The 72089-nt window shown below is 31.9% G+C and overlaps 7 protein-coding genes and 1 long non-coding RNA gene across 10 annotated transcripts; 4 read left to right on the top strand and 4 right to left on the bottom strand.

Annotated features, from left to right (window-relative positions):
- Nucleotides 1-3938: 3938 nt before the first annotated feature.
- Nucleotides 3939-9184, top strand: LOC114393995 (probable flavin-containing monooxygenase 1). The gene is made up of 5 exons (XM_028355530.1): nucleotides 3939-4457; nucleotides 5292-5532; nucleotides 7606-7784; nucleotides 7886-8235; nucleotides 8551-9184. The coding sequence occupies exons 1-5, from the start codon at nucleotides 4017-4019 to the stop codon at nucleotides 8891-8893; spliced, it is 1554 nt and encodes a 517-aa protein (XP_028211331.1). The 5' UTR covers nucleotides 3939-4016; the 3' UTR covers nucleotides 8894-9184.
- Nucleotides 9154-11504, bottom strand: LOC114393996 (peroxiredoxin Q, chloroplastic-like). Its single transcript, XM_028355531.1, has 4 exons — nucleotides 11177-11504; nucleotides 10898-11035; nucleotides 9721-9810; nucleotides 9154-9635 (listed from the first exon to the last, which is right to left on the bottom strand). The coding sequence occupies exons 1-4, from the start codon at nucleotides 11369-11371 to the stop codon at nucleotides 9417-9419; spliced, it is 642 nt and encodes a 213-aa protein (XP_028211332.1). The 5' UTR covers nucleotides 11372-11504; the 3' UTR covers nucleotides 9154-9416.
- A 310-nt stretch (nucleotides 11505-11814) lies between these two features.
- On the top strand, nucleotides 11815-12622 carry LOC114393997. Its single transcript, XM_028355532.1, has 2 exons — nucleotides 11815-12010; nucleotides 12146-12622. Exons 1-2 carry the CDS (start codon nucleotides 11895-11897, stop codon nucleotides 12273-12275), a joined length of 246 nt encoding a protein of 81 aa, XP_028211333.1. The 5' UTR covers nucleotides 11815-11894; the 3' UTR covers nucleotides 12276-12622.
- Nucleotides 12623-13518: 896 nt separating this feature from the next.
- LOC114391846 (2Fe-2S ferredoxin-like) lies at nucleotides 13519-17136 on the bottom strand. Its single transcript, XM_028352838.1, has 7 exons — nucleotides 17015-17136; nucleotides 16845-16912; nucleotides 15753-15868; nucleotides 14828-14934; nucleotides 14309-14358; nucleotides 14106-14188; nucleotides 13519-14009 (listed from the first exon to the last, which is right to left on the bottom strand). Exons 1-7 carry the CDS (start codon nucleotides 17070-17072, stop codon nucleotides 13895-13897), a joined length of 597 nt encoding a protein of 198 aa, XP_028208639.1. The 5' UTR covers nucleotides 17073-17136; the 3' UTR covers nucleotides 13519-13894.
- Nucleotides 17137-17483: 347 nt separating this feature from the next.
- Nucleotides 17484-19571, top strand: LOC114391845. Of its 3 annotated transcripts, none has more exons than XM_028352835.1 (3): nucleotides 17484-17682; nucleotides 18086-18584; nucleotides 19159-19571. In XM_028352835.1, exons 2-3 carry the CDS (start codon nucleotides 18140-18142, stop codon nucleotides 19554-19556), a joined length of 843 nt encoding a protein of 280 aa, XP_028208636.1. In that variant the 5' UTR covers nucleotides 17484-17682; nucleotides 18086-18139; the 3' UTR covers nucleotides 19557-19571. The 3 variants fall into 3 exon arrangements, with proteins under 3 accessions (XP_028208636.1, XP_028208638.1, XP_028208637.1); XM_028352837.1 differs by having other exon boundaries at nucleotides 17517-17682; nucleotides 19178-19335; XM_028352836.1 differs by lacking the exon at nucleotides 17484-17682 and adding an exon at nucleotides 17798-17928.
- A 942-nt stretch (nucleotides 19572-20513) lies between these two features.
- LOC114393279 lies at nucleotides 20514-22636 on the bottom strand. The gene is made up of 2 exons (XR_003662522.1): nucleotides 22378-22636; nucleotides 20514-22274 (listed from the first exon to the last, which is right to left on the bottom strand). It is a non-coding gene; the product is annotated as an uncharacterized LOC114393279 (long non-coding RNA).
- Nucleotides 22637-36443: 13807 nt separating this feature from the next.
- LOC114392761 (auxin-responsive protein SAUR78-like) lies at nucleotides 36444-37395 on the bottom strand. The gene has a single exon (XM_028353985.1). It carries the CDS (start codon nucleotides 37334-37336, stop codon nucleotides 36953-36955), a length of 384 nt encoding a protein of 127 aa, XP_028209786.1. The 5' UTR covers nucleotides 37337-37395; the 3' UTR covers nucleotides 36444-36952.
- Nucleotides 37396-53673: 16278 nt separating this feature from the next.
- LOC114393350 lies at nucleotides 53674-70720 on the top strand. The gene is made up of 11 exons (XM_028354654.1): nucleotides 53674-54634; nucleotides 55460-55736; nucleotides 55903-56088; nucleotides 58920-59072; nucleotides 61897-62361; nucleotides 63169-65490; nucleotides 65614-65819; nucleotides 65907-66062; nucleotides 66616-66850; nucleotides 68211-68518; nucleotides 69799-70720. Exons 1-11 carry the CDS (start codon nucleotides 53949-53951, stop codon nucleotides 70097-70099), a joined length of 5295 nt encoding a protein of 1764 aa, XP_028210455.1. The 5' UTR covers nucleotides 53674-53948; the 3' UTR covers nucleotides 70100-70720.
- The last annotated feature ends 1369 nt before the right edge of the window (nucleotides 70721-72089 follow it).

Genomic DNA, 72089 nt, shown 5'->3' with positions numbered 1-72089 from the left:
AGATTCGGAGGGAAAGCATATGTACAAAAGCACAGAAAGAAACATCCAAAGACCAAACAATATTCTATGCATTATAATAATGTAAACCGCTAATACAAGCTACCAGTAACGCGGTGCATTTGTGCATATTTTCGCGTAAATTGATATCTAATCAGAAAACCATAAAATATGTTAGTCTTACCATGTTTCTCTGTGCAAAAAAATAAAATAAAATATGTCGTACTATATTTCTTGCTTGTCTCTATATTGTTTGCCATAGTTTTGAGTCTTGTGGTGTTTTGAATTCGAAACTGATATTAGACTTTTACGCTGTCGTTGAATCAAAAGATTGTCAACAAAAAATAATATGGTCCAATTGTAATAAATTAGTCAATTTGCAATCCAGAACCTGTTTATTTTAAAAAATTCTCAATAATTAGCCTTGACATTATCGTCAGAATGGAATAAGTTAAGCAAACATTATTGTAGGATATTGAAGGGAAAATAACTTACATTAATTAACGTTCACATTAAAAGAAAAACCAATATGATCCATAAGTTGAATTATAAAAGATATATGGGCAAGAAATATTGGTGGAGTGGTGGCATGCAGAAATCAGAATCATATGGATTATACTATCAATTATTAAGAGTCGTTTCCAATTTTTCATGCATGTTACGTACAAAAAGTGAATAATTACTAAATTTCCAAGTACCTGGTTCCTCCCGAACTTCCTTCTTAGGTTCCTAGTTATTTCCCACCCAACCTCCATGAGTTTTCCAAAAATAATGCCAAATCCCAAGCCACCTCTTAGCAATGCTTGAATGTGACTATGTAAGGAGATGCATGCATATTATATGGCTTCCCTTTCGCCTCTCTAGATATATCTATGTTGAGATAGATTCCAGATGTGATAGGAAACATCATCATTATGATAATCTCTTTACTTCAAACGAAAATTGACACTTTATTCTTAAGAGTCTTGCTAATTAACTATTATCGACAATGGCTAAAATTTTTATTTTTTTACTAAAATTTATTTCGGGAATATATTAAAAATCATGGTGGAATGTACATGTACATTAATGATTTTTTAATGAATTTTTTAATTTTTAAGATATTGGTTAGCATTTATCTATTTTTAATATATTTTTTTTGTTTTTAAAGATTTGTGCAGGAAATAGAAAAAAAAAATATTTTTATTGTTTTTAAACATTTTTCTAAGACAAGAAACAGATCGAGAACACGATATTAATTTTGTAAATTAAAAGTTAAAATAGAAAACTATAATAATAGTAATGGTAGTAATAATAATAATAGTAAGCAAACACTTATTTTTCTTCTGATTTTGATTATCTTGATTACTAAGAATGTAAGATAAAAGTAGGAAATTAATTTCGTGCAGAATTGTGGGTATGTACAGGTTCTCAAAAAACATTAGTATTGTTTAGTGCCAATACGCACGCGACGCAAGCACTGCTTTGGGTTGACTTCATCGCTATAAATAAGTGAATTGTTTTTGTTTGGTAGCTAAATTAAAAGTGCCTAAACTCGATGTTGGGTTGGTAATTGCTACAGATAAACATTATATATATTGTATAGATTGTATGTAATTTTGGATTAGTAATAAGTAAACGGAGGGTTTGGGTTCGTTGGGATAACTATTGGGTGTACATGTTTTATTTTTTAAGAATGAATTATATTGTAGTCCGGTGAATGAGAAAGAATTAATATGTGAGGATAAAATTATTTACTGATAACATATTATTATAATATGACTCAAGTACCATAGATACCAAGTAATGGTTATATAAAAATATCTTTTTAGTTGTTGAAAAAAAAAGAGTCCCTAAATCTCGAGTTGAAAGTTTTGCATGGTCAACAAAAAAGAAAACCATTTCCCTTCATACCCATTGTTTTAATTAAATTATTATTTTATAGTATGTACGTATTTAATCAATTAACATTTGCTTTTGAACGATCATATAACAACCAGTTTTTTCGTCTATTTCAATATGGCATGCATATTATCATTTTCTTAAATGAATTTGCCCAATTGGAAATTAGCGAGAGTAAACTGTGTATAATCAATATTCCGTAGTACATGGCCAAAAAAGAATTATAAGATTTGCCCCATATATATATATATATATATATATATATATATATATTAATTCCTAATTAAAGAGTTAAAAAAGTTACAATGAAGTTGATGAATTCTAGTGTACAAAATGTAAAACACGCGAGGTGTTATCTGTGGCCATGTTAGTTGGTTTTACCAACTTTATTCGTGTCCGGACTCCGGACTTTTTTTTTTAATTTATATATTCATTAATGCAAGGGAGTCATAGTCTTATTGTTCACATTCTGATTCTGAATTGATATCTTCGTATGATCTATGTTCCTCATAAAATTAATGCTTTAACTTTTGAAATCAACAGCTTCCTTCAAGTTAAATTTCTGAATCAATAGGCCTAATAAATGTAACATAGTTGAAGAATGGTTTCAATTACATAGATCCCTTTTAGGGTTGAGATACTAACATGAGTTCCAATACATCACTTAAAAATTGCACCTTACGGTACCATTTTTTTTTTCAGCAACAGAAATAGATTTTTTCCATTGATATACAATAAGGAATCAGATTATGAGTATACTCAACATCGAACAACATAAAATTTCTAGTTAAGGAACGTGCTATCAAATTAACTTGTCTTCTACCATATTAAATATGAAAAGAAAGAAAATAATCTCATAATCTCTCTAATTTGATTAAGAATTATTCCACACTAAAAAAAATATCTTCCTCATAATCATGAATTTGATCCACTAGCATCTTGCAATTTGATTCAGTATCACGTTATGATAATTTGTACTTCTTATGTTCAAGAATATTTAACTTAGAGGGGTACGTTTCACTTTCTATTAGAATTACATCATGATTATATATGCTCAAATAACATAATCGCGACTTACTCGTATACCAGTGTTATAAATAGTGTTTCCATATATATATATATATATATATATATATATATATATATATATATATATTATACTTTATATCCTGGATATGGTAGATATACACTGATTCAGATATATCTTTGTAAGTTTTCAGTATCACCTCCTTATTGGTGCGTCTTCATTATTAGCTGAATTCAGTTTTGAGAAGGATCAGTACATCACCTCAGAATTCTCTTAATCTTCCAAACATTTTCCATGGCACATAGGCTCCATTGCGTACTTGTTACTACTTGTTCAACAAAATGAATTTTATTCAGAAATTAAGACCTATTAAAATAGTAAGATAGAAATAGCAAGGCATTTAATTAATTAAAAATGGATAAAATTGTTCCAGACTCCGGAGTACTGATTTTTCATTCTATATTTACACCCTTTTTATTATAAAAATAAAAGGAGGCCGGTTTAGGAATACAATTGTTTTCTTGTAATGATCTAATATTTCAAATGAAATAGAAAGATGAAAGAGATTAAAATAAGATGATTGATATAATAGAAAGAAATAGAGAAAAAATAATATTATTTTATTTTATTATATGAACACGTAATCTCTATTCACACTCTATTTTTCACATTCATCTTGTCTTTCTTTTAACCCCAATTTCTCCTCTTTTACATTTCTTTTAGCGTACACTTTCAAGGATGTTTTTTTTTTTGTATGAATAATGATATATTACGAATATTCAACGGATAAAAAAAACCACCAATTTGAGAATACAACTTTTTTTAAATATTCAAATATTTACAACATACCCCTTAATTATTACATTTACATTTTTCTTTCTTTTTTGCCCTATTTTTTTTTTCAGTGTGTCAACCATGCATGCATTTTTATGTAAAAGTCTAGGCCTTATGATGTCACAATTGACGACTGCTGCAGCTCGAGGCATCTATATATACTGGTCTAAGCCTCTCACTTCGAATGCACACACTCATCAATCATCATATACAGCACACACTCGTTACATATTAATCAAACACCTTCAACCTTCTCTCATTTTCTCAACACCAAAATATGGCAAACCGTGCCAAAAACCATCCCATATTGGTTTCAAAAATCGGCATCATAGGAGCTGGAGTAAGCGGCATAGCAGCTGCGAAACAGCTATCACACCATAACCCTATTGTTTTTGAGGCCTCGGATTCCATTGGTGGAGTTTGGAGTCATTGCTCCTATAACTCAACCAAGCTTCAGTCTCATCGTCGTGATTATGAATTCACTGATTTCCCTTGGCCTCAAAGAGACAATCCTGATTTTCCTACCTATTTGGAGATACTTAATTACTTGCACTCTTATGCTGAGCACTTTGATGTGCTCAAGAACATAAGGTTCAACTCCAAGGTGGTGGAAATCCGCTACACCGGCAACCGGGAAGTCACTGGCTTTGGAAGCCTACTTCCTGGTCTGCCTATGTGGGAAGTTGCTGTGCAGACCAATCACTTAGACACCATTCAGGTCTTCATAACTCAACTAACTACCTTCAAAACTCTTTGGTGTCTATAATATATATACCTAGGGTTTCAGAAATTTTTAAAAACATATTCCGACAAACTTCTAAGTTACTCTGATTAGTTGTTTTTAATTAAAAATGATGAGAAATTGTGAGAATTTCTTCTCACCTGTTTTGGGTCCTTTCTTCATTGCAAAATTAGTTTTATAATATTCTTTTTAAATAAAGTTTTATATGATATTTTTCATTTAATAAGAAAGATATATAATGTTTTTTATTTATTGATTGTTTGAAGCTGATGAGCTATCAATGACTTTTTCTTTAGCCCGGCCCCTTATATGATATTGATAAGCTGAGATGAATATAATTTGAGAATTTACTACCTTGCCCCCATCATATCAAATATTTAATTTATTGATTACAAATTTCCCTATTATATACTTAAATCAATCAACATGCATAAAAAATATCTTTAGAAATAACTTTATTTTTAACACAATTCACTAAATTTTGATACATGCCAACTGTTAGTTTTAACATGATAAATATAAGTATATAATTTTTTTTTCATATGAACAATAAATAATTATTGATTACAGATATATTGATATTATATATATTTGTGGGGGCAGAAATAATTTTTTGTTCAAAAAATAACTAATAAGTAAATATTTTATAACCTAGCAGTCAGATAGAACTAATAAAGGTTTTAATTCCAAATATAATATATATGAACTTACTTACGTACGTTCATTTTGAGTGCATGATCAGTAGTGGTGCACTAGCTAGCTGATGATTATTAATTTCCGTAATCCAATATTGTCATTTATTTCTTTCAGTGGTATGGGTTCGAGTTGGTTGTGGTATGCGTTGGAAAATATGGGGACATAGCAAGGATTCCAACGTTTCCACAGAAGAAAGGGGCAGAGGTATTCAAGGGAAAGGTGATGCATACGCTGGATTACTGTAAACTTGACCAGGAAGCTGCTACTCAACTTCTCAAAGGGAAAAAGGTTGTGGTCGTCGGTTTCAAAAAGTCAGGTCTTGATTTGGCCATGGAGTGTGCTGAAGCAAACCAAGGTAATAATATATAATAATAATCCACTCCCATGTAATTCGTTTACCATTATAACAAAGTTAATTCAAATAGTTGGTGTTTTAATTTTGAAAAAAATTAAAAATACTGCTTGGAAAAACATTTTGTAAAAGCTGCACAAATTAATGATTGGTTGAATGTAGGTAAAATATTAAATGGTATGAATATTCTTGTGAGACAATCTGTGAAGTATAAAATGAAAAACTATTATCTTTTATGAATTACTTTTTTTTTAGGAGGTGAATTACTTATTTATTGTTTAAATTTTTGTTCCCCCTCAAATTATGATCGGTTAAGAAATATTTGTAATAATAAAAATGTCCCAAGCCAAATAATATTATTATTTCAAAATTACTTTTTCTTTGACCACGTACTGGTAGTTTATTATATATTATATATACGGTTCTTTTTTAAAAGAATATATATATATATATATATATATATATATATATATATATATATATATATATATATATATATATATATATATATAAACACATTGGTGATGAATCAATGTGAAAGCAATTATTTTAGAGTTATATTATTCATATATAACAGCTCATATAACATTTTATACAATAATATATTTTATGTTCATTTTTTTCCATTGCATCATTTATAACATCTCATGTTTCTTTCACTTAATTGTTTAATTTGTTGTATAAATAAATTACTGTACAAGGTAACATCTCTCGTTATTTTTGTGCATGTGTATAACTCGATTTTCTTGTGCATTTCTTCTAACTTATTTCCTGTTTTGTCATAAAGGCTGCGTTCAATTCAATGGCCCCAATTGAACATGTTGCCTTTTATTTGTGTGCTGTGGAAAACAGACATTTTTTCTTTTCTTTTCTGGAAGCTCATTTTCATATTCGGACTATTGCTTGTTGTTTTCCGTTCTCTTTTAATTTATTTTCTATCAAAATGTCATTTTCAGTTCTTGTGCTTATATAGCCACATAGGCACCAACGGCGAGACGACATTAATTTTCCATTAGATTTTTTGGTTGGTGTCTAATTAATTCTTATTGAATGCTAATACTAAGTTGGCGCTTTATTTTCCAAGTTGCTACTTGGATGGTTTGATTGCACACTACTGTTCTTTTTATTTTATGTATCAAAAGGTGTTTTGACTTGCCCACTGTTCTTTTCATTTTATTTAATATTTAATATAATAATAATAAAGCTGATATGGCACGAATTTATAGGTCATATAAGTCATATAAAATAGAATTCCACACATCAGTTTTGACTTTCATAGTTTCATAAATGTTGGGAATGCCTTTCAACGACGGATTCCAACCTTCACCCACAGACATGAAAGCCACGTGTAACGGTCTTATACCATATGAAAAGTCCACTGAAATTTCAACACCTCATGCCATCGACCAACTAGAATAAGTGATAAAAAAAATTGGAGATTCTCTATTATTTTTCCCCATAAGTAACAAGAAACTTCTTTTTCCCTTTTTTCACTTATTTATTTGAATTTGATTGTCTCGTCTTTTTTCATCCTGTTACAAAAGAAAAAGACATAAACATAATTAAAATATCACTTATTATTATTTTGTGCAGTATTCATTAATTTTAATTCTATATATTTCTTTCTTATAATAACATTAATTAAGAGAATCTCAAAAAAAAAAAATAAGATTTATATCCTTATGGATAACCTGCAGGGCCTAAGTCCTAAATGAAGATTAGGAGACAAAGAATTACATTATTTTTATGAATAAATATATATCAACACTCATATATATTATCCGACATCTTGAAAGAGAAAGAAAAAAAAAAGAAATATATATATATATATATATATATATATATATTCATATAAAATAAGTGATATGATTTGTTAGGAAAAGAGAAATAAAAGCAAAACAAAAATGTCAACCAGGTATTTAAAATTTGAGAAGTCTAAATATAACTAAGTATATAAGCACTCTATTTTTACTATTTGTATATTGCAGCGTTGTACAATCACATCTCTTCTTTTTACTGTTTCTAAAATTTCAACATGCATAACAACGTTGTTGGTGTCGTGTTCTGATTCTGAAGGACCTGAAGGACAACCTTGCACCATGGTTGTAAGGACTTTGCATTGGACAGTTCCCCATTACTGGATTTGGGGATTGCCATTTTTCTTGTTCTTTTCAACAAGATCTTCTCAGTTTATCCACGAAAGACCAAACCAGGGCTTACTCAGAACCCTTCTATGCCTCATGTGTTCCCCACTGGTAAATTTCCATTAATACACAGGGTCCTAAATAAATGTTATGGTTGTTGTTTCAAGCATTGCTAATGCTTTGTTGTAATGTTATGCAATGAGCTATTACAGAGGCGTGGAATTTCAAAGTTTATTGAGTCCTACCTTTTATGGAAACTTCCATTGGACAAGTATGGGTTAAAACCAGAACACCCCTTTGTGGAAGATTATGCATCTTGTCAAATGGCCATCATGCCAGAAAATTTCTTCTCTGAGGCTGAAAAAGGCAAAATTGTCTTTAAGAAGGCATCAAAGTGGTGGTTCTGGAATGGGGGGATTGAATTGGAAGACAACACTAAGCTGAATGCTGATGTAGTGGTTCTTGCAACTGGTTTTGATGGAAAGAAAAAGCTCAAAACCATTTTACCTGAGCCTTTTTGTAGCCTGTTGGAGTACCCTTCTGGTGTTATGCCTTTATACAGGTAAGAATGAGTGTTCAATTCATTATGCTTACTTCCATACAAAACTATGTGAGGAGAAATAATAAACTCTTCTTAACACACTTTTTTTATTTTTTATAAACTAAAATTAATTAAAATTACAAAATTTTATGGATTTTACTTCTTATTTAATGAGTTACACTCGTGATTTTGTAGTTTCTAATAAACTTTAACTCGAGTAGTTTCTAATAAACTTTAACTAATAATAGAGTGTGTTAAAAAAGTTATGTTAGAGAATGCATTGTTATCACTTGTCATATGTGAGATCTAACAGCTGATTCAAGCAAATCATGACAGGGGAACTATCCATCCATTGATTCCAAACATGGCCTTTGTGGGTTTTGTTGAGAGTGTCTCAAATCTCCACTCGTCAGAGCTACGCTCCATGTGGCTTTCTGGACTGGTAGATGAAAAATTCAAGCTCCCAAGTATTGAGACCATGCTTTCACAAACACTTAAGGAGATAGAAGTGATGAAAAGGTCAACTAGGTTCTATAAGAGGCACTGCATTTCAACTTATAGCATCAACCATAGTGATGAAATTTGTAAAGATTTGGGGTGGAGTTCCTGGAGGAAGAAGGACTGGATATCTGAAGTATTTGGACCCTATAATATTGAAGAATATGCCAAAGAAGATTGAATATGCTTACAACCATTCTCTTAGTGACTACACAAATAGTAGTAGAATAATAAGGAAAAATAACTGTTGTCTAAGAAAGAATTGTCTCAGTAGTTAAAAATGAGGAATGAAAAATTTAGGGATAAGTTTTATATGAAAATGGTGGGCTTAAGTTTAGATGCTCAAGAGTCATGTTCCATAAATGTAGTTAATTCCTTGAAGGTTACAGCAACGTCATATGTATTGCTGAACCTTGTTTCAAATAGCAAGTTCAAATGATATAGAAATTATAATGGATGGTTACTTTGTCAATTGAAGCTAAACTTACGATGTGCAAAAGATACATATATAATCTGACTGTATTTGTGGCAAATGAAGGCATTATTTCCATCTGGAGAGGCATCATCACCCCCATGTGAATGTGATCAAAGGCTCCAAAATCAGCTACATAATTACAGTGATTACAAACTTACAATTCATAGTTACATACTTGTCTGACTCTGAATCAAGCCAGCTGAGATAGCAAACAAAAGAATCAGAATCCTCAAAGACTCTGAAGTATTTTGAGGGTCTCATCGATATGCTTTTCTGGTTGGAACTGATTGTTGTAGACGAGCTGAACCACCCCATTTTTGTCAAGAACATAAGTCTCTCTTCCAGGCAATGATCCAAAGAAATCACCTGGCACTCCCCATTCTTTCCTCACCTTGTTACCCTCATCACTCAACAAAGTAAATGGAAGCCTGTACTTGCTGGCAAATGCCTACATTCCATGAAATGCATTCAGCATAAGACTAATATGATTAATTTAAAAAGAAGAAAGAAACAGTGAAATCGTTGATTTTTACCTTGTGAGAGGCAGCATCATCACCACTTATCCCAACAACCACTGCTCCTGCTTTCTTGAACTTCTCGTATGAATCCCTGAAAGCGCAAGCCTGCAATAAAAAATTAATTAATTAATTAATTAATTAATAGATAGTAAAATAGGCCCCATGACTATATCGATGGTACAATAGCAATCATTTATTGTTTGTTCTTGCATGTATTCTACCGTCACCAGGACAGTGTAATTCAATTGTATGCCTTTACCCTGTTGGAGTTATACCATAATCCTTCATGTTTCATAAACAACCTGTTCTGGACCACTCCATAGAGGTTTTGGGCCCAATCTGACTAACTAAGCTAATGCGCTGTAACTAAAACCCAATAACCAAGCCTCAAAAGGCCTATATCAAGAACCTTCTAGCAGTAGATGAACCTCAATAATAGGGATGCATTTTGGTAAGATTTGTCCAAGGGTGCATTTTCCGCACCATCTCACATTAGAGGTAGCGATTCTGGTAAGATTTGTCTAAGGGTGGTTTTTCCGCACCATCTCACATTAGAAACACTAAGATAATTAAATCAAGAATAGTATAAATAAACCTAGTAAGATTTGAGGTACTCTCTAACTTTTACCCTCGATTTGTGTCATGCATACACTACTTAAGCATTGGAGTTCTTGCAAGTAAAACATTGGAGTTCAACTTGTGAGAATCTATGGAGATTCAGCTCGAATATTTCACTTCTGAAGACTGCTGGTGAACAAAACTAAAACCCTTCTCTTCCCTTCCTTTTCAAAAGAACAAAAATGCCTTCCTATATCATATAAAGTTTTAATTCATGTAGTTCCTATAGTTACACGAACTTTGTCTTTTAGTTCCTATACTTAAAAAATCTCCTTTTAGTCTAACAAGGACTAAAAGGGATTAAAAATGATATGTGGAGGGACTAAAAGACAAAGTTTGTGTAACTATAGGACCAAACCGAGTAATAAAGCTCAAATAAATCTTAGCATATCAAGTCTGAAACATGTCATTAAACAATACAATTGCCTTTTGTTCATATGCAATTATGCAACATAAATAGTACACCATACATCCTCTGTTGAGTTATAAATTTGGAAAATGTTTAGAACTGCAAAACTTAAAAAATTGGCATCTCCACTCAGAAATACATTAGAAGACATTGTGGTGTATTTACCTGTTTGGTACAGCCAGGGGTCTCATCAGCAGGGTAGAAATACACAATTACTGGTTTTCCTTTGAAGTTGGAGAGGCTCACATTCTTCCCATTCTGATCTTTCAGCGTAAAATTCGGTGGCTTTGAACCTTTATTCACCTGTCAAGGAATATATATATTATATATATATATATATATACACACACAAAGGAAGAGAAAGCTGATGGGTTGTAAGAACTAAGAAGTTAGGAAGATACATGCTAAAAGAGGCACAGAAAGTGGATGAAAAGCAAAATGTACCTTGGCGAAAATGGTGCCTTTGAGTGAAGAAGATGAAGGGATCGATGAAACGGAAGAATGAGATAACTTGAGGCCGAAAAATTGAGAATTTGATGGTGTGGAAGGAAATGGGAGGTTTTGGGAAGATGGGTGGTTGGGAGAGTGAGTGCGAAGCAAGGTGGGAACACAATGGTTTGGGACAGTGAGGGATGCCATTGGTGAGAAACGAAATGGGAAGATGATTCTCGTGCTTCAAGTTAGGATGGAGAGAGATAAGGGAAATCTCTAATGGCTGGTGAATCAGAGATAGAGAGGATTGGCTTTCTGGTGTGGCGTGGACAAATTCTGACCCCAACCTCTCTCTCTTTTTAACTCTTTATCCTTCCTTCCGCGCCATCAGTCTACAAAAAAAAAAGCTATCTGTGATTTTTTTTTAATATCTATGAATAAACCATTTTTTACTGTTGTCAATTTTTTTAACATATTATTGACAAAGAGTATTCCCTTTTCATATCTCTTAGGTTTGTTCTCGATACCTTTAGATGATTTTGTAAATATTTTGCACTGAATAACATTTTTTCTTAATTTTTTTTATCATTTCTTTTATTTCTAATATTAATATTATTTAAAAAATTATAAAACCTGTCTGGACATAAAAAAGAAAATAACTGGGCTACACGTTTATGACGGCGATACTAAAGCGTGCGTTTTGTTTGAGCGCCTATTGCATTTTGTGTCGATGGCTGGTGCTGTCAGTACGGTTTCCGGCGAACTGAAGCCGTCGATCTTGGATCGTGTGCGAGCAGCACCGCCGCCTCCTGATTCCTCCCTTCTTTTGGCTACCAGACCTCCCAGGCATCTCTCTCCCTCTCTTTCTTTCTGCTTCGCTCCTAACCTTACCTTATATCACTTCACATGTTCTTTTATATTAGGGTTTTGATTCTTAACTTGACATAATTAACTGTAATTGTAATTGTAATTTTTCTGCAGACAAGCGGTGTCCTACTTGACATGCTCAAAGCTTTGTGCAATTTGTTTTGTTGCTGGCGCGATTTTCGGTTACTCGCTCAGGGGACGAGTTAAGCGTTGGGCTTCCAAGATTCTCAAGAAGCTCAGCTGAAACTAACATAATTCAATGATTCTCATTACAGGTATTCATTTGGTTGGAATTCACCTTCATAGATCAAATGTAAAAGTACAATACTACTATCAATTTTGTGAAATTCTTAGAGGCTCCGTTATTGTGCTTCATACGGATTTTGGAATGAGTTTGATGGTCACAGATTCAATTACTTATGTACACAACGGCTTGTTAATTTCTGCTCGGTGTTATGGTTTTTAACTTCATTTAACTCAGTTTGCTATTACTTCATATGTGAATTATGATCATCTTGTTCTCAGGCATTCCTGGTCAAGGATGATGAATTTGATTCATTAAAATGGATAGTTTCTGATATTTTGTGTTGAGTTGAGAGGGTTTTGAATTTTGATTGATAACTTGCGCTGGTTTAGAAAATCAGTTCAGTATCTCAAGCAATGTAAGTTCAAACTGTTTCTTGCTTCTAAGACCCCCTCCTCTACTTATAAGTTCTAATTGTCAAGTTGGATTATACTTAAAGGGTTAAATATTTTTTTGTCCATATTGTTTTTTTCATTTTCGTCCCAACAATTTTTTTTTTCCGTTTTAGTCATTATAAAATATATTTATTTTATTTTTTGTCTTTAAAATAATTTAGATATTTTTTTTCACTGTTCTAAGATATTTTTTTATGGTTCAAAGTTCTATCTAAAGTTTTTTAAACAGGAAAAATAAAATAAACATATTTTATAAGAACTAAAATGAATTTTTTAACAGAAATGAAAATGAAAAAAAAATGCTAAATTACAAGGATAAAAAATATATTTAAATCTTATAATTAATTGGTTATTCAGATGTGTACATGGCTGTTGTACCATTTTCATTGTATCCACTTATTTTCCTATTTTTTTCCATTTCCATTTTTAGTCGACATATCATATTTTCACTCAATTATAAAAATATCATGTTTTCACGTCACTTTTATTTTTAAAAAAATTGGAAGAAAAAAAAAAGGTAAAACAAACCAGCGAAAATACCCTTTTATTTTCTACTTTTCAAGTTCAATGTTCTTGAGAGTTTCCTCAGTCCTGCATTTCTCCTTTTAGGCATCTTTTCCAGGAATCTCAAACAACTCTTATAATAAGGAAAATGAAAGGATACACAAGGCAATATTTACCAGAACACGAGCAACTATACAATTAATATTTCCCGATAATTTACTCGAGTTTTCATGTTGGAAATTACTTGAAATTAAAATCTGATCGTGATAGACAAATGTAAAACATAAATATCGAAATCGGGTAGCAACTTAACAAACAGTCAAACACAGGAAAATTACTGTCGGTTTGATTCGGATCTATACTCTCGAGTCCTAGAAGGCCCAAATATTCTTGTCCTCCATTCTGCCTTTCATATATTTAGATTTTTTGGACGTGCTTGTTCACGTTATTGGTACAAAAAAAATAATACAGTACAAGTAATTTATTGGCATGCAAACTGTAGCCCGTCAAAAATTACACCATGATCTCTCTCTAAATTGATATATAGAGGTGCTCTGTAGACAAAGATAATGCCTACGATCAATAAATGCTAATTTATCTAAATCGGTGAAGGTACAAAACTGAAAGCGGCACTCTTTGCATTGAACCCAAAAAAACGAGTCAGTGGGGTTTCGGCACATAACCATCAACAGCGAAGTTCCGAGTGGCAGCAGGAATAGCTAAACGAATTCCATCAAGTTCAGGTTTTGCAATCACTTGGCAACCCAGACGTGATCTGCATAGTTCCAAAATTTAGTCAAGGTTGAATTTGAGGGGGACAAAAACGGAAAACGAAAATTTCAAATCCCAAGTTCATAGATAGGAAACTCACGTTTCAGTGAGCCCAAAAGCTAGATCCAACATGTCATTTTCCTCATCAGTTGGATCTTCCAATTTGTTGTATTGTTCTACGTCCTGCACAAAGTTCAGTAATTCGACCCTCTTGTAAATGGAAAATGGTATTTCAAAAAAAAATTCAATAAAGTTAATTTCAAGCAACATTTCACTACATAGATCAGATCACTAGCGATGTACCATGACTATAACATGGCAAGTTGAACACGCAATCGATCCTTCACATGCTCCTGCAATAACATCAAGTAAGAAATCAGCTAAGGCGAAATGACAAGTTGAATCAATAATGAAAATGCTATGAGCAAATTGAAATATTATGTGGCACACGAGAAAGCATATCCATCATAAGCAAAGAAGGGGAAAATTTTCTTCTCAAGTGAACTTGTCTCTAAAGTAAGCAATTAAAAGTGTATTCAGCCTTATTTTGATTTAAAAGTGGAGTCAAAATCCATTAAAAACAGACTCATTTTAGGGGAGCTTTTTCCTAAGCAAATGCAACACCCAACACAATGAAAAGTGATTCTAGCAAAACTAACAGCAAAAATAAAAAAAGATTATCCCAATAAGTGGGGTGACTAGATGGATCAAATATAACCAACGTGCTATGTCAAACATTTAAAAGAAAAAAAAAACAGAGCAGTATTCAGAAGACCAAAATCTTGAGGCAAAATAATAGAATTCTAAAATCAAAGCTCTTGCCTTCTAGTTCTATGTCGTTTTCATGAGCAGCTTCTAACATAGACATTCCAACAGGGACTTTGATAAGCTTCTCCTCACCGTCCTTATCAATAAAAGTTACAGATATCCTGCATAATGTTGCCTCAAAAAGTAAGGAGCAGAATGACAACTGTGCTCTCTCTTTTTTTTTTATTTTAATAAACTCACATGATGCACTATTGACATCTAGTAAATTTTGGTTAATGTCCAGAATCAAGCAGCAGCCTAACTCCTGCTCGGATATTATATCATACCGCCATGGTAGACAACATGAAATCTCTTAGTTAGAGAAGAGTGCTAAACCTCAATAATTCACAAGACATTAACATTCTCTACATTTTGAAAATGTCTTAAAAAATTTAATCATTAGAAGAAAAATATATAGAAGTAAATTTTTCCAATAAGCTCAAGTATATAATGTCAGTTCTTAAGTCTTCCGTTTCGGGAGATCAAAATATTGCATATGCTGTATGATAAAGTAGCTATATAGCTACTGAACTTATAGATTGTACTCTCAACAACCACTTATCTAGGTAAAAATTAGACAATAAAAAAAGGCCATTTTATAAATTGGAGAGTCCTTGTTCAATGACCAAATCGTGCTTAGCAAGAAACAAGAAATCAGCAGTTAGTCTTCAGAGTGTACACATGTAGTCTGTCAAAATATAACATCAACACTAACAAAATTACCAAATTTTGCATGGTTATTTTACACTACTCTATGTTTTTTTTAAGAGCCCATAACCTTAACAAAACAATGGAGAAGTGATCTATATATATAATCAACATTCCTGCATCCAAAATTATAACACAAACACAATCAATAGCAAGTTTTGAATGCAATGACATATTTATAAAAGGATCACATACTCCAAAAAATCTGTGATCTCAAATAAAAAGAACTTACGCTTGTTCTTGTTCACTCCTTTCCTTGGTAGTGTTGTTAGTAGTCATTGTTGAAAGGAAATTATGCTTTTCTATCATGGCTCCCTTGTATAACTTAGTAAATGAATGATGTTGAAACTATTTAAGAAAAAACAAAATAATTACAAATTAAAACAGAGATAAGCATAAATCAATGCCATAAGAAAGTAAAAATGTAATAAAACCATTTCTCCAGTATTCCTAAACCAAATGTACACAGAATTTCTAAAATTTTTGGATTGCACAAACATTTGCCCACATAGTTGCCAATTTGACAAATACTTAGAATGTTAATTATTATAAAACCCTCGGTAATATAATCTCTCCTCACTCCAAACTAGTAACTAAATTGATAGAAAGACTTCCAGATTTCTGGGTTTGGGTTTACTAAATGCTAATTTTGGTCTGTCCGAGAATTCAGAGACAACCAAATCCCTTCTAGAATTACCTATTAAGATCAATATAGGAAACCAATAAGCTCGCACGCAAAAACCATAATACAATGTTAAATTTATCTACATCTTTAGAATAGCCAGAATCAGAAATAGAGAAAAACACTGCACAAGTTGGGGTCCATTTTTCCCAATCCTCTGCTAACCACAAACTTGTTGGCTATTTTAGCTATAGAGTGGAGAGTCCCTTAAAATGATGGAAAAGGTTAATGTCGTTATCATACGGTTATTTCCAATTCATCCAATATCTCCAATCTTAAAACTCTGACACAAAGGCATCCATATTTAACAGTTATTTCATCAAATAGCAGGTCGCATCACACTTCAAAAACACGAACACTCACTTTTTCATAAGATAATAAAAAAGTAAACAAAAATACAGATTACATCCAGATTCTCTTTCAAACAAAGCTAGAAATCAGACTAGTGTCTCCCATGCTAACCATCCATCAAGTAAACATATTTATTTCTATCTATTGAGATCGTAAAAAGCAATATAATGTGGAAATAGCAATAAATAGTTTAATAGAACGATTCTAAACAAATGTAGCTGGTCCAGATTTTCAAACTTGACAGAAATTGAATACAATTGCAGGAAAGAAAGAAAGAAAAAAAAGACTAACCAGAGGTTGCTTGTAATGATATCTTGCGCTTCGAATATATCCTACTCCACACAAGGATGTACAATTCCCTGTCAAATAAAGAAGAAAAAGAAAAAAAAATAGTTGAATATGTTCAATATAATTCATGCTATGAACTATGGGAGGTAGAGAATATTAATAAGTAGAAGTACTTGTGCAGAGGTGTTTAACGATCGAAGCTCCGACTCTAGCTACTTTGGAATTTTGCATAGTGATTTTAGGGGTTTAAGAAACCCTAAAATTGCAGAGGAAAAATAAACAAATTGATATATTATATATATAAAAAAAAGATATCTTCACACCAGAAAAAAAAATTGCAATTGCAAATTGAGAAATTAGTTCTAGCAGGAGAAGCCTAACAAGGCAGCACTTGTGAAGGCGAGCCCAATTACTGGAAGCCCAAAAGCCCAACTATAAAATTTTGCAAAACTTGTTAAAATCTCAAATCTCCCACCAAATGGTGTAGACCAATCAATTTTCTTTTTTCTTTTTAGATAGATATTCCAGTGTATGCTTCCCCATGGTAGCTTTTGTGTATCCACATATCTAACGCGCCGTATTTGTTTGTTTTGCCAAAGGAAACTGAAAAAGCAGATACCCCGAGTGGCGCGTAAGGGAACAGAAGGAAAGAAAAAGAAATATACAACCCAACAACACCAATTGCCAACACAACTACTGATTTAGTTTTTCCAACCATAGATATAGTTTTTTGCCCCAACTAACTATTAACTATAGACATTAGTTTCAAATTTGGTTCTGTAAAACTAACACACATATCATTTCTTATCTCCAGCTAATGACCTCTTCTCTTCTCTATCAGGTATCAATCTCTGCATTCATTTTCTTTTATTTATGTTTCGAATGCCACTTCAGTGATCTTCTCCATCAATTATTACTGCTGCCTTCAATTATTAGGCAATTGCTAAACTTCATTTTCCATTAAGAACATATTTATTAGGAAAGCATGCATTTAACTATAAGAAGCTCATTGAACATGAATAAAATCTATACCTTCACAATTGGATGTGCTTGAGATTATCAATGAATGTTTTCCTTCTGCTTATAGGTGATTGATCTTAAATAGTTAAATCTCAATCTATCTTTTTATTGTTTCTTTTCTTATTTTAAATACTTCTATGCAGCCAGATAATAAAGAAAAAAACATGACATCTTTTGAAGAATTTAAAACTTGACTTGCTGATTCATGTATTTCTCTCAATTAGTGTAACATCTGAAGGGACTGCATAGTTTGGGTGTTGGATTTGCTGAGTTTATCAATGGAAGATGCTGGAGGTTCCAAATTGCATGGAATTAAGCAGATTGTGAGATTGAAGGAAATATTTCAGAAGTGGCAAACTGTAACTCTGGGCTCAAAAGATTCCAACAATCATTCTGATGTGACTCGTCATCATGGGGGCATATCACCAATGATTAACAAAAGGCTAACAAATATTGTGTATTGTGACTCTGATGAGGATGGTTGCTACAGCCCTCAACCACCACATGATGTTCCCAAAGGGTACTTAGCCGTCTATGTTGGGCCTGAGCTTCGGAGGTTTATCATTCCCACAACCTACCTTAGCCACCCTTTGTTCAAGGTTTTGCTGGAAAAAGCTGCAGAGGAATTTGGGTTTGATCAGAGTGGTGGACTCACCATTCCATGTGAAATTGAGACCTTTAAATACCTCTTGAATTGCATAGAGAACCATGATGACAGCTCCAGTAAGTTAATTATGTTACTTTATATCATTTTGTGTACTCTGTCTCTTGCAAATGAATTCCAATTAGGCTGAATTAGCATTTCAATGTTCCAGTGTCTCACCATCATCAATAATATAGATTTAGCCAAGAAAGCTTTTTGAAATGCAATTTTTTTGAAAATAATTTTAGAAAGGTATAGGTGTGGTTTTGTGAGCTTGAAATATTTGGATCACCCTAACTTGTTGTTGTGTTTTATGTTAATTTAGCATCTTAATTGACCCAAATTATTTTTGTTTGCTTTCACCATTATCATACTTATTATAAATGAATTAGCACTTTACCATGGTATAGGGGGAGAAAAAGAGAGGAAGAATATTTGTCTTTGTTGTTTGTTCTTTTCACCTTTTTCCAATAATAATAATAATAATAATTTTACACCATTTTGAATATACCATTCCTACACAAGAACGGTAAGACAAGAAAAGGCACACATTAATTCAAAGGCATTCTATCCATTTTTCTTTTTGCAAAACATGTGTGAAAAATGATGCACAATGTGGTATTAGTAACCCTTTCCTTTTTAACTAACTTTCAGACTCTTGGTGGAATTGCAGCTGGAAACACAGGAACTGTGGAAGAATAACTAATTGGTCTGATCTTTATAGAGGTGCAATCATAGTGCTGGTTTCAAGTGTAAGGAAGGTTTCCTTTGCTTCTATCTTCATTGTTATGATTTCTTGCGTGAACAATGATAGAATACCCCATTTAGAAAGATTTCTGATGCCTTATTTGCTTGTAGAACAGTTGTTAAACATCTATGTACTTTTCATCCAATGTTCTCCTAATACATGTACTTTGCCAACATATTCAAATAGAAAATTTTTGACATTTAATGTACCATTTTCCACTAAGGGATGCGAAAATGTGTGTTTCATTTTTGGGTTTGAAGTAATTGATTTTCAATTGTATGATTCTCAACCATCATTCTCGTGATTTAGGCTTTGTTCATGCACCTCTAATGTGGCCTCATTATGAGATGCTGAAGACTTTCGTATACACATTTTCATACAGCAGAAGCTATTTCTTTTCTTCTTTCAAAAGGAAAATAAAATATAAAAATAACATATGAACATCATGTGCTTTTGTAACATAATCTTGAATCAAATCCCGTTTTGAGCTGTCCCAGTTCCATTCAGACCATATGCCTATTTATTATTTAGTATGCAATAATTGAAGTACTCTTGATGTCCTGAAAATAAAGCATCCGTTATTCTCTTTTCTCATCATATGCGCACATGATGGATGGGAGACAACATGAATGTGATTGCTAACAATATCTGATCTTTAAATATTTTTATATTCGTAATTTATATATTTATTGATGATGTTGAAGAATCGTGTCCTTGTTTTTCGGCCATGAATGAACAAACATTGTTTTTCTTGCTTTTCTTTTACTTTTAATGGGCTTACGGTTCTCAATGCTCATGAGATCATGATGACGCCCCCATAACAATTCTTATAGTAGGAAAAGAGCAAATTTTATCCTTATAATCATATAATAATATTTTAGTATGTACTATTTACATTCTCTTATTTGTTAAATACACTCATTTTTTTAATGTAAAATTACTTATATAACATTATTTATCCTTATAATCTGTCATTTGTGTTTTTACCGTACCTTCCTTTTGTTGCTCATATAAAACTTTTTCCAAAAACAAATCACGCAGACTAGAGAATTACAAAACACAAAATTGATCAACCCACTCAAGGATTAACATGTTAATAACATCGAAAAGAAAACGATTCTAATTAAGATTTATCACATTATGTTAAGTTCTTCCCCACCTTAAATTCCATTCTATAAAGCCTAGATAGGTAATCTGAAACGAGTGCGGATATGAGAATACGACATTTTTTGGAAATTAAGGATATGATAAGTCTTGGATATGCTAGTAAAAAAGTAAAATAAAAAATTATATATGAATGCAAAATAAAATTAATTACAATGAGTTTCTGTTACTGCTTCAATGCAGTAATCCCAAAACATCTCACCAGCCCAGCCCCACCACATGTAATTACATGAATATCTCTAAAGGTGAAATGAAAAAACAAATACACAAATAGGAGAAAGTTAGATACACTCCAACAGGAGTATGATATCTGCACAAAGAAAACCGGCATACAGCTGAATCCCACAAATTGATATACCAGATTCTAAATTTTCATAATTCTTGCTTCTCGTGCCCAAATAGCGAGAGAGATGGTCCTCTAACCGTGATTTCTTCAAAATACCATATATGAGAGAACCGCTCACATAAAAAAGACGTCTAGTATTCTCAATAGAGGGATGAGCTATAGTATTTCATCTGTAACCAGTCACAGAAGACCGACACTTGTGAAGAAACCAGTGAGGAAAAGATAAAATATAGAATGAATCCTCCAAGATACCAGAACCAAAATTGGTAGTCATATATCCCAGTTTGTAAATACCAATTCACATAACCACCCAAAAATAATTACAAGAATCATTATCAACCTTCACCCAGTTTCTATACTGCACTTATGCAACTTATGCTTGGGCAAATCCCAGCTACAGATAAATGCACTGCAATCATTTCCCTACTAACGAAATATTTGAACGCCTCATTCAACTGAATCGAACCTCTCCCAATTCAATTAGGCCTGAAATGAAGTAAAAACATAGACCAAATAAGGTCCATGGTAATTCACTCAATTCCCTTCTACCAGAATCTTGTTTTATATATATATATATATATATTACAAGAGGCAGGAGTCGTAAGTGTCGACAAGACATTGTACTATTTGAAGAATATCCTACAACCCCTCTTTTGTCAAACAAAACAGAAAATACAAATAAATATCATTTTTTAAGAATTTAAATAAATAAAAAATGTATGGCCATAAAAAGGAAGAAAGTAAATAAGAGACACAATTTTGCTATTCCTTCAACTTGATATTCATATAGGGCCATACGTCCACATCCTCATGAAAAAATTAAACTCAAACTACATAATACAGAGTAGTATAAGCAGTATATGTTTCACTCTTTGTTCCACCCTAGACTCTTTCTTGAAATTTATATTAGCTATTATTCAAGCTCAAGTATACATCTCCATCTTTGTTCACTGACACTGGAATAAACGTTGAAATGAAATCCCAAAATTCTCTTTCATTTCTATTCCAAGCAGCATATTCAAACAAAATACAATAAAGTAAACTAGTTTCTAACATTCAAAAATAAAAAGAATTTTTTCAGCAATTAAACCTGAAATATAATCATGCATATAGTCCCCTTTTACTTTCCCATAGACCATTTTGCCTACCTGAAAACACATGAGAAGCTGTCTGGGTACTGTTTGAAACCAACATACCACATCAACTCATGTTGTAAAATTAAAATATACCACAAAGACAAGACTCAAATCATTGCTCCAAAGTGAGACATATTCCTCTATGTCAACCGACTTTTCTGAAGTAGAGGAGAGACCTGCATCCCATGATTGATTCAAAACCCACAACAGGATAAAATAAAAATAATACCAAAAATATTTAAGAGTTTAAAACAGTATAACCCAACTACTGTGTAAGAGTTGACAGGCAAATGATGCGTTATAGGTTCCTCAACAACATGAAGAAGAACTTCATTCGTATGTTTGGCCCGCACCAAAGATTTTTGAAGCAAGTCCACTAAGGTACAACACAAGAATAAGTTTCATTAAGCATAAAGAAGTTGCACAAACTACAACATAATAGTTGGGAATAGAGGAAAGAATATTGTAAAAATTTTTACTTATGACACCACAGAATCGACTGCATGTTTGAGGTAATTGAACATGAGGCTTGACTTCAAACATTCCTCCTTGATCAATTTTAACATATATTGCCCCTACCATGCCAGCTTTATTAAGAGGGCTATCTAGAATGCATCGCAGAGCCTGAAGAAGTCAAAGAGTTAATTCTGATTCTAAAAGTTATTTATGCAAATCTGTACGGTGTATCAAGAGATTTAACGTGAAAAACGGAACTACACTTCAGATTTAGAAAGATACCCCAGCCCTTCAAAACTTCAAATTGTGAGACGAGGTTTTCAATAAAGATGTATATGTACTGATAATTTATTTTATTTTACTCTTTTCATTTTCTTTTTTTCTTTTCTTGTCGTTTATTAACTTAAATTTTTATGCGTATTATATCTGAAAACTTAGAACTTCAAGGAAGACAAATTCTCTTCCGAAATGGTTATCCTAGAAATTAAACATAAATGGTATTTTAGCATAAAACACTGAGTAACAAATAATTAAAACCCTTTGTGAGAAATTAACAAAAAGTAGGCAAATGCACAATATACTCTGTTCTATGAGGATATTATTGTAATGGTTCGAAATCTCGTCCAAGCCATTTAAACACACAAACACAAACTTATTCACATATACGCATTTATTCAATCGCGTTGTTTGAATAATTTTGAACTTTAAACATATATGGAAAATGTAGATGCTAGTCTCTAGACACCAATTCACATTAGTCTCCTAAATCACTACATAATGGAGCACGTGTCAAACGTGCATTTCCAGAACTAATAATTAACTAGTTTTACTTACAGACCAATTAAAATGGAAGTTTTGAACAAAAAACGATAATAGAGAGTAAACACTATCCAGCATCACAAAAAAAATGCAAGGGACTACATTTGGAATAAAATCAGGATGATATGAATTAAGAAATGCCCCATTTTGTCTCCATAGCTGAGATCACCCTACTCAAGCATTGACTCGCAACTAGATCATAATCAGAAACTGCAAAGAAAATGTATTAAAGTAAACATTAGATCGTGTAAAATACTTTGAAGTTGTTCTACAGAGCCAAAAGCATATGTAAATTTTAGAGACTAAGTTGGAAGAGACAAAGGTGTAAAATAATTATAAAGTCATACCTTTCACAAAATCATCAATGTATGACTGACTCTGAGTGTCAATCTGGCCAACCTGAACAAATTTAAGATTAAAGCATATTATTTACACCTGTTGTTAGTTTCTTTACAAATTACTAAAAGTTTACTTGACATTTACCTCTTTACCAAACACATTAAAAAATATTATACACACAGACACAACAAATGAAAATAGAAAGGAAAGAGTCAAATCTTAGCTACGCACCACAAACACATAAATCTGTTCATCAGAAGCAGCTCTGATGTAGTCTCCGAAGTTCATGGACCCTTGGGAATGGGAACCAGCTCCATGCGTGCAGCCTAAATTCACAATTTCACATTCCAGTCAAATTTGATAGCCTAAATTCACAATTTCACATTTAATATTTCTAACCTATTGCTTTACAGTTTGCAGGTAGAGTGGACACTATGCTTGACAAGTTGGTTGTGATCCGCCAAATCACTTCATTGTTGTCGGGGTTAGATATTATTCCAGCTTTCAATAATTCACCTGCAAAAGAATTTGTAAAAGCCTTAACAGGGGGTAAAATCTTGTGAGAACTGATCAAATTGTCCATAGCAACCAAGGCTTTTCATTCGTGTACCTAAAAAGACTAGGCAGATGAAAATGGAGAAAATGCAAAAACTACTTTCGTAGTTGAACTTCAAATGCAAAAACTACTTACGTAGTTGAGCTCATAGGAACCCGTTGGTCCAAAATTGACATAGATGGCACGTATAAAGCTAGCAGCATTGAGTCTGCTTGATAAGATTTGTTCCAGTGGCTGGAAACATAACCACAATAACTAACTTAAAAAAAAAAAAAAAAAAAAGGCAATTCAAGACAGTAAAAGAGCTTCGTATTCCTAACTGACTTGCCTTATAAGACAAATTCGATAAGTTAGTTTGAGACATTGCGGAGAAATCATGTCCCTTTAAATTTTAGATCAAGGAGGACTTGTTTTAACTACAGACACTTAGTTCACAAGAAACAATTGTTTCAGAAACCCCAAATGTTAATAAAGGTAACTACATTATAGCTCTCTATCAAAACTCCAAATGAAAATTTAATAATACCATGCGATCAATCAAAGTAAAATGAAAGACAAAAGCACAATTGCATCGTAAAAACATCGATTTCTTAGTCTCTTACATTTACATAAAAAACAGATGGTGTCTCCTTAATATCAGGGACTTGGATACTAACATAGCAATTAAGCAGTAAAATATTGTGGTTAGCCAGAAACTCGAATGCTTTAACAGAGAAATTGGGGTTGGAATAGGATTACTGACATGTTAAAGTACCGAAGACAACTCTGATATGTTATTAAAGAATGCATTCCTTTCAATGATTATGTTAGTGAGAATGTTTAAACAATTAATAAACTCGTCGTATTGCATTCCTTTCAAAGTACAGAAGACAACTTTTTAACTACAAACAAATCAATCAAGATCAGGTAAAGAACAAGAATAAGGCAATTTGCTTCACTGACCAAGATATAAGTTGCAGCAACCTTTTTAAGGCGATAGGCAAGATTGGGCACAGTGCAATTATAAGATAAGTACTCTCATTCTTGACTTACTGAAATGACATTCTTCTTAATTACTATAAAATATAAATGAACATTTGAACATCTTTCTCAAAGTTAATAAAACATCCTATATAGATTTTTGTGCCCGTAAATGCTACATTAATTTCTGTTGTCAATGATAAGTTGGTAATCCCTTTTCAACCGTTTCATTGCTTTTTTATTTGGAAATTAAATTTATGTTATCCAAATCATCCCAAATTGAACAACCCTATTGAAAGTATAATGTATACATTGCTTCTTTTTTTAAAAAAATAATGTATACATTGCTATTTACTATTGTATTTCACATTTTACTTGTATTGGTGTTTCTTGTAATTAATGTGTATAAGAAAGAGAGAAGAAAGAACATTGCATTACCCCGGCAAAATCAAATGAAAGGTTATTCAGAATGAAGATGACTCCTCCAATGTTGGACTTGGACCCGTCAGAACCTCTCTTTCACAGTATTACAGTAATGCATTTTTTTTGTTAAATCTCTTGTTAAGTAGTTACGAGTTGGATAAACGGTTACAAATAATGATGATTGACATGGATCACAAAGGGAATATAACTTTTGGCAGTCATCTTTTGATTTTTATTTTTACAAAGACCAATTGATTTTTTAAATTTATTAACGATAAGACTTTTTTTTTACCACTTTAAAATGGTTTTTTTGTTTTTTTTAGAAGTCATAAATTATGACTTCCACTTTTTTTTCATATATATTGTTTTTAAAAAATTGTAAATTTTAATTTAATTATTTAATAAATATTTTTTTACATTTATTTAATATTTTGTATATATTTTTATACATTTTTTAATATTTTTTATTTATTATATTTTTATATTTTTTAAATGGTTTCATTTAAAATTTTCCTATGTTATTTTATTTAATATATTTTCTAATATTTAATTTTTTTCATATTATTTAATATATTTTCTATATTTAACATACGATGCCAGATTGACAGCCACGAAGTAGTCGGCGTCGACAGCGACGGTGGCGCTGTCCACTGTCCCATACCGCAACGCCGTGGCATCGTACGTTATGATGGGCATGATGTCTCTGTCGTTGTCGTTGTCGGTCCCATTCCTTTCTCCATAAAACGTGACGAAAGGCTTCGACCTGTCTACGGTGACATTCTCGCGGTACTCGCCCATTCCGATCCACACCACCACTCGCCGCTTGTTCCCTGACGGAATGCTGTTAACGGCGTCCGTCACCGTCGTGAAGTCTCCCGCGCCGTTCCTCCGAACCCTCACGACTCTAACAGCGCCAACGTCAAGGAAGAAGAGGTGTTTGCTGCTGAGACAAGGTGGAGTGCGAGTGTAAGTGCAACAAAAAATGTAGCTCCACTTTCAACGTGACCCATCATCTTATGTTATTATGCTGTAACCCTTCTGTACTATAGCTTGTGCTAGTGTAGTAGTGTCTGTGTATATATAGAGAGAGAAAAATTAGAGTACGTGGTGGTGAGTGGTGACGTTGAAATGGGAGTATGTAGATTAATTGGCCTGAAATGTTAAGGGCTATAAACTTGGGAGGCCCATACTTTTACGCCTTAGTATTGGACATTGTTTTAACCCCAACCAAAATGCTATTGGAACCTACCCGAGTTGTTTTAATTTTTTTCTTCTTCTAAATATATCTTTTTTCACGAAAATACAATAGAGACAATGTACACAACATAGTCATGATTCTGTAAAAGGGGTGAAAAAAATTCATTTAAATATATAAATTATATTATAATTAGCATTATCGATAAATTATATTTTAAATTTATGATAATATATATATTATGATAGAATGTTACTATGCATGCATGGTCGGCAATATTCTCGTCAACATTCAGGTCAGTATGGTCCCGTGATCCACAATACACATGTTCTCTTGGCAGCTTTCTTCTTGTCTTCCTTATAGTTTGTCCTACCGTTTCTCCTTTAATTTTCACGATCTTCCCACTTCAATTCCTACATGATAACTTCAAAAGATAAAAGAACATTATATGTATATATATCGTGATTTTGGATGGTGAAAATGTACTTGAATCTCAGGCTGCACATGGAATTGTCTATTGGTTTGAACGCCTTATGGAATTTAGTGCCTACAACGTTTTAGAATGAGATCATGTTAGATTTTTTCTGAGGTGGTCAGTATATAATGTCGTTAGATGAAAGGAACAAATCATTTTCCTCTCGTTTTATTTTCCTTTAAAGCCCGCTGATTATGCCTCTCTAGCTTCTGTCTTTTCCACACAATGGTAATCCAGTGTACCCTACAGCTAGGATTTGTAGTCTCTCTCTCTCTCTCTCTCATATATATATATATATATATATATATATATATATGAGTTGTTTAAGAGTTAGACGGGTTGTTGTTTTAGAGAGAAAAGAATTTGAAGATGAAAGGTTACTTCAGGTCCTATGATTACATAAAAGCTCACAATACATTTTTTAAAAGGCTTATAACCTCATCCTTTTACTCCAAGCCCATGCATACATCAAAATGATATTGATGTGTCTTGTAAATTCATTCTTTTACTCCGCAGCCACACATAAAAATATTCATTTCAACGATCTAGATTCTTGGTAATTAATCAGCACTCTTAATTCCAATGTTTGTCTGGTCTATCACAAATTAATTAATCATGATTATAAAGTCCTTTACTTCTCTTGTAGGGTGGCATTCCAAATATTTAACATATTAGTTGATTGTATATATACTTAAATATTCAAACTCAATATCATCACTACTTAATCCAAATATTGAAGTTGATCCACAAGGTTACATGCAAAGAACTCTATTTTAGCTGTAAAAGGCCAAATTGCAAAAGAATGTACTATATTATTATTATGCTATATCATATGTTGGCGTCTTGTCGAGTGATCGAGAAGGATAGGACTTACGGCTTTATGCCTTCCTGCTGAATCCACCTGTTAATTAATGTAGCACTTTTTTTTTATCAATGATTAATGTAGTATATGTTTTCATTGCAACAGATTTTTTTCATTTTAGGCAATGATAGTATCGGTTCACGAAGCGCTGTTTATGAGACTGGTAAAGTTTCCTTTTAACGAACTATTGGACAAGATCCAACATGATCAAACCAAAAAATCTCAGTCCCTAATAACGAGTCAAGATCATTCAACAAATTTTTGAGTCATGGCAAATAAATTCATTATTGAGAATCAAGAAAATAATAAGACGTGTTGACGGAATCAAATTTCATCATAATTAAATTTAGAATAATGTTACCGGCCACAACTCATTATATGCTTTCCTTAACTAATTAATAATTTACATGAAAAGTGATATTGAGTCCGATACTCTTAAATAAAATCTTGAATTCGAACGTTGTGACAAAAAAAACGTGATTAAAAAAAGTGATTATTCTAGTTCTCTAATAAAGATTAATTATATGTAAAATTGATAGATATTTTTCACCAATATCATGAAAATAAAAAAAATTGAACACTTTCTTGCATGAGTTTACTGGTTTTTATTAATAATCTTTTGTATAAGAAAGTAAATAAAGTATTATTAAAAAACTGATTAAATACAATATTTTATAGAAAAGAAAAAAGGTAAACAAAAAATAATTATATATATATATATATATATATATATATATATAAACATGTATTATAAAAAAAGTTATTATGAATATACGCTCACTTTTTTTTCATTGCATTTTTTTTCTTTCTTTCATATCACGCATCATTTATCATATCCATTACTTTTTTTTCTATGTTTCTTTTCTTTTTTATCTTCCTACCATTGATATTCATCCCAAAATAATATAATCGTCGATTAGTATCATATTTACAACACTCATTTGATATATCTTTTTTTATCTTTCTTCTTATTATATTATATATATTATTTATATTAATAATTCATTAGTTCAAGTAATACTGAATTTGATCTTTTTAAATGCATTAAAAATAATTAATCAATCAAATTTTTTGATGAAAATTAATTTTATTAAGAAATATTTGATATGAATAATATGATATATATATATATATATATATATATATATATATATATATATATTATTTATGATATTTATATTTGCTTCTCTCTTAAGATGTGTATACATCATTATTCAATAATATGAAAAGAGTGGCCAAGAATTGATGCATGTAGTAGACACTTAGTATGAATAAGATATAGGCGTAGCGTGTGGTGTTTTGTACGTAAAAATTTAGAGGCAAAAATTCTGCACTAACATGGGCTCATCACTCGTGCGAAAGGAGGGAAAAGGCCCCTCCATGAGAATGAGGCTAAATCCGATTCACAGACCCATTACCCATGTGGCCTAGTCTTGTCAGAGGACAGGCCTCTGAAAAGACACTAATACCCTCCTCCTTCTTCTCCGTGACAAATTGGTCACTGAATTTCGTGTGATTGGTAGGGCGCATCTCCACCAAACCCCGTAAAATGCGGCCATCTCTCATAATACGTGATCCATTTTCGTCGTTTTCGGTTCTCACAAGTCTCTATCTCAACCCTACCACCAATATATTGTCTTTTCATTCCTATATACAAAAACTGTTTTTGTGTTTTCAACAAAAAATTTGTTATCATCAATATAACTTATATCCAGAGAAGGCAATTAATTGTCATATATAACTTCACTTCATAAAAGGTATTTGCTTCGATTTATAAAATTGGATTTATGAGAATTATATTTTTAGGAATGTTATGTCCATGAATGTGTTTAGTTTTGTTTTTATTATGGTATTATAGGAAATAATTTTTGTCATAAGCAATGATTAATTTTTATTAAAAATCAATTAGTTAAAAAACACAGGTCGTTATCATTTATGTTAAATGTTATTGGTTCACGAACATGTTGAGTTGTCATTAGAAGTCCTAGAAAATAAAATATTTTTTAGTTAATTTGTTTAGAAAAATAAAGGCAAAAATAAGGAATGTGAAGAAAGAAGTGAGAATAAATAGTTATTTGTAGACAATAACTACCATTTTTATGAGAATCCAAGGTACTCATCTCTTAGCATAAGAATAAGAAGTAACGAGAATATGTGTATTTCATATTCCTATGACTTAATTATTCCTAAAAATATTTTCACTAAATTTGTAATCAACATGCGAATGTGATTTTCAAATTTACATTTTTTGGGATCTTTCTTGATTACTTAAAACAAAGGCCAGCCTTCATATAGTTATTCTTTACTTCTTTTTTTTTTTGCAAATACCCTCCTTTACTTCGTATGAGGCTAGAAGACAAAAAGATTGGTTATCTATCTGTAGTTTGTGTTTCAATTGCAAACTTTTAATGAAGCTTTTCAACTAAGAGATCAGCATAGCTACCACGTATTTTGGAATATGTAGCGACCTAAAATATAGGATAAGGATTCATTTGAACATACGCTAACCAGCTCAGTTGGCAAAAGCAATGTAATGCCTCACAAATCACTATATTAAAGAAACTTTGCTGGCAATGTGGAAGGAAATCTCATTTCTCAATTCTAGTACATTCCAAATGCTACCTATATATCGGGTAGTTGTTTGGTTAGAATAATGCTATTATAACTAACATATATAGTTTGAGTTTGCACTAGATAGAAAGTTGGCATATTGGTGTGAACATGACTTTAGGATGCTGTATGGACAATTAGAGATTACCCATTCATATGATGCTGTGATAACCTTTATTCAATGCTTAGTCTGCCAATATATATATATAAAAGAATAAGCCGGTAATTAGTGAATGTTTTTTTATATATATAAGGTTTCGGTAGAATAATGGAGAAAGAAAACTAATACTACCTTTTTGGGGTGCATGACATTACCCTCCATCAATAGTAACCTAGACTTGTTGATGATACATTGGCCTCCATAAACTTGTTGATGTTTTGAAGGTATGAGTTTGAGATCAACTAGACTTGTACCTTCATAACAACCAATGCAAGGATTGTGGGAATTATATTATTATATGAAATTAATTAACGGCGCTCGTTGGAAGGGTTAAGTCGTAATATTCTGGTTTCACAATCAACTACAGATAGTGATAAGTGGCACATCCCAATATGGTGTTACCCGTTTTCATTCTACATGGTTTGCGAGGTTGTTTGGAAATAATTTGAAGATAAAAGATTTTTGCTAACCATTGTTATACCTTTTCTTGCCGCAATACTTGACAGCTAAAAAGGAAAGAGAGATAATGACTCTTGTTTTATTACCTAAAAAAAAAGTGATGTAAGGGATGTATATCTATCTATCCTAATAAAATAAATTAATCTTTTATACTATTGTTCAATCAAGCATAAATTTATATGGCGTTGTAAAATGATTGAATTTAATAAAAGTTATTCTTTAAAATCGTATGCAAAGTTATTTTAAATAGTTAACAGTATGAAAAATATTTATAATCAATGACATCACATGAAAATTAAATTCAAATTATTTATATTCTGAATTTTATTTTTCTTTTTCCTCTTAAATCTGAGTTGTTTACATTTTTTTATTTAAATTATATATATATATATATATATATATATATATATATATATATTATGCTTCCGAATTATTTATGTTTTCTTTTAAATATTATTCCTTTAATTTACATTAAAACCTTTATCTAAATCAAAAATATTTCTGTAATGCACAAGATATTTGTTGACTTGTTAGAAAATAATGTAACAATATATATATGGCAAACTTTTTTTTCACATATGATTGCAAGAGTATCTTTATATTCAATTGTTTATCAAGACTAATTTCTATCAACAGATTTGAAGACATTCAAAAATAGGTTCTCTCAATAAAACTTTCTCTGTATACATAGGTGATCAGAATTCAAATGTCTCCCCACTTGTTTAAGGAATTTGAGCCTAACACTACTCAGATAAATCACTCATTGGTACGTACGTACGTACATCACTGACTTGAACAAATGTTATCAATTACTCTTTATGACATCCGTTGAAGATTTAGAACTAGATTCATGTTAATTAAATGAAAAGTAAAATGTTTAAGTTTTCAATATATTAAATATCATACTCTTTTTTTATACTTCAATTTCCCTCTTAAGTATCCTTACTGCATTCCATTTCAGGTCTATTTTCTGAAGAAAATGTTAGATAATACGAGACAAAATTCGACAACTGTTAACACCATTACTTTCGCATGATTTCCGTCGAATGCTTTCTTTCTTTTTTGTTTTAAATTATGAATTAACCAATAAAATTGAAACACTTGGATCCTTCCCTTATTTCTAACATTTTCCTTACCATTTAGCAATGCTCTTTTTTCAGTTAACTTGTAGTGGTTCCTTCCAATCATTATTTCGCGCATGATTCACGAAAGTATAATAGCACCAATGATCTAGCACTAGCGTTGGTCAAGACACGAGTGGTTTCGTCAAAATTATGTGAGTTGTCCCCCTTATGGATCAATGATCATGACTAGCTCATAAAAGTTGAAAGAATGGATTGCATGACCTTGCATTCCTTAAACTTTCAGCAGATAGGATGATTCTACTATATATTGTTTCCACTGTATAAACTACAAAGAAAAAGTAACTTTTTCACTAACACTTCTATCACATTATTTTTGTGTTGCTTTACTTTTAAGTAATAAAATAAGAGAGAAATATTTATTAATATACTTTCTCTTCCTTTTTCTTTCCCTTAAAGAAGTAGCTAAAACAATGTAACAAAATGATATACTTTAACTTGTCTAAAAATATTCTTTAATGTTTTCTTCATTGAAAAACCATTTTCAATTCGTAAAATTTATAAAATTGTATTTGATTCAAGTTTTTTATATATAGAAAAGTTTAAATAAACTGGCAATCACTACATTAGAACGACTGAAGTGTGTTACATTAGCAGACTTTTTTTAAAAAAAAAAAGCTGTTTGATTGTTAATGTTTTTCATATTAAAATTATTTTTCATGTTATTATTGATTTATTACATTTAATAAAATTTAAAGTAAGAAATTTCTCTTATTCCAAAATCACTTTAAGAGTCTTTGTAAACTCTTAATACCTGAATTAAATTCCTACTAATTTTTTTAAAAAAAGGTGAAAAAATCGAATACGGTGAATGAAAAAGAATAATCATCTCATAAGTAAATGAAAGTAATTACTTTGTTTATAATCTCTATCCTGATTAAAAACTATTTTGTATGTCATGAGTTCAACTTGACCCCACTCAAGGAAACATGTCTTCGTTCCATTAATTAAGCTATTTCCTTCCATCCCCTCTTCCCTTGTCTTCCAACTCTGTTTTTCCCTTTGTTTTATGTTCGTCTTTATTTGTATTCTTATTCTTATCCTTTTTTTTCTTTTCCTTCTAGAGTATTCTAATGGTGAGTGGTTAATTCTAAAGTTGCTAGACACAAAAGATACACCATAGCTGGCAGGCTGTTAACTCCTTCATGTTCAAAGTTCTAAAGTGCAAAGTTCAAACCCTACACTTTCAGACAAACAAAGACTATGCCAAATGCCAACTATTGTTGTATAGCGATATATATACATTCCAATAAAAGTTATCATTATAAAACAAAATAAATTAATATATAGCACAATTTAAAGAGGAACACAAACTAGTGTCTCACTCAAATATAATTCCAAATACGACCTCTCGTTTTTCTAAATCATGATCATATGATGATTAAAGATTTATTTAAAATGGGATTTTCTTTAAAATGAATAAGTAAGAGAATGTTAGCTTGATATATATAAGGATGACAAAGAGAATTGAATCCGTCTAACTTGCCAAAAATAACTGGATGAGTTAGGTGATTCAACCCACCAATTTGTCTTATGTTTGTCCTGCTAATTTAAAATGTTAATATTGGGTGGACTGAGTTGATTTGTTTAACTTATCTCACCTAATTCATCAACATTTAAGATATATTTCAATAAATTTAAATTGTAATATGATTAAAAAAGAAATAATATGTATATACATATAAAATAAAATAAATATGTCAAAAAAATGAAGTGATATTTTCTATTTTGAAACAATGGCAAATTTTAACCGGTCAACCTGACATTTTATAACTCATCAACCTATCAATTTATCTTTTGGATATCAACCCGTTAACTCACCTTTAAATGGGGTGGGATTTTTTTTTTAACCTACTCTTCATCGATGAATCGGAACGGATCGACTGCTTTACCAATTATTTGTGTGTTAGGATTTGAGATTTCGATGCATACAACTTAGAAGAATGTCATTTAAGCAACTATTAGTTGCTTCTATATGCATTTTGACATGATAATTTTATGGATGTGGATTTGGGATGTAAATCTAAATACATTTTATATTGTTATCTTAATGATCCTTAAAATTTATAAGTGAGAAATGCTAGCCAGAGTCTCTTTCTAGCATTCTTCTTGGTAATAATTATACTCACATTCTATTTATTCCCATTAAAAAGATTTTATTTCCCCAAACACTATACCAATATTGTTGTGGTGCGGAAGTAATTCAACATCGTCTTTTATGGGGTGGCAATGGCAGCTTGGCAACGCGTTTCACATACAGACACTCATGCGTGCACCAAACGACTTAATTGATTTCGTGTCATCCACTTAATGTTCAATTTAAAGTCCTCAATCAGGTTAACAAAAAAGCTCTTCTTTTTTTTGTGTCATCCACTTAATGGTCAGCATTAGCAATTTCCTACAGGGAGCGTGTGAGCGTATTGAACAAAACCAAACAAAAGGCATCTCTAACTACCCAATCATTAGTATTCAGAAGTATGCGTATCTCTGGCAGACACTAACTATATCTCTTCCTTACAAACATTTAACAACATTTGAGACGCTCCTTTATTTTTATAATAAGTTCATCAACTTTTTCAATGCAGAAGCTTTGCATTCTGGTGTGTCTGAATCCTTAAAAGCAGTTGACTTCACTGCTGTCCCAGAATATGAACTTTTTTTCTGCAACAACCTCTGGTTGCAGGTTTGCTATATACTTATTTTATTCATAATATGTTTTTTGGGATTATTATATATATGTGGCTTAGATAAATCAGCATGTTCTCTACCCCAGCCAACAACCAAGATACAGAAATTAATTTCCTTGACCAACCCATGAATGCTTTGGTGTAGTGGCTAGTAATTAATGCTAATTTCAGATTTTTCAGCAAGAGGGGGGACGTAGTTCTTCAATGTCAAATAGAAAATGATGACGCAAGGGCAAAGTCACTCGTGTCTCATATGAACACTTGGGTAACATTTTAATTTAATGGTAGTCCGGTGGACCTACCTAGAGGCGGCAGTAATTCTCTAATAACTAGTATCTCCAGGAATATTCATGCATTTTTTTTAACAAGGAAACTATACATTTTAATTCAGACTATGTATGGATATGCTAGCAGAATTGATCAATAAGAGACTAGGTTGAGTTGGGAAAAGTTGTATTTTTTTTTTAATTGTGGGATAATTATTCGGTCACTCAAGGTCCATTCGTTTGAATTAAAAGAAAATGAAAAACAAAATGAACATCAAATGAAATGAAATACATATTTTTACATTCTGTTTTAATTCAAAAATTTTATCTCATTTTATTTTTTTTACTCTACCGAATAGACTTTCATGGTGAAATAGAGAAATAGAATTGAATGCAAATATAAACTAGCATAAATCATTAAATTATACTGATAATAAATTTTTATCTCCCTCTTGTATTAAAATTTTAAAAATGAAGGTATATAAATATCATTTCTCATAAATACTTGTTGGCACTGTTTGTACTTTGTGCACAACGCATGTTACCTTGTCCCAGATAACTGTAGATGATGTAACTAGTGAACGGATCAGGTTTTCTGCAGTTGAATTTTCAACATAATGATTGAAAATAAATATTATACATACATTAAATTATAAAAATATATAAAGAAGTTTACATCGTTAGATTTGATCGAAATTGCAGGTTGATCCTGTTTCCACAAGTGAAAATAAATAGCAAGGAAAATTAAAGTGTAGCATCATACACTACAAGTGAAGCCCGTGAGGGACTAATATCAATCAGTATCTAGAGTCTCATGGCATCTTCTTAGTTAATGGAGGGAAGGGTAGCAAGTAGGAGAGTAGTCACCATGTCAGCTTCCATTTTCTTTAATTAGCAAAATAAGTCCCTCTCGACCAATTTGTAAGCAATTCCAATAATCCTCTTTTGTTATAACCAAACACCCACTTCGGGAATCTGATAAAGAACTTCCAAAATTGAAGCTTTCAATGCGACATATGATGATTCTTGGACAAAAAAAGTTTTGGTGTCATCCCAGTCACATTCTACTCTGACACACCAGCACTAAACATTTATCTGGAAAAAAAACACGGCTCATCGACAAACACATTCGTTAATTCGGAGGTAAAACAAGACATTTTCCCTTTCATTGAAGAATTAATTGAACAAGTTCCACGATACATTGCGTACAATTTCGATCCTTTCAATTTCATTACATTGATTGGAGAATGGAGAGTTTCCAACGCTCCATCAACTCAATCCAACCCCTTCAACCAACTCAACATCAATCCTCACCATCGTAAAATCTAATCCATACAACAAATATTTACTAATTCAACTTAATTACTAAATTATAACTATTGACAACATTTATGGATGAAAGTTAGTTATTACAACTAATTAAATTACAGTCACAAATAAACGCAAGTATTACAGGTATAAATATAAGAACAATAATATATCTCCAATTCTATTTATAATAAACAAGTTTTTGTGTAAAATACACTGCAATTACTTGTTTCTTATAAAAATTAATCGGAAGTGGTATAATATAATATACGTGTTTTTTTTAATAATGTGGGATGATAGGGACACGTGGAAGGTATGGGATAGATAGTAGCTAGCATTAGCAAGCGTAGAAGTCGACGAGTTCGTTGAGTGACTCGGGTTGTGGGTCGGCGTTATCGAGCATCCAGAGCAAGTGTTCGAAAAGGACAACCTCGCATGCGACGACATTGATCGTAGTAGTGTCTTCGTTTTGTTGTTGGTCGGAATCGCGGGATCTCTCGACGAGTTCCCGGAAGACGGGGTGGTCGACAACGTCGGAGGAGACGCGATAGAGGCGGCGGGACTTGCCGACGTAGACGGCGTGGAGGTCTGATCTGGAGGAGGACTCGTCATCGGCGACGGCGCTGCTGCTGTGGTGGCGGCTATGCTTGCTGCCATTGCCGAATGAGTTCCATTTCTTCAGCACTGATTTTAGCTTCATTAGTTTTCCACCTCTTGCCATGATGATGTCAAATATCAAACTTGAAAATGAACGAAGAACAGAGAGAAAGAGAGTGCATGTGGGAGAGGGAAGGAACGAGGAAGGCACGTATATAAAGGGGTGGGGAAGGGGTAAAATGGTCAGAGAAAAAATGCAATAGAAGAAGGGGTCCATTGGTGTGGACCCAGCTTTAATATTTAGAGAAAAATTCTCCTGTGTGTATAAGGATATAAGATAAGGGTCAAAAGGAAAGGATCGATGGGTCTTAATTTTGGCTCTCAACATTGGCTTCACAAGGATCACAACAACACCAAGTTCTTTCATTTTCACTTACTTCTTCTTCTGTATTTTTCTGATGCGTTTGTGTCTTTTAGAATATTAAAGGGCTTCCTGACAAGTAAGTAAAATGAAAGTTGGATGGATAAAAATATTAAAGATGAATAGAAATGGCTAAATAAGTGAAAAATAAAATGAAGATTAAAAAGTGTTTGACTGAAGAGAAGAGATAGCGATAGAAAGATGCCTAAAAATAGATAAGAAGAAATAATACACTCAAATTCAATCACATTATTTTTTTTAAATTATTTTTACTCTTTTTTTCTCTTATCAAGCAATCCAACCCAACTTCATCCTTTCTATTCCCTCCAATTTCTCTCTTACCAAACAAGTTGTAAGTTTTTGACATGTATATATCTCGGGAGAAAAAAAAGTGGAAAAACATAAAAATAATTGTTTAATATATGTAAAAATTTTGATGTGAAAACTTCAAATTGTATGGATTATATGTTATTTAAACTATCTCTTTTAATTTTCACTTTTTTCAGTGATATTTTTTTTTATCTCTCTTCTTTCCATTCATTCTCCTCAAGAAAATGGAATTTTTTTTCGAGATATTCAGATATCTCTCAATTATATATATATATATATATATATATATATATATATATATATATATATATATATATATATATATATATATATATATCAGTGTATCTGTCATTTAATATATAGGTAAAGTTTTACAACTTTTTTTACTAGTTTTGCACCTTTAATTTGAACATTATAAGAATTATATTATTTGAATAATATTTTTTTGGTCAGTTTTTTACATCCCGCTTAAAAATATCGAATTTACTATTACTCGAATCAATAATTTGTTAATATTTACATAATATTTTTGTAATACTTTTATAGCATTATTTTGTTTTCTAATTTATTTATTTTATCTGTCATGTATTAAGATTATATACAAATAAATTTTATCACTGTATAAAAAGTTATACAAATAAACTTTAATTATCACGCTACAATGTCAGTGTTATCCAAGATGCATGTGCCCGGTCAAAGTTAAAAGAAGTCATTAAGTCTTCCATGGCATTGGCATTTAGGAGAAGTGCAGTGTTCTACCGTCAGTTAGTCACCCATGCATTAGCGTTGTCGTTAATATGAATAAATCAAAATTATTTTTGGTAGTAATTATTATGTTTTTTTTAACGAGATATATAAGATCCTTAGAATATTTACTAGAAAATAATTTATGGTTAGTTAGATTTTGTTTCTACAAGAGATTTAAGTTAGTTTTTAATTTTTTTTATTAATTGAAAATTTTATTTAATTATTCGGTAAAATAAGTTTTTTTTAAGTAGTTTTTTATATTTTTTTTAAACATTAAAAATATTATTTGAAGTAATGTTTTTTCTAAACTTTAATTTTTAATTTTTTATATTTTATATTTTGTTTCATTTTTATCTTTAATATATTTATTATTTTTTTGTTATTTTTAAATAAATTATAATTTTATTATTTTTTTATGATTTTATATTTTTTAACTATTCTAACAGTTAATTTTATTTAACACTTATAATTTAATAAACTATTTTTTTAACTTTTAGTTATTTGTTAGTTCTTCAACTAATTTTTTCCATCATAATGTTAGTATGTAAAAATATTATTGGCAATTATAGTAAGCAGGTGAAAACATATCTTAATTGCCGGTAAAAACTTATTTAATTAGTTTTTGTATGTTATATGAACCTTTTACAAATTAATCTTCATTTGCTGCAAAATTGAAGTCAAAAGTAATTAAAAGAGAGATAAAGAAAAATTATCAATATTAAAGTAATATACAAAGTGAGAGAAGAACAAAAATACAAATGTTATTGAAATATTCGCGATGTTGAGTTCACATGTAAATGTAATTATTTTATAATGTTAATGTATAGTTTTATTTTCTAATCTAAAACTAGTTTGTATATTAATTTTTTTTTTTTCCTACAAAGATCACATATCTCAATATACTGAGTTATAAACTAATTTCATTCGCGTGACAATATCTTACACAATTATGACAATTCTATGAGTTATTTTATATATCAATTTTTTCTCATGTACTCTATTATATATATAAAAAAATTAATTAATCATCGATTTCAATAAAAATAATAAAGTTAATTAATTTTAATAAATAATGTCATAAATTTAAATTTTATTATGAAAATATGCATATAAATGAATGATGGCTATATTTAATAACTTTACTCGTAATTTAAGATTTTCTTTACTTATAAGATTGACTTAAATCGTTAATATTAATAGGCTAATGAATCCATTCATTTATATGTGAAATGATTAAGTGTTTCATTTGTAATAAACTTCACAATAAATTAAGGTCACGATAAATTAAAGATGCTAGAGGAAATGTATAATTGGTACATTTTAAAAAATAAGTCTATGTTTCATAATTATATAAAAATATTAAATTATAATATTAATTTTTATTTTATTTTTATACATAAAATTTTATTTGTTTATTTAATTATTTTTCTTGGCCCCCTTTGAGCTAGATTTTGGGCTCCATCACTAGATATGAGTTTAATTTCTACACACTAATAAAGTTTTTACACTAACAATTACTCTCTCTGTTTTTGTTATAAGATTTAAGGTTGAAATAATGTTTATTTTTTTATAAGATATAATTTATAATTTTTTTTATTAATTATTATTAGACTCTAAATATTTTTAATTAAAAAATAATGTATTGACAAACCATTAGAAGAAAGAGAAGTATTAGTGACAAAAATAATTTAAAAAAATTAAAATTTTAAGATAAATTAATTTTTATCAACTAAATTAATCAGTTTCTTTCATTTTAATAAATTAAATAATTGAATCTCTCTATATATATATATATATGAACCAGGGAATAACAACCAACAAAAAATTATACTTTATATGATTCAATTTATAACTCATTAAATTCAATATCATTTAATTATACTCATTACATTATTGTACTCCCTTTGAACTCTCTAATATAAATAAATTTAAATTATTTTTTATTATCAATTTTTTAACTATTTTGTCATATTTAATAATACTTCCAAAAACATTCCTTAATTAATTGAGACTCTATTTCTAATCACTCTTTCTTATTCTTGACATCAAATTTTAATAAAAGATGCCTTAGAAAAAAATAAATTAAAATATAATGAATAAAATTTAATAATATTAACTAACTTTTTTAATTATCACATAAATTAGTTAATTTTATTTATATTTGAGTTGAGAGGGACTATAAGTTTACAAATTTACCATATTTGAGAATTTGCGATATGTAAATACTATTTACATGTCAGTACTTACATTATTTATTCTTAAAATATTTCTCAAGTAATGGATTAAAGAGAACATGAAGAAGGAAAAAAAGATAGAAAGCCTTTGTTGAACAGAAATATATTCATTAAATTTTTAAAGTTCGAAACCTTGTTTGAAGCTGTTGAGATGAAATGCTTAATTAGTACCTTTTTTGTGATCTTGAGAAGAAAAAAAGATTAATATGATTAAAAAAATTAAAAATTTATTTAAAAACATTTTTTTATAATTGTAGTTAAAAACAAAATAAGTTTTATTTTACAATTTTTCTAAATAGTAATTATTAAATTTTAAACAAATTTATAATCATTATTTTTAAAAAACGGATTATATATATATATATAGAGACTGCAGGTAACACCTTTATTACAATTGGCTTTTTGACAGATGGAATGTGCTGATTTCCTTTACGCTTTGTTTGAGTTTGTTGACTTGAGAAAGATTGAAATGAAAGGGAGTGATGGGATGAAGTATATTAGTTAAGGAGATATGTTATTATTTCAATTTTGTTAATAAATAATTCATATTATAATGGAAATTTATAATTAATAAATTATATTTTAGACTTATAATAAAATAATTAAATTATGATATAAAATTATTTTTACTTATCGATATATTTTAAAAAGTATTAAAATTTAATTTATAGATGGAATCATGAAACTAAAAATAGGAAAATTGTAGTTGCGAGAATAGTACGAAATACACATTTACAAAAATATTAAAAATATTTAATTAAAAGAGTGCAAAAAATTACGTTTGAGGGTGTACTAGTTTGTTCACTTTTATTTAATTTAAAAAACGTGGATTTTTTCGATGGAAAGCCATCCCACCCGGTACAATCTACCATAGCTGGCAACATTTGGAACAGTAACATTAATTGCGTTGCAATATCCGCTTCCTTCCTTCGTTACACTCATTTGTTCATTAGTTCAAATAAATATTTTTTCTAATACTCTTAGTATTTTATTTTTTTGATATTTTTATCAACAAGTTTATTTCATGTTATAAAAGATGAATTTTTTTATTTATAATTAATTTATTTCTTTAGAGTTAAATATGTTTTTAGTCCATATAAATAAAATAATATTTGTTTTAGTCCCTTAGAAATAAATCAACTTCTTTTGATCCCTCATTTATTATTATTATTATTTCTTTCAAAATAGTACGATTTTTTATTCACATTTTTCAAAACTTGTAATTTGTCTTCGCAATTTTTTTTTATTTTAAATACTTTCTACATTATTATTTTATTTATCCTTTATTTTTTCAAATACTACAACTTTTTTTATTTAATCCATCAACATATCATTATTATATATATATATATATATATATATATATATATATATATATATATTAATTAGAATCACACAAGCAATCAACAAATAAAACAAACGGAACAAGAAATGAAAAAAAAAGAGCTAGGAAGAACTAAAGTAAATAATAAACTTTAAAAAATAAAAAATTAAATGAAATAGTAATATTATTTTAAAAGATAAAAACAAAATTTACTATTATTTTATTGGCGCCTTTGCCTGCAAGGCCCACACACGTGCTGCTTGAAACAAAAGATTCAACAAGAGTCCAAAAATGAAGCAAAACCGAAAGACCGATTAGAACTTGTCATCAAAGGCTACTCATATAAACGATTTATTTTAGATTTCCAAACACATATTGAACCTATTACCAGAGGAAAAGACCATCCCTGATGGCTGCATATATTAATATATTGAATTTGAAAAGCGTTATTCAGACTAAATCGATGATAAAAACAAAAATAAAAATTAGAAGATGATGTAGATTAAATAGAAGTAACTTATATATATATAATTTGCCGAATTTGTTGAAGGATAAAATTATTTAAACAAATACAGAGATTTTATCTATCGAACCTAATAATCAAAAGAAAATGTTAGACTTTTACATTAAGTCAAACATCTTTATTCAATCAATTGAATTAAATCTTCAACAAATATAAAGATTAAATCAATATATTTATAAAATAATAGATAAAAGTAGCAATAAGATAATTGGAACTGCTCCTTGATCTTCACATTTATTTGTCTATTTTATCCTAAAATGTCTTTACATGTTTAAAAGAAAAAGAAGAACAATCATGTACAAATAAAGAATAAAAAGAATGAAAAATCTTTTATATGATTTTCATTTTCATCTAACCAATTTTGACACTTTCTCTCACTTTTATGCACTCTCTGGCCAAGATATTCAATTATAATTGCTCACTACTTTAAATGTGACACTTTATTTTTTATGCACATTATCTATAAAATAATTTAATCATTCCTCAAAACTCTCATGATCCTTATTTCTAGTTTTTCTTTCCCTCTCAAGCTATATTTATATTCTTTTTTCTTCAGTGTTGTTGTATTTTCCATAAAATAAAAATTGGCAGCGTCTGTGTTTGCACTAATCATCTTTATTAGTAGTTATAAATTAATAATTCGGTCCTTCCCATATCATGTTATATTATGAAGTTAATTATAAAAAAAAAGCATTTGAATCATTGTAAAGTTATATTAAAAATTTTAATTGTAAGAGTAATTGGATAAAATGCAACATTTTGTAAACCATTAATTTGATCCAAGTTTCTCTCAGCCTCTCGGAATAATCCTTGATGTTCATGTCCATCGTTTAACTTGTCTTTTATTGATTATCAGTCACACTGAACTTCCAACTACAAATAGTCTACTATCCCTTTTATTGTTTCTCTTTTGGCACCGAAAGCGACACACATGTGCTAATATGTTGCCAAACTCTCCAACCTATTAACCTATATTATCTTTTCTAATCAACTATATATTCGCGTTTCTAATTAATTTGATTTCACTCTGGAATAATTCAAGTATGTAAGACCATATATTGTTTGTTTTCATCCTCCTCTTCTTTTTTCTTCTTTTGGTTTTTTAGTTTTATAAATTGGGAAAACAAAGACAAAGACAAAGACAATATACCTTGCTCTCTTTAGAATTGCCAACAACCAAACGGTGCTAACTACCATCTCCATTTAAATTTAGCAACAGTACCAAAGGAAGCACCTTTTTTGCTGTTGAAAAAGGAAGCGCATTTATATTCGAAATATTCAACAGGTAAGCTATTTAAATATTTTAAAGTACGATGCCATATTATATATGGACTATCAATATCTACTATATGCTAATTAATAATGTTATCGTACATACTTGATGGAGATGAACTAACAAATTTCTAAACCTGTGGCTGCTTCTGTCTGGTTTTAGAAACCTAGGGGTTTGTTAGCACTGATCAGTGACCACTAAAGTTAAATCGGGTTTGATAATAAAAATAGTCATAAACCTGAAATTGTTTTTTTATCTCTAAAAATCAAAACATCAAAACATTCATTACAGAATTTATAATAATTCACAAACTTTATTTAATTAAATTATTTTAAAATTAATTAAATTAACTCAAGTTAAATTAGATTAAGTTACTTTTTTAGGTCAAACTGGATTAAGTTCCTGGATTAGTGTAAAATTACATTTTTTTTTTATATTTTAAAAGAAAGTACTTATAAAAAGTATAAAAAAATATCACACATATATTTAAATATATATTATTCAAAAATAATAAAAAAATTAGTTTAATTTCATGTCTATCAATAATAATAAAAATTACATTATCAAGCCAATGAAAAATTATCGTTAATATATATTTTAAAATAATTATTATAAAAATAAATAAATTTACAATATATCAGGGTTAATAATTGAATGACCGTTAAAAAAAGTATATGAATTATTTAATTGTAAAATTAAAACATCAAAGGACATAATTTCATTAAGATTGAGAGTGGATCATCAATAATTAGTAGACGTTTGTTTTAAGGATTATTTATTTTTGAGATTATAACATGAAAATGTTATTCTTTGATATATTTTTTAAAAAAGTGTTTTGTTAACGTAAATGAGAGTATAGTGGGGTATAATAGGAAAGGTGCATCTGCATTTTAACTCACGAAAATGATTTTTCGTGAAATGGGAATAAACTTTTCCAGCCTCATGCTTCGGAAATAAATATTGATTGAATATGCAATAATAGCTTTTTCATAAATAAAATATACCCATCGATAATTATTTTAATACCTCGTAATAAATGTGTGATAAAAAATTTCAATTCCGTAATCTTGCGAATAAATAAATAGGGTGTGAGACAAATGCTCCGTGCTCGAGTCGTGCTTTTTACAATCAAATAAATACATTGTGTAGTGTTTTTATTTCCCTTTCATGTTGCAGTAAAAAAAATTTCCTTCATGTCCTTGACAATTCATGAAACTTTTCCAGTTGTACATAAATTCAATTCAAATCCAACCAACTTAATTTGGTTCTATAAAAAAAAATATAATGCAAGTTTTGTTTAAGAGAATTGACTTTTCTCTTAAACAAAACTTGCATTATATTTTTTTTTTGTTAGAACCAAGTTGGTTGGATTTGAATTGAATTTATGTACAACTGGAAAAGTTTCATGAATTGTCAAGGACATGAAAGAAATTTTTTTTACTGCAACATGAAAGGGAAATAAAAACACTACACAATGTATTGTGTTGTGTTAAGGCATTCTAAATTTGGAAAAAAAAAATCATTGTGTCTGGCATATATATGTAGATAAACATCAATTACTATATTATAAATATGGATTTTTATTTTTAAATGTTGGCATATTTTCTATTAAATATACTTTTTATTGACAGATAGTTTCATCATTATTTAACACACATATTTTTTTAATTTTTAAATTATGAAATTGTTAACTATTTTTAAATTTCACTTTTATATTAAGAATTTCCTCTCTTTTTTCCTTCCAATTTTAAATTAATTTAATTTTTTTATGTTAAAATTTATTTTTCTTCGTCTCAAATCACAACTATTTATACTTTCAATTCTACTTTTTCTTAATTATGCTCTTTCTTTCCCTCAAGCTTAGCTACTTATTTTTCCTTATTAATTTATCTTAATATTTTTATTTTAACTTAATTTTAATTAAATTTAAATATACCCCATTATATCACCGGGTTATTACTTACTAATAACTAGTTAAAAATTAAATAAAAAGTGTTCTGGAAATTAGAAAAACAAATACTTATTACATGAAATTACATACATTAAATGGTACAAAAACTAGAAACCATTTATTTCTAAATTAAAATGACAAGAATTTCATTTTAAAAAATAAAATGGAGGGGGTTAATGAGATCTAGAGGGTATATGTATTGGAATGGGCTAAGGCAAATTTTGATTAGATTTATTTACTGACCAATTTAATTTACAACAGGAGCAAGAATAGCCTGCAAAGTAGCACTAGCCACCAACACCTTCTACAATCGAGCAATGTCTGATGTAGCTTGCGCAAAGTTTGTAGACACTAAGACACTACATGCAGAGATCAAGATCCATTAAAGAACCACTTAGGCTTTGTGTTGTCTCCTTAATTACCCTCCATATTTGTAACTAGAAAAAACAAATTAAAGGATATGCTAAAAGTTTTGGCTTATCAATATGGATATATGCATTAGCATAATTCACTCTTGGTCCTCTATCCTAAATATTTGAAGTTGACTTTCTTCACATGGTTGGCCTAGAGAGAATCCCTCAAGCCTTCTATACATCTACCTAGCAGCAAGGGATCTTATATCTTTCGCACTTGATCAGCATTGGGACATTTAGATTATTCCATCATCATCTCATTCCAAATATAGAGCAAATGGAGATCCAACCCTTCCTCAACTTAAGAAGGACATTCAACCCCTCTACCACTAATAAATTCATATCTGATGATTTTATGTGCATGATTTTGATAGCAGAATCAGAAGAGAAGGCAAAGAAAAATCATTGAATTTTTGTTTATCTAAATGTTGCAAATTATGAATTTTAATTGATATCTGTTAATTTTTCAGAGGAAAAAGAAAACATAAAGAAATCAACCCCGTCATTTAAAGTGCTACATGTAACACTCAATTTTGCAATTGTAGCAAGCAACCTACTTTTTGAAGTCTTAATGCTTAACACCAGAGTAGGGAAGAAATGTTAGGAAAAATGTTGCAATATTGTGATATGTGTGTGTCTCACCAGTGCTTAAATCACTTAAAAATGGGAAAACACTGGATTCAACATTAACAGTTAACGCCCCCAAAGACACCTCTCTAGCTCGTAGCGTTTGGAATGCACGACTGGCTCTTGAAATGTAGATCGTCATACATGTCATTTCAAGGCCAACACTTAAAATGTTGAGCCTAACATTAATTGTTGACAAGGAGAATCTAAAACATTGCAATAAATGTTGGGAACATTGATATCATGTTTTTGGGCATTTATAAATCCTGAGATCCCAATGGAAGAGGATGGTTCCCATTCACGAAAACCTAGCTTTCTATCTTATCCATTAAAAATTCAAGCATTAACAAAGGATTCTTGAAGATTCAATGCAGCAAATATCTTCGATATTCATCATCTTCTCTATTATATTGCTATGCTTTTTTTTAAAAAAAAATCATGTTTTGATTAATTCCCTTACGTTAGGAATAATGTATCATATAAATTTCTTGATGCACGTGTTTTTGTAAATTTATGAAATTATGCTTGGATTAATATTATCGTGAGTCTACTGAAACAGAGCACGCTAAGGAAGAATTTGACTTAGTTTATTTTAGTTAATTTAAACTTCAATACATGTAGATGAACTTGCGTTGAATTGGGGTGAGATTATAGAAGGATTACCATGGAATGATTTGAACCCTAAACAATGTAATCAACCCTAAACTAGTAGTAGTTTATTTTGCTGGAATAAAAACAGTAATCGTAAATACGCATTACTTTGCAAAACCTTTTTATGTTGGGGAGAAACGAAAAGCGGTAAAGTTCTTATATTTTACCAAATATATTTTTTACTCCATAAAATAATTTATACTCTTCTGTCAAAATAATAAATAAATAGAATTTTACTCTTGTTTTCCGTTAAACAAATAACTCTTTATAATGCTTGATAGAGACACACGGCATTCGAGGGGCAGGACCATGTGAGCAACACATGGACTCGCCATTGATCTTCCATTTGGTTGACTGTCATAGATATATCATATATATAAGATCGACGAAATTATGGTGCCCATATTCATGGTTCATTCCCATGTGAATTTTGTACAAATTTGCAACTCGTGTTTTATGACTCTGAAAGAAACATAATCTTGTGAACAGACTTTGTCCAATACAAGTGGTATTTGTTTTTGCGATTTCAGGTGCCAAACGTATGTGCTACTCTTAAATGTGTTATATTGTTATTGTTGTTATATCATTATATTATATATAAAATATATTAAGATACACTCACATTTAATATAAGTGATATAAGTTCACACACACTGACACACATATGATACAAGTTAATTATGGATCAAGTTGTTATAAGAATAAATCTTAGTAATTAAAGTGACTCTATTAAAAAATTCTTGTATGTTTGTAATAAGATCAAATGAAACCTGGAAGAATGACAATTTTATTAACTTTTTTTATAGAATTATTGAAATTCTATCAATCGAATCGTGGTGTTGAAAGTTCATTGCGGAGACGTATGCACTTAAAAACCTAACTGATGTACACTACATTACAATATTTTATGATTTTAAAATATAATTAATTAATTTTCTACCATTAGATTAAATAGAAAAAAAATCTAAATTATCTAAAATTTTGTACACAAAATATATCATCAAGATAATATATATGTATGACATGATTCAATGTATAGTTAGATGGATAAAAATTAATTTTTATAAAGTTATTAAAAGTATCATTTTAAGGAGTTTAACATCTAGTATAATTGCTGTAAAAAAAGCATCTAGTATAATTTGATTGTCTTTATATAATAATAATTATAATAATAAAATCATGAATCGCGGAGACGCCGAACATAATCTTGTCATTTTGTATGATTAAGTTCCAAGTGATGATTGATTAAGGAAATTACAAATAACTAATGAATAACATTTTCTCGAGTAATGTCGGCATGTTGCCAAAGAAAGAAAACTAAGTATGGCGCAAAGTTCTAAGTCACAAATAAGCCGGCATCTCTAAGAAGAAGAAAATCATGCGCACGTTGAGTGAAGTTTTTGAATGTACATATTATAGCTAGATTCTCCCATGTCATGCATTATTGAAACTCCACATAATTATGTGTCAAAAAACCTAAACATAATTATTATCTAAATATAATTATATAGTTTAACTCAACGAGGTTAGGATTGGTTTTCGACAGAATCAGAGTCAGTAAAGAGAAGCCAATCAATTAATTTGGACGTATTACAATTTGATGCTCCAATCGGAGATATAGCAATCTTGTTTTTAATTATTAAATACTTCAAGCAACTTAGCTATTTTGTATATATTATGCTCTCTTTCAAAAGATTAGCCCTTAATGATGCGAACATTAAAAACATTGTATTTGTATAAAGAGATAAGCGAATACTAGACTGAAGAAAATAGAAAGAAGACAAGCCAAGAATATAAAGTACGGTTTATCATTCCAAGCGAGGGAAGCATGTGCATGCATGGTTTAAAGTTTAAACTAAAATCTGAACGGAAACGGGGATTTATTGTTGGATTAGCAGTCTCTTTCCCATGTGCTTGATGTTGCTGTTGAATATTGTTATTGTTGATAAATCAGCATCGCTAAAACACCCCAACTGATATATATGTGTGTGTATATATATATATACATTTAGCTTTATTGGGAACCCTTTAAGCAGGGCTTTATAGGCGGCTATATTTATAATATACTGAAAATTTTGGATGCTGTCATATACATAGGTATGGAATCATTGTTGGATTAGCAATCTCTTTCCCATGTGCTTGATGCTGCTGGTTATTAATCAGCATCGCTGCAACATGCTGACTTGGTTGCTCACATTTAGCTTTATTAATTAACATCCCAATAATCAAGCTAGGTTTTTGAGGCGATAGATTTTTGGTTTGACACATCAATAGAAATTCAAATATTGATTGATCATCGTGTTATGAGAGATTAATCTTTTATGCTAAATTCAACGATATGATGTTAATAGTATTAGATGGTACTTCCATACATGGTAAGGAGTCGAATAATGAGTTATACATAAATAATTAAGCTACTATACACACTTATGTCAGTTCGCTGAGAAATTTGTTTATTTGGATTTCTCATTATTATTTTAATAATGAGTCATAGACATTGCTTAATTATTAACTGGCTTAATAATGAAAAATCCTCATATTTCTTATATACTTTTTTACCTCGGTTATTAAGACTTGTAGACTACGCATTTAATTAGTTACAAGTACACAGCGTTGCTAATTACGGGGAGGTTGTTATTACATACTAGTATTAAGAATGAGATTATTTACTTCACTCTTTAAAATAACTTGCCTACTTTTGAACTATATCACAAAGATAATATGATAAGATATACTTGTATGATTTGTTTTTTTTTTCTTCTTTTTTTGTGGGGAAGTGGTTGTCAAATCTGCTGCGCGCCTCTTTGCGGCAAGAAAGCAATTTTTTTTCTTTAATTAATGTTTCCATTCAGTATTTTTTAGGGGAAAAACGTATCAAAGTGAAGATATAAAGCAACATTATATTGTTTGCAAATGGGCCAATAGCATTATATTTTTTGCAAATGGGTCAATAGCTACTGTACGTCTCCATGCAACTGCATGTACCATGTTTATACGATGTACCAGGACAAATAGAAATTAATGCTAAATTGTATATATTGTAGTTTGTTTTACATTTTAAATTAATGATAAATGTAAAAATAACTAGTTAAAATATTTCTTAATTCACATATTAAACATTTTACTTCATAGTACAACTAACTGGCACATAAACAATGTGAGTCAAAATATAGATATCATCTTCACTTATGGAATAACAATTAATTTTAATCATTAAATTAAAAAAAAGTAAATGATAAAAATAAAAAGTAACTCTAGAAGAGTTACTCGTGATTCCTTCCCTATATATATATATATACATATTCTTTGACTTCTAACTTTAGCCAGTTTAGTTCTTAATATTAATTTACAGATAGATATACTGGATAACAGGATAAGGCTGAAAATGAAAGAAAAGGATTTGGTCAAAACCAATATGATTACCATTTTAATTTCGATTGTGATGCAATATTTGATTCCAACTGGAGCCGCACGATATCTCATCATGTGCTACGATCATATCAACGTAGCAATCTAGATATGCTCGTTCTAGCTTCTACCCTTCTTTGTTTGTTTGTTTGTGAGGAACTTCTACCATATATATTCTTAATTGTTTTCAATTGAAAATAGTTTTACCGTATCAACTTTGCAGTACAAAACATTGCATTTATGAAATAAGACAAGGGATGCGCATTAGATAAACAAGATAATATATGGATATCAAAATATGTTTTTTATACCTGATTATGAGTGAAACAGAGCATGTGCTTGATTAAGACATTAATAGGAATCAGCGTATGGATCACTGCTAAATTAGCTTAGCTTAATTATATCTTTCATGCGATTAATTAGTCCATCAATTCAGATGAATCAGAATTCAAAATGATTTGATTGATTAGCATAACTACTTGACCTATCAGAAACCCGTAAGATGGGCTTTGTTGGTGATTATATATAAGTGTATAGTATATAATATAGCCAAGAAACCCATTTTTTCATTCATAGTATAACAATATAGTCAAGAAAATTATATATTAAAAAAGCTAAAACTCACAAAAGTAAATTTCTATTTTTCATATATTAGCAAGTCGTAGTTTTTTAAAACAAAACAAAATATCATAGTTATTTTTTTTTTAGTTATCCATGTTGTGAATATCAATTCAAATTTTCAAATATTAATGCAAGTAGATCGAAAGTCAAGAGGTGTATTTTAAAAAATAGTGAATGCATCTTAACTCCTTAAAAATTCCACTACAATAATGAGAAGCTAAGTGAAGAGGAGAAATTGTTAAGTTGATGCAAATGGAAGTGGGCCTTTTACATACATTCTTTCAATTGCTAATAAGTTTTTTGTTACTTACCGAACAACTATTCCCACTACTAAATTGTTATTGACACTGCCAGCTATAATAATTTGATCATTCTTCCTTTTTCCTACACCCCAACCCTTCTCCCTTCCTCTCTCATTTCTTCATCACTTCTCTATCTCTTCTCTCTCATGTCTTTCAGACCATCCAACATGATATTTTTATTTTTTTTACACAACAAAATCATGATTATGTTGTGTTAACACAATAAAATCATGATTCTGTTATGTGTCAAATTTGATACACAACGGAAACATATTTATGTTATTATTTTATATTTGCAAAAAATTTACAAAATGGAAACATGTTTTCATTTTGTAAAGTGTATATAAAAATATAACAACAAAAACATTTTTTTGTTGTACATTGATAGTTACTTAACGAAAATGTATTTTCATTGAAAAAATGGGGGTAGCCTAAAAAAATCACAGCGAAAGCATGCTTCCGTTGTGTAACTACCAATTTCACAGCAGAAACATATTTTCGTTAAGCAGTTTTTCGGGGAACAATTTTGGAATATAGGTAAAAAACACCTCGCATGGATAGTGCTATTAGCAAAAATGGATAGTTCCAATAGTAATGCCCTATCTAAACATATCACCCTAGATGATGGGTTTGGGAAAAGTGGGTGTCAGCCTAGACGATGAATGCTTTTTCCAATGCCAATGCAAAGTTTAGGGGTGAGTTTTGCAATAATGAGTTCCAAAATGGTTGTATTTGGCTTCATAAAGGAATTTACATGAGGATAAAAAAACGCAAATGCACCATGGCTCGTTTATAACTTGATTTAACAATTTGGGGAACAATTTGATTGCAATAGTAGATAATAAAATAAAGTTTTAATATCTTTGATAGAGTGGAGAAGGAAAGGGGAGAAAAGTAGGAGGAATTTTAAAAATAAAAGGATGTAGAGATAGAGAATTTTTACATAAAAGGATGTTTTAGATGATAAAAAAGGAAAGGATGTGTTTAATAACTAAGGGAGGTTTAAATAAAAATTGCCTTTTTAAAAAGGCTTATTCTTTTGGCACCTTCTTTTTGGGCTTTACTTTAGATTTTTGTTTTTTAATTTCTCATACCTCTTTTTTATTTTATTTTCTAAAAATACAGTTAAATCTTTGTACTCACCTCTCTTAAGTCTTATCCGGTTATCCCCTCCAATGTTTTGGAAGACATTACTCATCTTCTTCCTTTTTCTTCTTCTTAAATGTCCGTTAATTTCTTAAAAATATTCTATAAAGACACTCATTCAGTCATCCTTCACACCTCATCTTGTTGGATGTTCTTCTTCTGTGGTTCTATTAGTTAATATATGGCATGAAGTAATATTTTTTTTCTTCTATAGATACACAAATTTATTTAAAAGCTGACCTCTCATAATAAATACTCTTATATACACATAAATTTAAAAATCAAACTCTAACCACATATTTAAAGAAGATAATTGCTTGTTAATCATACTCATGCCACATTATAAGTGATGACCTTTCTAGAGTCTTGGAGAGTTGGCACACGACGTTATCGAATGCGCGCGCGAATGGCGGTTGATTAAAAAAACGTCGGTGATAGTTTATATATAAATATTTTATTATTATTATATTGAAGTAGAATTTGATTTCACACTTCAATCCAATTGAGATGACATCAACAAAGAGGTAGTCATTGAACAAAAAAAAAATGGAGCAATCTAGGCGATAGCAACTGATAGGCACAGGAAGTAGTGGACGCGTGGCACGATAGCAGCATGTCCCGTCGACGGGACAAGAAAATTTGGACCGTTGAAGGCTCCTTGGTTGCGGCGCCGTTGACCGGAGCCATAGGTTACGTGATTCGATGATTGCATCTAATCATCAATCATCAGTTAATTAATGCAAAATTCTCGAATCAGTTGTAACCATGTTGGTGCTGGCGCTAACTTCCTTTGCACCCGCCGCGAATCCCTTTCGATTTCGACCCCGCGCGTTCTGTCGCCGTAGGCTCAAAATCAATAACTCTCTCCCACCGCCTCCTTCACCCGCAGTTCCTTTCGAGAATCTCTTCCACAGCTTAATAACTCAGTTCCCTTCCGTCAACTCACTCAATTTCATTACTCCCGCTCTCGGTTTCGCTTCCGGCGTCGCTCTCTTCTTCTCCTCGCGCTCCAATGATTCCGATTCTACCCTCTCCGACATCGGAGAGTGGATCCTGTTCGCGAGTCCGACGCCTTTTAACCGGTTCGTGCTGCTGCGGTGCCCTTCTATATCGTTGGAGGGCGAGAGGCTGGTGAGGGAGGAGAGGCACTACGTGAGAGGAGGGAGGATTGAGGTGCGGAGGGGGAGGGAGAGGGAATTGGAGGAGCTCAGTTATCAGAGGGTGTGTGTGAGTGCTGCTGATGGAGGTGTTGTTTCTTTGGATTGGCCTGATAACTTGCAGTTGGAAGAGGAACGTGGATTGGACACTACTCTCTTGCTCGTTCCCGGCACGCCGCAAGGGAGCATGGACCCCAATGTGAGGTTGTTTGTGGTCGAAGCTCTCAGTAGGGGGTTCTTCCCTGTTGTCATGAATCCCAGAGGATGCGCTGCTTCGCCTCTCACCACTCCCCGGTAACTTTTTAATTCTTTCTTTCAAAACAAAGTATTATTGTTAGGCCAGGCACCAGTTAGAATATAATTTCATTCTAGTCAATTTTTGTGCTTAATGGTATGCTAGTTCTTTTAGGAATCACTGTAGTGGAATACAAGAGGAGTGATAGCATTAGCAACACCCTCTCTACTCTACCATACTCTCTTATTATATTTAAAATTTATGAGAAACCGCAAAATCATAAGTAGGACTCATTAAATATGAAGAGACGCTCACTAATTTTGTGATTTTCAATAAATTTCAATCAGTAGCACAGAGTGTGTTCAAAAGACTGTACTATTAAGTAGCAATATGTTTCTAGCATTTCTCTGAAAACATATCTTATTTTCACATTGGACAGTTCATGATTGGATTTAGCTCTCCTAAAGTGAAGAAAGTTTATAGCTGGTTGGGATTTTAACCACTACACAGTTTGTTATACATAAGTATGCTTTTTAATCGCAATCGTAACAGTTGATTTGCTAATCAACAATTATACTCTCTCTATCCTTTAATAAAGTCTACCCTCACTTTAGAGAAGCTAAATCCTTCATAGGGTCTTACTCTTAGGGACAGGGGAACTGCTACTCTTCATTTTCATCTTCCATTCTCATCCAGCCAACCAACCAACCAACCAAAGGATTATCTACTTCTCTGCCTTCTTCCTCTTTCTCTCCTTTCTCCAATCCTGGTATTGGGAATTTGGTTGTTTCTTATAATGGATTGGGAGTGCCTTTTTCTCTTTACAGACTTGTGGCAAAGATAAGATAATGGTAAGGACTTCTCAACTACTTCATTTTCTGTAGGTTATTTACTGCTGCTGACAGCGACGATATCTGCATAGCTATAATGTACATCAACAATGCAAGACCATGGACAACCTTGATGGGTGTTGGATGGGGATATGGTGCAAACATGCTGACAAAATACCTTGCAGAGGTTGGGGAAAGAACACCATTGACAGCTGTCACATGTATAGACAATCCTTTTGATTTAGATGAAGCTACAAGGTCCTCTCCTTATCACATTGTTACTGATCAGAAACTCACTGATGGACTGATAGATATTCTACAAACCAATAAGGTAGACTAATTGCTTTCAATCTAAACCTACCTGTTCCCCTTTTCAACTAGCCTGCTTCAAGATGTCCCGTGCAATCTGTTTTTGTGGACATACATATTTTATTTGTTATACTTCAAATATCTCCTAACGCCTGCAATTATGACTTAGCTAGACACTAATTCTGTAGGCACTATTCCAAGGCAAAACCAAAGGTTTTGATGTGGAAAAAGCTCTGTTGGCAAAATCTGTACGTGATTTTGAAGAAGCAATATCTATGGTATCTTATGGGTTTGGGGCTATAGAAGATTTTTATTCAAAATCCAGCACAAGAAATATGATTAGGGATGTTAAAATTCCTGTTCTCTTTATACAGGTACACATGCCATTTTCTCACTTAAATCCCCATTTGATTAATCACATCCTGTGCATTTTGCTAAATTTTAATTTATTAAGTGATGTATTGTTTTGGGAGGAATTAGTATACTCCTGATTATCCATAACATGCTGCAGAATTGTCTGCAATCGTATTTTAATGCTTCATGACTGGTAAGATAGTGAAACCATTACAACTTCCTTGTATCTGTACTAAAATGGATGACAAAAATGGCTTTGCAAATCACTTTAGGTGTATTTCCTATTAGAAGCATTGATACATTCTTGATTCGGCTTCATTGCCTTTGATTGTATTTTTTGTTCTATGGATAGATCGATATACAGAGTTTAGACTTTAGAATGAGAAAAAAAATGGAAAAAATTGGGAAGTCCAAACCTTTTATTCCACATTTCATTTTTCTTGACAATAGTAGAACAAGTTGAAGCACCAAGATTTGGAATAGAAATACAATTTAATTAGAATACACTGATAGTGTAATTTTTTTTTTTACATTGTCATTCAATCACATACTACTAAGTATGGTAAGTTTTTTTATTTTTATAATAATTACTTTAAAAGTCATACTTAGGATGATTTCTGATTGGATGACTTTAGTTCCCTTTGCAATCACTATACTCGACACCTTATCCTCCATACAACGCAACAATTATCACAAGAAAGATGTATATTACAATTGTTGTCTACTAATTGTTCAACTGAAAGAAGATTCTCACAGAGTCCATAATTTTGGAAATTGGAATAATATCTTCAACAGCAGTAATTGGTAGGGTTTCCATTAGCAATCTGGACATGTGCTGACTTCTGAATCATGGTATGGACATAAATTTTTGACAAATTTACTGAGCTAATCACATGATCTAATGCTGCAGATCCAATAAGCCAAGATTTAGATGAGAATTTTCTATTACCTTGAAGTACCAAAGTTAAGAAGGATGAAAATAGTCATCTGTTGCACCATTCGTAATAAAAACTATTGGTTCAGCATTGTTGTTGACTGCAAAAGTAGTTGAGGTCTTAGCTGTAATCTGATCAGTAGAAGAATTTGCCCATAATAGTGGCTTGGAAACAATAGTCTGATGACTTTGGGGGTAAATTGAACTTTTAAGATATGTCCTGGCTTCCAGAATTTCTTGGTACAATTTGTAACAATGTCACCATAATTTTTGCTAATAAACACTACTCTTACTCATATTACTTTTTGAGCCTAAAAAGTCGTAGGTGATGTTATCAACTTTTCCTGTTCAGTAGTGGCTTGGGTAAGAAGACAATGATCTTCATGAAACATCTCACCAATGCACACATCCAAAGTAGGAGGAAGATGACAACTCATCAAATTAAAACGAATATCAAAATCTGGTAGCAGCTTCATAAAAAACTTATCACATTTGCTAACCTCATTAACAGACAAAACTTCAAAAGAGAATACTTCTAGATCGTTAACACAAACAATAGAGGAAAATTCTGCCCATAAATTTTTAAAACAAGAAAATATTATGGAATAGACATGCTTCCCTGAGTGTAAATGTTACCCTCCAATTGAAATCCTATAGTTGAATTCATTTGATTATAAACCTTTTTCAAACATTCCCACATTGTTTTTGCTGTTTTATATAGGTATAAATTAAAAACATGTTGATTATTAGACAACCCAATAATCCAAGACATCACCCTAGCATCTTTGACTTTCTATCAAGCAGATTTTTGTAGCATTTGGAGCTGGAACATTGTAATCTCCCTATGCCGCCATAATTCCTTTCCAGTGACAAACAATTGCAAATGAAATTTCCCGGTTGTGTAACACTTCCTAGTTATTTAACCCAAAATTCAGATACTACCAGCCATTTCAAAGGAATGAAAAAATTCTACAAGATACATGTGTTTTCTTTCCACCATAGTGCAACAAATTGCTCAGATCAGATAACACCCATAAAACATATAGAAAGTATAAACTAGAAAGAACCTAGACAAGGGAGATCACAGACAAAGAAAGAACACAAGCGATTCCGTGCACATTCCACTTGGACTTCTTGCAGCAGAGAGAAGATTAAGATCTTGATAAGATACTCTTAGAATGTGGGTTAGGGCCAAACTCAAACCCAAAAGCTAGCTCATGGGGTGGGTGAGGGTTGCCCCCCACTTATATATTCTATCTTTGTCTTATTCTCTAGTCAATGTAGGACTTGGTTTTTCCCAATACAGTCCCTCACACCCAGGCTTGGTGCATGGATAATATGGTGGGTGGCTCGTTGATGGATCTAGGATAGACTCTAATAATATCTTAGAATGTGGGTTTGGGCCTAACTCAACCCCAAAAGCTAGCTCATCGGGTGAGAATTGCCTACCACCTATATATTCTATCTTGGCTCTATCTCTAGCCAATATGAAACTTGGTTTTTCCCAATAGATACAATTTTGACTGAATGATTCTATTGTCTCTTATTGTATTATTATTCAATATTAAAGGTTAGACTTGTTTCTCTGATAATATACAGAGATGTACGGCTATGCAAACTAAATAAAAACAAATCAGTGCAAATATGAGCAATTTGACTTATATATATATGGTGACAACCTTGCTTCTGCGACTCTCCTCTCCCTCTCTCTTTTCTGACAGTGCTTAAGAAATCATAAATAATCTATAAATATCACTCCATGACATGTTTTAATTATTTAACTTGGATAAATGTTTATATAAGTCCATTTTTTATTAAACTATGGCATTTTCATATTGTTTGTTGTTTGCTAAGTATTGATTCCTTTATGCAAGCATGCAAATGCAAAAAAGTCTTATAAGTTGTATATTTTATCAGAGTGATAATGGGATGGTTCCCGTATTCTCAGTTCCACGCAACCTGATTGCAGAAAATCCATTCACAAGTCTGCTCCTATGTTCTTGTTTGCCTTCAAGTGGTACTGATACCCACATGTCTGCTTTATCATGGTGTCAGCTTCTAACAATTGAGGTAACAATTTCTCTCTATCTAGTTATGATGAGTATGTCTTATTTGTGTGACTGTTCAACTTGGCAATTCTAGTCCAAAGTCTTCCCTTGGACCATATTTATTCTATTTATAGGTTCTAAAAATATTTCCCTTGGACTCAAGTTACTGAGAATCAATTTGGTTTCATGCCGGGAAGGTCGACCATGGAAGCGATTTATTTATTACGGCGGGTGATGGAGCAATATCGCATGGCCCAACAAGACTTGCACTTGAATTTTATTGACTTGGAGAAAGCGTATGATAGAGTGCCTAGAGAGATTTTGTGGAAAGCTCTAGAGAAGAAAGGGGTTAGGGTTGCATATATTCGAGCTATCCAAGATATGTATGATAGGGTATCGACTAGTGTTAGGACACAGGGTGGAGAGTCAGACGATTTTCCCATCACAATTGGTTTACATCAAGGGTCAACCCTTAGCCCCTACCTTTTTACCTTAATTCTGGATGTCCTCACGGAACAAATCCAAGAGATAGCGCCGAGATGCATGCTTTTTGCAGATGACATAGTCCTCCTTGGAGAGTCGAGGGAGGAGTTGAATGAGAGGTTGGAAACTTGGAGACGAGCTCTAGAAACACATGGCTTTCGCCTAAGCAGAAGCAAATCGGAGTATATGGAATGTAAGTTCAACAAAAGAAGGAGAGTTTCTAACTCAGAGGTGAAAATAGGAGACCATATTATCCCTCAAGTCACACGGTTTAAATATCTTGGGTCTGTAATACAGGATGATGGGGAAATTGAAGGGGATGTGAATCATCGCATTCAAGCAGGATGGATGAAATGGAGAAAAGCATCGGGGGTGTTATGTGATGCAAAGGTACCGATCAAGCTAAAGGGAAAGTTTTATCGGACTGCGGTAAGACCGACGATTTTGTACGGAACAGAATGTTGGGCGGTCAAGAGCCAACATGAGAATAAAGTAGGTGTAGCGGAGATGAGGATGTTGCGGTGGATGTGTGGTAAGACTCGACATGATAAAATTAGAAACGAAGCTATTAGAGAGAGGGTTGGAGTAGCGCCTATTGTAGAGAAGATGGTGGAAAATAGACTTAGGTGGTTTGGGCATGTAGAGAGAAGACCGGTAGACTCTGTAGTGAGGAGAGTAGACCAGATGGAGAGAAGACAAACAATTCGAGGCAGAGGAAGACCCAAAAAGACTATAAGAGAGGTTATCAAAAAGGATCTCGAAATTAATGGTTTGGATAGAAGTATGGTACTTGATAGAACATTATGGTGGAAGTTGATCCATGTAGCCGACCCCACCTAGTGGGATAAGGCGTTGTTGTTGTTGTTGTATAGGTTCTAAAAATTAGACTGGACTGGCCAGTTAGACGTGTTAGAAAATGAGAAATATTTGATGACCATTTTTATATCTAAGAATATTTGAGAGTATCTTAGATGATCTTTTAGGATTTATTCTTCTTTTATATTTTATGATTTGTTTCCTTATTTAATTAGGATATATGTAATTATAGGCATATATAATCTGATTAGAATATGATTTATTAGAATCTAATTTACAGGCATATCATACCATGTAGATAGAAATGAGATCTGCTATAATTATTTGTATTTATTGCAATCAGTCTATATAGACTCCATTGTGTAGTTCAGACACACGGATTCAGCAGCTTTATGGCTCTCCTTTCTGTCTTTCAACATAATATTAGAGCAGTACCATCTCCCGTGACCTGTTCAGTAACTATTTTGTTACGGAGTTTCCTAGAACAAAAAATTCAGAACTCCAACTAGTCACCTTTGTTTGGTCATATCTGATCCATGGAAATATAGGAGTTTGGTTGGAAAACTAAACTACTGAGGTAAGCAAGTTCTTGAACTCTCCCTGCCAGGATCATTGGTTAGTTGGCAGCATTATAGCATTCTTGGTAGTTAGCCAATAAAATGCTGCATACTTTTCCTCAATTTCACCTTGACAACAAGGTGCATGCTTTGGGGATGCAGAGGAGTATTGATAGCAGACCTTGATTAAAAGGGTCTATGTCAGGAGGGATAAGCAAAGGGTAAGTGGGGAAATGATACAAATATGAATAATAACTGAATGGCTGATTTTACAAGGGTGGGTAACTACCTAACAGAATAAGTAGTATAAATTAGAGGAGGGCTTAAATGCACCTTTTACCTCCAACTTTTCCGTTTTTGGCGAATTTTACCCCAACAAATTAGTTTGAAACATTTTATCCCTTACTTTTAAGAAACTTGCGAATTTTACCTTCCGTAGTTTGTCTCTTAATTTACTAATGAAGATTTGATGTGACATGCTGACAATATTGCACTTTTTACCTCCAATTTTTTTTACTTTTCAGCAAAGTTTGCCCCCAACTTTTTTACTTTCTGAAAAACTTTATCCCTAGATTTTCACTTTTTGGCCAATTTTACCCACAACTTTTGCACTAGTTAACTGACAATTAATGGACAAATGACTGGAAGTAAAATTTGTAAGATTTTTTTACCTATTCAATGATTGGTTTAGTTTTGAAAATATTGATTACTCAAATTAGTAAAACACTTAAACAATTGAAAAACCCTAAAAGATATCATGATGTTAAATTCTATAATTTTTTATTGATGAGAATTTGCTTCACATCTTTTTAATCTCGATCTATGGGTACATAGCTTCCCTGCAAAACCTATATAGCTAGGTTTATTAGTTTCCTTGATATGTGAGGTAAAAATTTGCCTTATCATAATTAATTTATTTTTTACCTTTGTTGAATGTGAGGTTTTCAAGTCTATTCTTGCAAGTGATAATTTGACATGTTATATGTGCAGTGGCTCACAGCAGTGGAGCTGGGACTCTTGAAGGGCCGTCATCCTCTTCTGACAGATATAGATGTTAGCATAAATCCTTCTAAAGGATTAGTTGTTGTCGAAGAAGTAAGGTCAAATAAGGATGCTAAAGTTGGCACACTGTTGGATCTTACTCGGTCAGATGCATTTAATGGATACTCTGCCGATCCCACTAAAGATTTGCTTGAAGAAAATGAGAATAACACTGGTCTCCAATTTAATTCCCAACAAGGTCTAAAACGGAACTTTGAGCAGGATGATATGAATTTACAGGTAAAAGATGGCCCATTACAGCAGACTAGATCCAGTGATGCAGATTTAATTGAAGAGGAGAATGTTGTCTCGGCAGATAGTGAACATGGTCAAGTTCTACAGACAGCACAAGTGGTAATAAATATGCTAGATATTACCATGCCTGGTACTCTAACAGAAGAGAGGAAGAACAAGGTAGAGCACAAAGTCTTGTTGCTAGGTGTCATTTTTAGGTTTGGAGGTCTTGTTTCTTGTTCTTTCTTCTATTAGTTTTATTATCTTTTGTGCTAAAAGAACAACGAAGAGGGAGAACTTATGGGTTTGCCCTCAACAACATGTCGGCCACAGGGGTGGTGGGGTGGGGTTGAGGACTACAGGACTAGCATGTTTTTGTGTATATTTATTTGCTAAAATGGATTGCAATAGATTTTTGAACATCCATCCTCTGGTTGGAATTTTTCTTTTAATCTTATTAAAGATTTATATCATTCAGATTTTACTTATGATCCTTCATGTTCTTTTTTTATATTCCTAGTGAATATTTGCGGAAAGGGAGGGGTGGGGGGGAGGGGGGATTTGCCAGGAATCTTCTTTAATTGTGTCAATTTATCAAGAAATACATTTTTAAAATGAAATATTTATAATTTCACTCTACCTAGTTACTTTAAATCATGTAGCTGCTGCTACTAAGAGAATTTTCTTTTCTTTTATTGTGGGGTGTCAACTATAATAAGTTCTCATCTTTTATTATAAGTTGTTGGCTTCTCAATTTTTGTGAACCCTGTGTGTGTTTCATGTTGTTAAGAGTATGTAAAAGAATTACATTCTTATTTACTGCAAACAAGTTGTCTTTAGTCTTTATTTATCCCTCAATCTTTGGCATGCAGTCACTTGATTTTCTTTATTCTATTGTTAGTTATGTAACATCTGAAATGGTTTATCTAGATTTTTGCTTAGTTTTAGAATCTTGTAATTACGGTGACAATTGTAACAAATTTCCAGGTGTTAACTGCTGTGGGTCAAGGAGAGACACTCATGAAAGCTTTAGAGGATGCTGTTCCAGAAGATGTCCGTGGAAAGTTAACAGATGCAGTGACTGGAATTTTGCATGCAAGGGGCTCTAAGTTGAAGGTAGATAGGATTCTTAATATTTCTCAGGCTCCTGAATCCGTATCAGGGCAGAAGAACCAAGAAAAATTCAGAGTATCTGGTGCAGAAGTTATGGTTGAAGATCAGCCCTCTGTGAATCAGATGAAAAAGACTAGTAGTCCTATAGATGGCTCTGATGATGCTCCAGGTAGCATTGGCAAGCTTGCTGAAGGAACAGAAACAGAAGTTATTCCCATAGAGAAATCACCAAATTCTACAAATTTAGCCCAGTCTCGAGAATCAAATGATGAAGTTAGTTCTTCTGGTTCTTTAAGGAAGGAAACAGACGAGTCTAATGATAATAATGACACAAATGAGGAATCAAAAGGAAAATCTGTTCCTGATATTGATCATATTAAGAATGGATTGGAAACAGGCTCTAAACCATACACTCCTGGGCTTCCTGATGGAGCAGGTGGCTTTGAATCAGCAGCTGTGGGTGAGCAGAAAAGCCAAAACAGTGGAATAGCTCAAGCAGACCTAAAGGAGGAAAACACTATCCTGAAGGACGAGCAGAAAAGTCAGGATTTCTCTAGCGATCATAGTAAAAATACTTCAACTGATGCAAAAGAAGAACCCTCTTCGCCTTCTATGTCCTCTGAGCACCAAACAATAGAAAGGGAAGGTAATGATAGTGAGAAAAAAGATAATAAGAATATGCAGCATGTTTCACACCAGACCCACTCTAACAATTTGGCTTCTAATGCCCCTGCCTTCAGTGTTTCTCAAGCATTGGATGCCTTGGCAGGGATGGATGATTCCACCCAAGTGGCTGTTAATAGTGTTTTTGGTGTGATAGAAAATATGATATCTCAGCTTGAGCAGAGCTCGGAGAATGAAGAAGTCGAGGATGGAAAAGATGTTGAACAGAAGATAGAAGAAAAACAAAAAACTAATAGGCAAACAAAGGATTCCAACACATCTGCTGATCCTTCAGTAGATGATCACCATAATGATATGCACTTGAATAATGGTTCTTGTCATACAGAGGAACAACCATCTCAAAGTCTTAGTGAAATTAATGGGAACCGTATATTCAATGCTCAAAGTTGTAACTCTAATGATCACCTAGTTCAGAAGGAAAATAATACAAATACTCAACTGATTGACAAAAGATTTCTCATTGGTAAATGGGATGGACACAGACACATGGATAGGATGCCAGAGTTCATAGCTGGTGGTTCGTACGGGGGCTCTCCTTACAATGAAAATTTCCATAAATATCTTGTTTCAAAGATTCCTATCAAACCGCTTGATTTAGGCACAACAACTGCATTATTGCTTGACTATTTCCCAGAAGAAGGTCAATGGAAACTTTTTGAACAACCACAAAACATGGAAATTGCTTCTTCTCATACTGAAACTAGTGAAGAGGCTGGGCCCAAGATGAAGGCTCCCTCCTCTGCAAAATCTTCTAATGCAGAGAAATATATTGAACCACCATATGTAATATTAGATGCTGAAAAGCAACAAGAACCTGTCAAAGAGTTCATTACAACAGACACAGAAAACAGAATGACTGACACCAGTGATGACAGGTCAGATGAATTGATGCAATTTGTGAAACAGAGTGTGTTACATTCTTTGAAGATGGAAGTTAGTCGCAAGCTGAATGCTTCAGAAATGATAGAAATGAAGTCAAAGCTTGCTGAAGATATGGAACATGTGGCAAATGCAATTTCAAAAGCTATTGTACATAGCAAGGTGCAACAACTATATACTGAAGAAAGCAAGGTGCAACAACTATATACTGAAAGTCAAGGTCGTAATGTTGAGGGGGCTATAGAAAAGGTAGGTACTCTTGAAGGGGAGCATGTCATTAGTGTAATTTCTTCCTCCATTCAGCAAACAGACTGCCTGAGAAAAGTGGTTCCTGTTGGTGTTCTTGTTGGGTCCATCTTAGCTTCCTTGAGGAAATATTTTAATGTAACTACACTTCAAGATGATCACAGAAGATCTCTGATCCATGATGATGAGGAAAAACCTAGCACGAAGAATTATGGCAATGAAGGTGTCACAGAGATAGATCAAGTACCTGACGAGAAAACTAGTTTGGATCATCCTATTCAGACAGAGAGAATAGAAAGTGCATCAAAAGATACTAGCAAAAATACTGTCATGGTTGGCGCTGTTACAGCTGCTCTTGGGGCTTCTGCTTTATTCATGCAACAGAAGGTATTAGCTCAATCTCTTCAGATGGGAATGGGATGAATAACAGTTTACTACTTTAAAATTAAACTGCCAGTTGCATGTAAGCAGAGGTGTCTGAGTTTTAAACTTAAAATTGTTCTGTTCCAGGATCCCCAACAAGAAAATGAAACCGCTGAAAGCTCATCCACATCTCTGAAAATGAATAATTGCCATAAAAAAGAGCCAGAACGACTTCAGGAGGAGGTCTCTGAGAAGAACCAGAATAACATAGTCACAAGCCTTGCTGAGAAGGCCATGTCAGTTGCTGGTCCAGTTGTACCTACTAAAGAAGATGGTGAAGTGGATCAAGAAAGGTCAGAACACACATTTTGCCAACATGCAAGCACTCCATTGGTTTTCTTTTTCTCTAATGATTTGACATGACTTCCCTCCATGAACAGACTGGTCGCAATGCTTGCTGATTTAGGACATAGAGGTGGCTTGTTGAGGCTAGTTGGAAAGATTGCTTTGCTATGGGGTGGTATACGTGGTGCAATGAGTTTGACGGACAGGCTTCTCTCATTCTTAGGTATTGCTGAACGCCCTTTGTTTCAGAGGTAATTTGAACTGGAAATGTTCACTTCATTCTATGTTACCCTGTAGTGCTAATAGTTCTAGCCTTTCCATTTTTGAAATTACTGGTTGAAAATAGAAGCTGCACTTATTTAGAAACAAAATATCATAACCTGTTGAATTTATAGGGGTAGATTTAGAGAAAAGATAGAATTTAGAGAATGAGAATGGTTTCTTATTCAGTAGAATGTAGTGCATAGGTTATGCAAGGCATCTATATATATAGGCTCTTAATAGTCGGGAGTGTTTGGATAAACTTCTCCAGAAGCACTAATAGGAAAAACAAGAAGGAAAAATGAAAAAGCTTCTCCATAAGCTAAAATTAGCTTATGTTTAAGTTAAAAATCAGTTTTTAGAGAAGTTAATATGAGATAGCTTCTACATAAGCTAATTTTAGCTTTTGGAGAAACTTTTTCATTTTTCCTTCTTATTTTTTTTTCCCATAAGTACTTACTATCTATATGCTTAATGGCCAAGAGAGTGTGAATTTATATCTTTTTATATATCTCTCAAACTTAACTTTTTTTTCTCTTCTAGGATTTTTGGGTTTGTTGGCATGACCCTTGTTCTATGGTCTCCTGTTGCCATTCCATTACTTCCAACAATTGTTCAGAGCTGGACAACAAAAACTTCTTCCGTAATAGCTGAGTTTGCTTGCATTGTTGGCCTGTACACTGCTATAGTAATACTTGTTATGTTATGGGGGGAAAGAATCCGTGGATACGAAAATGCATTTCAACAGTATGGGCTGGACTTGACATCACCACAAAAGGTAAATGTTTGAGATAAAAACTAATGGATAAGTCTAGGAGTAATTTCAGTAGAATATATTGGAGATTATCCAGATATTTATTTGAAGTTGTTACTCATGTTTTTATCTTTTCTTTTCTTTCCTTTTTTTTTTTTTGAAATATCTGTGTTAAAATTGATCACATGTAGCATTAATTCATTATCATAGATAATATCTACTAAGATGTTGGAAATGACAATGAAAATGTGCTATAATTTGCTTTGAGGAGAGGGGAGTGGAGGAAACACTTGTTATGTTTGGAATAACTACATGTTAGAATGTAGCAATTGGCAGTGATATGAAAATGGTTCTAACTAAGGCCTATAGGCAACTGCTGCTTTTAGTTTTAGTGGCTATTTGACACAGTATCTTTTTGCAATACAGAGGGCGAAGTTTAATTACATGTTACCATATATTACTATAATGGATGGTGTTCATGATATGTAGTGTTGCTGTGTTGGAACTTTTTCTCTTATTTCTTAATCGTGTGTGGCTAAGTTACCTTAAACAACTAAGCTAAAATTTGTTTTCAATTATGATCTCTTATTCTATATAAAAGGATTTGATGGCTGTTAACCAAAAGGATTTATCTTCTTTTGGCTGGGTTTGAGTTCTGTTTTAAGTGTCAATTCCTTCCTCTATATGTTTAGCACTACAGTGTAATCTTAAGCCTTTTATCATACATCAGTGTTAAAGTTTTGTTCTCCAATGGAAAAGAAATTGACCCCTATTGCCTCGAGGCCACTGGTCATTTGAATAAAGGGCGTGCTAGAGCATTAAAAATCATTTACACAACATGGGCTATTTTGTTTTTGGATCATAGTATTTGCTTTTTAGCTTTTTTTTTATATTGTTTAAAAGACATACAGGGAGCCCATCAATTCCTGTGGTTTGTGTTTAATAAGTAAACTAAGATAATGATTCCTTATCTGCACTAATTTAGATGAGATTTATTGTTAATGCACAACATTTACATTATACTTTGAATTGCAAAAGAACAGGTAACAATGTAGAGGAACATAATGTATAGGAGACTAGTAAAAGACATTCTTCCCTACTCTAAATGGCAATTTTAGCTTTCTTAATTTTTCCCGAATCTGTACTACCATTTACTTTACAATTTACTGAGTATGCAAGTGATTATAAATCTTGCTATGTGTTGCTTGTCTTGGTTGGATTTAATGCTCTAGTTTCCCCTTGGGACATTCTTTTTGCTCCAATTTTTGTTTGGGAAAGGATGAGGAGAGCTTCAGGAGAATATGAAATTTTTATTGAATATATTCATTAGCTTTACTTGTCTACTTGATTCTTAAAACAAGCTAATTTTGGATCCTTGCTGCAGCTATTTGAGTTCTTGAAAGGCTTGGTTGGTGGGGTCATCTTCATTTTTTCAATCCATGTTGTGAATGCATTACTTGGTTGTGCAAGTTTCTCTTGGCCTCATATTCCAACTTCTTTAGATGCCATAACTTGGCTAAAAGTGTATGGACATATGGGTCTGGTAGTTGTTCAAGGAACTGTGATGGCAAGTGCTATTGCAGTGGTGGAAGAATTGCTTTTTAGGTCATGGTTGCCCCAGGAAATTGAAGTTGATCTTGGATATCATCAGGGAATTATTATTTCAGGGCTGGCATTTTCTTTCTTGCAGAGGTTTGTCTTCTTTTCTGGAATCAAAACTTTTGTTTATTGTATTAACAAATTACACCTTGTAAATAGGTATGGCCTGATTCATTCCCAGCCACACAGTAACTCTGCCTAATTTGTTATAAAAGGTTCATACACTTTTATGAAAACCAATTTGTGCTAAATAGTACTGCTGACTACAGAAAAGTTGGAATGATGTGATTCTTCATATAATAAATTGAAGTTATGTGACTCTTCATGACTGCACTAGGTATCTAAAATAGGGATGTTGGAAAAGCTGCCTTAATTGCAGACACCCCTTAGCCCGACTTAGTTGTGGCTTCTTTGTGGCTTGCGGATTGCTTGAAGTGCAATCTTGAGGGTGGTGGTTTAGTCCCACATCAACTAGTGATATGGCCAAAATAATGTATATAAATGAGGGGATAACCCTCTCCTTACAAGTCGGTTTTATAGGGTTAAGTTAGGCGCATAACCCACACTTTAAGAGGGACATTTTCCATAACAAGGCTCACTCAAAACGCTTAATTTGCTTATTACACTTGATGCACTCATAAATTCATTTGACACTACCCTTGAGTGCACAAAACATAATGGAATTGCTGTCTTGGCTTAAGTTTTACCTATAGTTTTTCTCAGTCTCCATGTGTCTCATAGTGCTTGGGCTACCCTCCATCTAATCTACTATTACACCTTATTGGAACTTCTACATGTTAAATTTCATCTTAAAATCCACTTGGTTTAAATATAGTTGTCCAACAGATATATAAATTGCACCTTCCTCCACAAATGCCTACCGTAATAGGCAATGCCTACCAGAATAGGCAATAGGCAATTCACGAAAATGTACTATAAGCTTTGAATATCATGTTAGATTTCCTAACACTACAAGTCTTCTATACACATAACTAACTAAATAACCTAAAGCAAGTTTCTACCAAGAGAAAAGGAATGGTAATTAATTAGTTATTGATATTATGCAAGTTTATGTAAGATAAAATACATGAAACTAACATTACTATATAAAATCATGCTTTCCCACCCCAAAAATCCGCAACTAAGGGTATAGCCTGATTTAAATATCTTCACTATTTATGTACTTGTTGGTCAGACTCAGAGCATTCTTTCCTAAACTTTCTCCTCTTTTATATAGTTCTCTTCCTACTTTGAAGTGAGATGTGTCCTTATAATGAAATATCTCCTTTTTCTTTTTTTGTGTTTATATTTACCAGAGTAGATTATAGTCCACTTATTCTCTTCCTTATCTTCTCTTTTGGTGGGATTTTCAGGTCTCTGCAAGCAATACCTGGACTTTGGCTTTTGTCTATGTCTTTGTCAGGTGCCCGACAGAGAAATGGAGGTAGCCTCTTCATCCCCATTGGGCTACGCACAGGAATGATGGCATCCACTTTTATGTTGCAAAAGGGTGGATTTTTAACATATCATAATAAGTGCAACCTTCCTCTCTGGATAATCGGGAACCATCCTTTTCAACCATTTAGTGGTTTAGTTGGTTTGGTATTTTCTTTGTCATTGGCAATACTTCTCTACCCCAGACAGACTTTACAAAGAAAGGAGGCTCAGGAATAAGTAGAAAATTTATTAGTGATATCATTACAGTTATGAATTTGGCGATGCCAGTTGTGTTAATATGCCAAAATTAGAGGTAGCCTGTGGGGCATTTTGATTCTACTATACACAGTATAAGTTTCTCTTGTACTGTTAATTGGGGAGTAAAGAATGAGAAGACAGTAATCGAGGGGCATACGAAGAAAGTTGAAACTTAAAAACATTAAATGCTTCAATTCCGAGTATCTTGTAAATTTTTCATTTGGAACCTGGAGGCAGGCATCAGTTATGATGTGAGTTGTAGATTTATAGATTATAGGTATGGTGTACACGGTTGACTTTGAAAGTAGAAAAGCTACAAGTTTGTAAAGAGATTTTTGTATTTTATTTTTGTACTTCGTCAGCCAATCCAAGTGTACAGTAGGGTTACTGTAAGTTTTGATTGTTGTATCATTATTTATCAGAACACGATATGATGTAGAGGAGCTAGGATATAGGACCAGATAGGTGTCAGTTTTGTTTTACTCCTTTTCTCTCTCTTAAATTTACCATTTTCATAGGCATATTTATATTGTAACACTAAAAATGTTCACAATGATTCGTGCTTACTTTTATGACATCAATTCTTTCTTTTGATTTAAAGATTCATGTCTTTATGTTAATTTTTTATGTTGTATTATAGTTATGTGTCGAATGATTTTGTAAAAATTTGTCATGGCCCCATGGCCATGTCCTTGTCATAACACGATATTCCGTGTTGTATCTGCACTTCCTAGGAATCTACTGTAATAAACATTTTTTTTTATGATGATTGGCTGGTGTTCAAGTCTATTTTGAAGGTTGGGGCCATGTTTTAATGTCACAAGATTCCACTGAAGCAAGTACTTGTGGTATAATATCTATACTACGACTATTTTGTTCTTTTAAAGAAAAATAGAAGGATGATCTGCTTGGGTATTCAATTAATAGTTTCTTTTTTCAGATCTTTTACGATTTGGATTTTGCCTTCTGCTAATTTGTGGCTTCTACAAAAGGTTGGACATTTCTTTGCTTCCACCATCTTGTTGCCACGAAACATCAGAAGTTTATGCCTAGTTTGGCCCTTATTGAGTTTATAAATCAACATGTCAATTGTTGTGAATATCAAGGCCCAGTTTCTTCATATTTCTGAAAGTTGAAATGCCAAATTTGTCTTCCTTTAGCCACACCCACAATTTGGGTCAGGAAAATGCACAGCTTGAAGAATACTTTGCTACACAATCATGTTCTTTGATATCAACTGGATCAAGTTCAAGGCAAAAGATTGTGTTGCCATTGCTTTCCAGTGTGGATAAATGGCTTTGCTGAGTCACTAGATAATGCCACATAAGCCATTCTTTTATAAAAAAAATTGTTAAATTGGTTATTGTTATTGTACAGGTGTCCATGTTTATGAGTGTTAATGTGGTGTTATGGAAAAGTATGGTGTCCAAAATTATTACTTTGCGGGGGGACGCTTGCCTAAACCTTCTTTGCTTGAGTCCTTGTTTTATTGATGTGTCAAAGTAGGTCACATTTGAGTCGGATTTACGTACGTACGCGCCTAATGTTACTGCTGTAATCACATGCTTCGTATCTTCACTAAAGAAAAGAAAGCCTATTTGCAACTTAATTATGTTCTTTAATTAATGTTATTGCTTCGTACCTTCACCAAAGAAAAGAAAAGAAAGCTTATTTTGCCTCATTTAGTAAGATCTGAAACGTATGTGCATGCATGAAGAAATATGGTAGAGAAAAAGGAGTCGAATTCACAATTATATTTGGGTTATTATCAATTAATGTATATCTAGTTTTTCACACAACTCACTTTTTAGTCTTTTTCTTCATTTTCCATCACATTCACATCATTTATCACGTCTATAATAAATTTTTCTTTTATCTACTTTGTTTCTTTATTATCTCTTTTTTCATCGATTCACCCCGAAAATAGTGTACATTGATGATAGTTTTTCATTATATTTTGGATCATATA

Source organism: Glycine soja, chromosome 17 (genome assembly GCF_004193775.1).
Source record: "Glycine soja cultivar W05 chromosome 17, ASM419377v2, whole genome shotgun sequence".
Classification (NCBI taxonomy): domain Eukaryota; kingdom Viridiplantae; phylum Streptophyta; class Magnoliopsida; order Fabales; family Fabaceae; genus Glycine; species Glycine soja.
The sequence above is the reverse complement of the archived record's forward strand: the minus strand, read 5'-3'. Positions and strand labels throughout refer to the sequence as shown.

Coding starts and splice junctions, on each gene's coding strand:
- LOC114391845 (XM_028352835.1), top strand. CDS start 18,140: ATGGAAGATGCTGGAGGTTCCAAATTGCATGGAATTAAGCAGATTGTG. Junction 18,585..19,158: donor GAACCATGATGACAGCTCCA/GTAAGTTAATTA, acceptor ACTAACTTTCAG/ACTCTTGGTGGAATTGCAGC.
- LOC114393350 (XM_028354654.1), top strand. CDS start 53,949: ATGTTGGTGCTGGCGCTAACTTCCTTTGCACCCGCCGCGAATCCCTTT. Junction 59,073..61,896: donor GTCAGCTTCTAACAATTGAG/GTAACAATTTCT, acceptor TTATATGTGCAG/TGGCTCACAGCAGTGGAGCT. Junction 62,362..63,168: donor CAGAAGAGAGGAAGAACAAG/GTAGAGCACAAA, acceptor ACAAATTTCCAG/GTGTTAACTGCTGTGGGTCA.
- LOC114392761 (XM_028353985.1), bottom strand. CDS start 37,336: ATGGCAAGAGGTGGAAAACTAATGAAGCTAAAATCAGTGCTGAAGAAA.
- LOC114393996 (XM_028355531.1), bottom strand. CDS start 11,371: ATGGCATCCCTCACTGTCCCAAACCATTGTGTTCCCACCTTGCTTCGC. Junction 11,036..11,176: donor AAGGCACCATTTTCGCCAAG/GTACATTTTGCT, acceptor ATTCCTTGACAG/GTGAATAAAGGTTCAAAGCC. Junction 9,811..10,897: donor CCCCTGGCTGTACCAAACAG/GTAAATACACCA, acceptor TTTTTATTGCAG/GCTTGCGCTTTCAGGGATTC.
- LOC114391846 (XM_028352838.1), bottom strand. CDS start 17,072: ATGCAAAATTCCAAAGTAGCTAGAGTCGGAGCTTCGATCGTTAAACAC. Junction 14,935..15,752: donor AGGAGTGAACAAGAACAAGC/GTAAGTTCTTTT, acceptor AACATTATGCAG/GATATCTGTAACTTTTATTG. Junction 14,010..14,105: donor GCTTTTGGGCTCACTGAAAC/GTGAGTTTCCTA, acceptor GGAACTATGCAG/ATCACGTCTGGGTTGCCAAG.
- LOC114393997 (XM_028355532.1), top strand. CDS start 11,895: ATGGCTGGTGCTGTCAGTACGGTTTCCGGCGAACTGAAGCCGTCGATC. Junction 12,011..12,145: donor TTGGCTACCAGACCTCCCAG/GCATCTCTCTCC, acceptor ATTTTTCTGCAG/ACAAGCGGTGTCCTACTTGA.
- LOC114393995 (XM_028355530.1), top strand. CDS start 4,017: ATGGCAAACCGTGCCAAAAACCATCCCATATTGGTTTCAAAAATCGGC. Junction 4,458..5,291: donor ATCACTTAGACACCATTCAG/GTCTTCATAACT, acceptor TATTTCTTTCAG/TGGTATGGGTTCGAGTTGGT. Junction 7,785..7,885: donor GCCTCATGTGTTCCCCACTG/GTAAATTTCCAT, acceptor GAGCTATTACAG/AGGCGTGGAATTTCAAAGTT.